Source organism: Callorhinus ursinus, unplaced genomic scaffold (genome assembly GCF_003265705.2).
Source record: "Callorhinus ursinus isolate GAN/ISIS: 27379988/994484 unplaced genomic scaffold, GSC_fseal_2.0 scaffold54, whole genome shotgun sequence".
NCBI lineage: Eukaryota > Metazoa > Chordata > Mammalia > Carnivora > Otariidae > Callorhinus > Callorhinus ursinus.
In genome coordinates, this window is record NW_027397116.1 from 403,868 (window position 1) to 474,633 (window position 70,766).

The window sequence follows — 70,766 nt, forward strand, 5'->3', positions numbered from 1 at the left end:
GACCTGTTGTGAGACAAAGAAGTCAGAATGGGGCGAAGGTCTTTAGGGAGGGGAAAATTCCACTGCCGACAGAGCAGAGCGGGCTGGAAGGGTCAGGGTGACCGAAGGGCAACTGCAGCCTGAGCTCAGGTCAAAGGTCCTTCTGTGTGACCAGAAGGGGGCTCTCTGGTGGGAGCCTACACGTCAGCACGTCCGTCCACCCCTGTGAGCCAGGCCCCGGCCCAGCCCCGACAGGGACAAAGAGCCGTCCTCCAGCAGCAGCCAGGCTGGGGGGGGAACCACACATAGGCCTGAGCCATGTGGGGTGCGCTAGGACACAGGGGAAGAGGGAGGGGAGGATGGGCGCTGCCCCGGGTGCGCCAGGGAGGCCTTCCTGAGGGAGGTGGCTTTGGGGTAAGGCCTTCATGGGGGGGGGGGAATTCCCACAGGTAGTGACTGGGAAGGGTCACCCATCAGGGCCTTGCAGGGGGAGGGAACAGCCTGAGCGGAAGCAGGGAAGGTGAGCTCCAGCCTGTGTAGCCTCTTGTGTGGGAGGCCTTTTGTGCCCAGGGGGAGAAAACCCGGCTGGTAGATAACTTTCTGCATCTTGGAGCACCACGTGATGCTGAGAGTGGTTTTGAATAACTCCAAATTGTTCCTTGAACTTGGATGGCCCTATCTCAGGAAAGTCATACTCTGAGGAGTTTCCTAGAAAGAAAGACAGACGGGTCAACCTGCCAAAAGTGAGTGCATGTTTCACCGGAAGAGTGTTGCCGTTCTCCAACAACTGGACACGCCACATGGTCCTCGGAGTCACTGGGCCCAGTGGCCCAAGGATTCCTTCCACAGCACTTTCGAAAAGAGCCCTTCTGGACTCTGAAGGTCTTGAGCAGCCTCTCAGGGGCTCTTTGGCAAAGTTAACCTTGACTGAGCCCTACCCCGAGACCTTCTTCCCAGCCATGGCTAGCGGACAAGGGGTGAACGTGCTCAACCCCATGCTCAGGATGAACAGATGAGCTGAGAGCTTGAACAAGACGGTGCTGACAGGGAACGATGAGTCCTCAAGCTCAGGGGCCTCACTGAGGCTGCTGCCATGTGGGGCCACAGGCAAGATGAGTGAGCAGAGGGAAGCAGGAGTTCGGGCCCCTCAGGGAGGAGAGGATGGACACTTCCCAAATTCTCTGTCACAGTCCTGAGAAGATTGTGGTACCTCCCCGAATATCTGCGGGACACCTGCCGTGTCCTTACCACCAGCTGCCCTCCATCTGAGCCAGCCTGGGGGGTGCCCAGAGAGCGCCTAAAACCCAGAGATCCCTGGTGAGAACACCTTCCCCTCCGGGTCTCCGGGCTTAGGCAGGACAAGCCAGCTTCTCGTGGCGGGTGGAGCCGGGGTTCTTCTGAGGGCAGCAGGCGGACTTCCCGACTTTCTCTCCAGCCCTGGCTTTGCCTCTCCAACCCCGAAGTGAGGCTGCTATGTGACTCTGGGGAGTTCACCGGAGTTTTCCAGCCCATTCCTGGCACCTGCTGCTGTTGGCTGCACTTTAACGCCCCCAGGCAATGCCAAATTTTCCTTGGTGCTCAGAGAGAGCTCAGCTGAGGTCACATGGAAAATAACCCCAGAGCAGAGCCCCGCTCCGAGCTGTTTCAGCTGACTTCCCTTTGTTCTCTGTCTCTGTCTCTCTCTCTCTCTCTCACACACACACACACACACACAGAGGAAACTGGCCTGCGCCCCCACAGGTCACACTGCACACCCCTAAACATGGAGTGCCACACAGTAAACGTCTGAGACAACTTGTTTGCATCTAAGGACTCTGGGAACGCTTTAAAAGTAGAGAACTCCGGGGACACCGTGCCACGAGGTCTCTGTAACCGCTGGCTTCCAGACTACAAGCCCTTCCAGGGGGAAAGCTCTCAGGACAGATGAACCTTGCTTTACACCATAACACATTCCTGAAGAGTCACAGATAATCTACTCGTTTCTACTCTGCCTTATTCCAGGAAAACAAAACACAAAAGCACGGCAAACATGAAGATGGCAAATTAGAAAAAGGAACTTTAAAAATATAAAATACAAAAAGATGCTCAACATCACTTGGCAGCAGGGAAATGCAAACCAAAACACCGATGAGATACCACCTCACACCTGCCAGAACGGCTAAAATCAACAACACAAGAATCAACAGATGTTAGCAGGGATGCGGAGAAAGGGGAGCCCTCCTACACTGTTGGTGGGAATGCAAGCTGGTGCAACCACTCTGGAAAACAGCATGGAGGTTCCTCAAACAGTTGAAAACAGAGCTGCCCTACGACCCAGCAATGGCACTAATAGGTATTTACCCAAAGAATACAAAATTACTAATTCAGAGGGATACAGGCACCTGATGTTTATAGCAGCATTATCTACAGTAGCCAAATTATGGAAACAGCCCGTGTCCATCGACTGACGAATGGATAAAGATGTGGTGTATATATACAATGGAATATTACTCAGACATCAAAAAGAATGAAATCTTGTCATTTGCAACGACATGGATGGAGCTAAAGAGGATAATGCTAAGTGAAATAGATCAGTCAGAGAAACGCCATATGATTTCATATGTGGAATTCAAGGAACAAAACAAAGGAACAGATCTCACCTAGAGAGAACAAGCTGATGGTGGGGGGGGTGGGGGAAAGGGACAAAGGGCATTAAGGGCATACTTATCACGATGAGCGCTGGGCGATGTATGGAAGTGTTGAGTCACCATGTTGTGCACCTGAAACTAACATAACGCTGTATGCTAACTCTACTGGAATTACAATTAAAAATTTAATGAAAAAAATATAAAACAGAACCAGGAAAGAAGCAAAGTCGGCATGGACACCGTAAAACTCAGGCTCGCAATGGGTAAGACACAATATTCCATAAACTCCCTAACAGCTGCATGAACAGAGAAATTTGACTGGTTACCCAAAGCATCATGTATACACTGAACTTTGGGAAATTGAATCACATTTCAAATACATTAGTGGCATTGCTATTAAAGAAAACCTTTGTAGCAGACTTCTAGTTTGGTTTTTTTGTTTTTGTTTTTTGTCTGCTCAGCAGCCCTTTTTCTCAGGAAGTGGTCCTTCCTCGCTTGGTGTGATCAGGATGGGCTATCACTCACAGAACCCCAGGCTCGTTAGGGAGGCAGGCTTTGGAGCCAGGCTTACACATTCGACCCTCTCCTGGAAATCTGCATCCTGAGTGGAAACACCTGGGGGCTGCAGGTGGTTAAAGCGGAGTCTGCTCTGAGGGTACCCTCAGAAGACAACTCACGATGACGTCCGGCTGTCTGGAGCCCCAGGCCTGATCTAGTTCTGTCCTTGCCATGTCTTGATTTTCCAGGTTCTCCTCGAGTCTACGAACTTCCCAGAGTCTTTCCAACAAAATCTTTTTAGCCTAAGCTAACAAAAGTCTATTTCTGTTGCTAACAACCAAGAACTCCTAAAATATGGAGGCTAATAAATTCATGTGGCATAGGAGAACGCTCTGAAAAAGCAAATACTGGAGTTGTCTTCTTGGAAAGTCACAATCCAAGATGTTTTATTTGCCACGGATGGCGCTCAGGGCTATGGCTGCTCTGGCTGGGGAACTGGACAAGACTGCCCTTGGGCTGGACCTTGAAGACCGTCTGAGTGTGGAGAAGAGGGTGAGGGTGGGGAAGGCTTTCTAGGAGGACAGAACCTCCAGGTGTTACAGGAAGTGGGAGGGAGTGGGAGTTTTCAGCCACAGCCCCAGGAGAGACTACATCTCACATTCCCAAGGAGGGGCCAGACCTCGTGCTGTATTCACCAGGGAGATGTCCGGAACTGGGTAGAGAATTTTAAACTCTTCACCCACATTAAAAGTGCAAGTAAAAATTGAGTTGGATTTTGTTTAAAGAGGATGTTTGAATAGGATTCCTTTGGAGAGAGATTTTCAGAGCGAGCCCTCCTCTTCCCCTGGGGTCGGGGCATGCCTGCCGGTCACCTCAAGGCTAAATGGGGAGAGCTTTAAATGGATCCAGTGGGACACTTACCCCATGCTCCCTGTAGTTTGGGGCTCACAGGAGATGAGTGACTGACTCCCACTGGGAGACCAAAGAAGAGAAGGTAGGCTGGGTTCTACTTTTCAGCAAAGATTACATACTGGGGACCAACCACTTCCAGGCTAGGTCGGGATAAACATGTGGGCATTGTCTATGGGCCAGACATGGGGTCTTTTAGGTCCAATCCAAGTGGACAGTTCAGAGGAACAGAGAATTCAGCAGGATGCTGCTGGAGGTCTCACTAAATTCCTAGAGGCAGGGGAAGGGGTGGGCCACCAGGCAGCATGGAGAGCTTTAGTTCGTGTAAGAGCAAAAAAAGTTGCTAATGAGGACAGCTCTGGAGGTCCTCCTGGTCAACCCGACAGTTTCAGGGACATCATCAAAGCTAGGTCCATCTGTCAGCAGTGGGCTCTACAGCTTGGTGGAGGGGACCCAGGAGGCAGGTGGAACCAGGTACAGGTGTTTGCAAAATGCTGGTCCTAGGCTGGAGAAGGTCGAAAGCAATAGCTGGGCGAGTATGGAAAATCCCGAGCACCAACCGCACAGCATCACCACGAAGCCTTTTTGCCAAAAACACTGAACCTGGATCTCATCAAACCTTTACCTCTAACTTCCAGTTTCAAGGAAAAACAGGGGAGAGAGGAGCAAAAGAAATGGTAGTTGAAGGAAGCAATCAGATAAAGCCTCTTGCGTGTGATATTCTGCCGAAAAACCAACGTAGCTTCTTCAGCAAATCAAGGACATGAAAGAAGAGGGGCAGAGCAGGATGGAACTATTATAGACTAAGAGACATGGGGTAGTCAATAGTCATGTACCAATGTTGGTTTCTTAGTTTAGACAAATACGTGATTATATAAGATGTTAATGTTAGTGGGTAAAAGTGTGCAGGAATTCTCTGTACTAAATTTGCAACTTTTCTGTAAATCTAAAAGTATTCCAAAATGAAAGCTTATGGCTTAAAGACCCAAATGGACAAGACACCTTTGAGACAACTGGGGAACTTGAGAGTGGGTGTCACTGATTTTAAGGAATCGTTAATCCTGTTAGGTTGAAGTTATGTAGAAATAGGTCCTTCTCTTAAGAGATGCTTACTTAACTGGGTTAAATGTCAAGACGTCCTTAATCTAAAATATCTCAGCAAATTTCTTGAAAAGGCAATGAAACAAATATAATTCAATATTGAGGATTATTATATCTTGGTGATAGGGGTTTAGTATAATTTCCTAATTTCTTATGACTACAAGTTTGCACAATAAAAACTGAGTGCCTATGATTTAACTTACGCTTTAGATGTTATTTCATTAAGCCCCTAAACATCCGTATAAGACAGATCCATTACTGAGGGCTCGGAGTTCAGTGTTTTGTGCAAGATCGCACAGCCAAAACAGGGCAGACCTGGGGTGTGTGCACGAGCACCCACCGCCTCCCATTATGCCTTGTGCAGAAGGATAGTATCTCAGCGGGGAGTAAAAAAGAAAGGGGTGCTCCAGCTATATCCCAGGGGACCAGGCGACCATCAAGGGAAGTCCAAAAGAGGAGCTGGCCAGAGGAGTCAAGATAAGGACTTCGGCTTTGGATGGCAATAACAGCCGGTATTGCTCACGTTTCCTTGCATTGCCTTACTTGAATCTCCCGTGAATCTACTCCTCTTGTAGGCAGAGTGTGCTCCTTTTTTAAGATTTATTTTATTTTTCAGAGAGAGAGACAGAGCACGGTGGGGAGGGGCAGAGGGAGAGAGAGAGAATCTCAAGCAGACTCCACACCGCACAGAGCCCGCTGCGGGGCTCGATCTCACGACCCTGAAATCACGACCTGAGCTGAAACCAAGAGTCGGACGCTTAACCTACTGAGCCACCCAGGTGCCCCAGAGCGTGCTCCTTTTTACAGATGACAGCCAGGTGCAGAGAGGCTGATCCAAGGTCCCACGAATGCCAAGTGGGGAAGCCAGGACTCGTTCCAGGCCCTGGAGATAGTTTCCTCCAGCAGACACCTGGCCTCCCTGGGTGGTAGTGGGTGGGAAGAGGGCGCACACGCATCACCCAGTTGTGCTAAGGTGCTCGTTGGTGTAAGAGGTGGTGGCAGCGTAGAGCGCCCCGCCCACAGTGCTGGGTGGATTACAGGTGCTTCTGCCAGCCTCCCTGAGTGCCCGGGGGGCCTGGGCTGGCTCAGGCAGGCAGGGCCACCTCAGTTCCTGTCCCCTGCGGTCAGCCTCTGGAGGTCTGCAGGCTGAGCCCCTCGCTGTCTTCTACTTCGGCCCAAATGTGCCCTCATCACATAGACTTTCTCCGAGCTGCCTACACAAAAAGCCACTCCCTCTCTTTCTCCCATTTTTCTCTATACCCTTTCCGTGCTTGATATTATTGCCACCCATCACATTATACATAAATGCATTTCTTTCCCTCTCCTGCTCTAGAATCTAAGCCCCATGAGGTCAGGACTTATCCCTGGTCACTCAGTATCCCCAGGGGAGACTCCACGAATATTTGTTCAATGAATAAATATATACATGAATAAATTAATGTAAAAAGAAGAATGGTAGTCGTTTTTTCTCTACTTCTGAAAATTATGCTGCTGGGAAATACTATAGTAGGGAAAAAAGTACACCTGACCCTTGAACAATGCGGGTTTGAACTGAGCAGGTCCACTTGGCGTGTACTGTTTTTCGGATAGATACAGTGCAGTTAATGTATTTTCCTTACTATTTTCTTACTTTTCTCTAGCATACTTCATAAGAAAATAGTATATAACACATATAACATACCAAATATGTGTGAAGTGTTTATGTGATCAGTAAGGTTTCCGGTCAATGGAAGGCTATTAATAGCTAAGTTTTGGGGGGAGTCAAAAGTTATACGTGGATTCTCAGGCGCCTCGGTGGCTCGGGCCGTTAGGCGTCTGCCTTTGGTTCAGGTCGTGATCTCAGGGCCCTGCGACTGAGCCCCACATGGAGTCGGGCTCCCTGCTCCGCGGGAAGTCAGGTTCTCCCTCTCACTCTGCCACACACACCCCCCCCACCCCCCCAGCCCCGCTTGTGCTCTCTCGCTTGCTTTCTCGGTCTTTCAAATGAACAACAAAAAAAAGTGATACGTGGATTCTCAACTGCACAGGGGGTGGCGCGCCTGAGCCCCGCGTTGTTCAAGGGCCAACTGTACGTCAGACAAGCCTGAAAGTGGGAAGATCCCCGCTGTTTACAGGTAAGGGGAAGCCCCAGGAAGGCCCGAACTTACCTGGCAGCTGCTCTGCCTCTGCAACCATCTGAGAAGCTCCTTCTCGGATTCTTCCATGTTTCCACAGCTGAATCCCCTGATGGGGAAGCGGCCCGGAGGCGGCCTGTCTGTGCTCAGCGACGCCTCGGCTTGCCACCCGGCTTCAGGCCTCCGGTCACTCTCCTCTTCCTCCTTCCGGCCCTTGGGAGCCACGTGGGGAGCCGCTCCTCAGGTGGCCGTGGCCCGAGGGGGCAGTTCCCTCACACACCAGCTGCAGCTGGCGGCCCCTCACTGGACGGAGGGCAGGTGAGGGCGCCCTACAGAGGGGCCAGGAGAGGGCTCTGAAAACCAACGGCGGGAGAACGGACACCCAGGTGCGTGGCCAGGTGAGTTTCCAGGTGGGAGCCTGATCCCTGAGTCAGCGAGGGGGTGAGGAGCTGCCCTTCCTACAGCTGAGCGCCTGCGTCCGGGGCCCGCAGCTCCTGACACGGCCCGTCGGGGCGGCTGCTCCCTCGGCTTCGCCTGCGTCCGGGGCCCGCAGCTCCTGACACGGCCCGTCGGGGCGGCTGCTCCCTCGGCTTCGGCGGAAGGACCGCCTGGCCCCTGTCTTGAGGCTTCTCAGGCCGGCTCCCGGCTTTCCAGGGAAGACGGCCTGTGTCCTGGGATCCTTGCAAGCGGGGCCTCTCAGAGCTAGTCATCTTGCATCACAGCTGGGCCCTGACTGCGTGCTCCGGGCCCATCCCCGAGGGCCGCCCTGTCCCGGAAGCCTGAAGTCTGAAGCCTTTCTGGACGCTGCAGGGCAGGCAGAGACCCGAGGAGTGAGCAGTTTGGGAGGCCCTGGCACAGGCGGTAGGGGGCAGACAGCTGGCCCTGGCCTCCGGGCCCCCCAGCAGCGAGGTCGCCAGGTGGTGGGACAAGTCCTGGTCCGGGAGGCTGGCAACTGTAAACGTATCACTTTCCACAGACAGAGGGAGATCCGTGAACATCTCCGGAAGACCTAATTTCCCACCAGCGACTCCCCCGGGGGCTCACCCCGGTCCCTCAGGGCAGCCCTACCTGGGGGGGCTTGAGTCTCGGCTCTGGTTTCCCACCCAGGGCCTGACAAGAACAGTCGTTCCCTCCTCCGGCCGAGTGCGGCCTCTGGACACGGGCATCGTCCGCCATCTTTCTGAACACTGGACACAACCCCCTCTCTCCCACCAACCCTCCGGCTGCCCCAAAACCTGATGGGCACTTGCACTTACTGGGGAAAATTTGACCCAAACAGCCCCAGGGCGGAGTGAAGTCCTTTGAATATTTGTGATCTGAGACGGTGTAAGTGGAGGACACGGAGAGCTGGGTGGGGCTGGAAGCTCTCAGCACAGGGATGGACGCGTGGTGTGTGCGTGTGTGGAGGCGGCTCCTGAGCTCTGTGCAGAAGGACTCGCCCGGCAGCTGCTCCTTAAACAGTGCGGGGGGGGGGGACGGTGGGGGGACAGCGCGGTGACATGATGCGCCGGCCTTCCCACTTCATCCTGGGGGCCGGCCCTCCTCCCAGCAACTCAGGTGTCCCTTGTTGAGCTTTTCCCGATTTTCTGTGTCCTGTTCTGTGTTCTGTGGTCAGGAAAGGGCAGGCCCGTGGGCTCAGCCGGGCTTGGGGAGGGGCGCAGGCCTCCCCCCACGCTGCACACACCTCCCTGGCCCCTCTCCTGGAGGGGAAGGTGGGCAGGGAAGTTCATGACGAGGATGAGGAGGGAAAGACGGACTGACTGACCGCGAGCTGCTTCAGCAATGCAGAGACTGGGTCACCCTCACTCAGCCTCCTTTTCTGCTTTGTTTTTAAAGATTTTATTTATTTGAGAGAGAGAGCACCAGAGAATGAGAGCACGAGTAGGGAAGAGGGGCAGAGGGAGAAGCAGACTCCCCGCTGAGCACGGAGCCTCCAAGGACCCGGGAATCATGACCTGAGCTGAAGGCAGATGTCTAACCGACTGAGCCACCCCGGTGCCCCAAGCCTCCTGCTTTTAATAGTGTCCACCACACCCCATGTAAGGACTAAGGAATGAACAGCTTCCCACCTCTTAGGCAAAATGACCAAAAAAAAGCAGAACAGAGCAAGGAAGCTGGTGTGCGGGGGGAAGAGGAGTGCTTCGTGCCTGGAAATGGAAGCACACGCAGAGTCGGGGGGGGGTGTGTGCAGGGCCCCCCAGACAGCCCCCTCAGCAGGGGAGGGGGCTCCGCGCCGACTGAGGCTCCTCGGGGGACAGGATCGGCCGTGCCCGGCACAACCGTGCTGAACAAAAACACATTCCAGGCTGGGCTGGTTTTACGTTTTTTCTTTATTAAAAAAAAAAAGCATTTTTCTGGGTTTTTAAAACTTCTCCAATACATAAAAATTTTCCCGCCCCTTAACACTTCTTTCTTGCCTCCTTCACTCCCGCTCCTGGTGCCTCCAAGACCCAGATGGAGAACCCTTTTCAACAGCTAAGATCTGGGAGCTGGAGGGGTTGAGGGTTTGAAGGAAGGTGGTTCCTGGTCAAAAGGAGAAGTCCATTTGCACAAAAATATAAACTGTAGAGGATGAGACCAGCACATACGTGTATGGATTGATCTACAATCCACTTAAAAAAAATAGACCCAAACTGTCATTTTACAGTTGCAATATTATACAAAATAATATATATTTTTTAAACAACACATACGCATCCACACACGCACGCACGCACACAAGGTGCCAGGAGCCCCTCTGCACTTCCGCACGTGGGGCCAGGGTGTCAGTAGGCGAAGATGACGTGGTAGGTGACCTGGTGACCATTGTCCCAGGCGTAGAGCAAGCGGTCCTTGGGGTTGTAGTCTATCTGGGTGGTGTAGGAGTACTCGTTCTCGAACAGTAGCCGGGGGACGATCTGCGTGTTGGTGTGGGTGTCGAAGGCGTAGGAGATGTTGGCGTTGCGCTGGTTGTAGCTGTCCACGGCGTACAGCACCCCGCAGATGACGAAGCAGTTGCCGTAGAAGTTGCGCCGCAGCCCCGTGCGCCACGTGGTCTCCTTCTGCGTGCTCAGGTCCACGGCATTGAGCTTGCTCAGCACGATCACCTCCTGGCTGAAGCCCTCGTCGTCCAGGGCCGGGTAGATGAGCCACAGGCCGTTCTCGTCCACAGCGAAGTCCACGTCCGAGTGGCCCTGCCACCGCCAGGGCGTGGCCTCCTCGTAGGCCACGTCGTGGAGCATGGCCCAGGCGGCCACGAAGCGCTGCTTCAGGTCGTACTTGATGATGTTGCGGGTGAAGGCGCGGTTATAGTAGAAGGCGCCGTTGTACACCACGTGGCCCGTGCCAATCCAGCTGTACGGGAGCTTGTAGGAGTTGCTCCAGCGACCTGCGCGCGAGGGCGGGGCTTCAGGACGGGGGGCGGGGCAGCCGCGGGGTCGGGGGGGCGGGGCAGCCGCGGGGTCGGGGGGCGGGGGGGGCCGGATCAGCCGGCGGCCCCGAGTCCGCAGACCTGGGGCTGCGTCTCAGCTCCGCCACTTTCTAGTTTTGTGCAGCAAATGGCTTCACGCTGGTGAGCCTCCGCACGCTCAACCCTCACCCCGAGGAACAGTTCCCATTCCCAGGCGCTCCTCCCCCCCCAGGGGCCCGGCTCTAGGAAGGGGGTTAGCTCACTGCTACCCCTCCCCCACCCCCAACGCGGACCCCAGGAGCGGAGCGCACAGAATGTGGGGCATGCGGAAGAGGGACCTCCGCGACGAGGAAGGTCCTTTCACCACCGGAAGACCGAGTCCCCATTCTGGTCCGCGGGCACCTCCCAGAGTGATCTGGCCGTGATGGGAACAGGGGGCGCGGGGACGGGAGGAATACCCCCCACCCCCCCACCCCCCGAGCGGGCCCACGGCGCGTACCTTGTTTGAAGTTCTCCAGGTTCCGGAACTCTACCAGGGTGTTGCCGTAGTAATAGTTGGTGACATAGATCCGCTCATCCTTGGCCAGGGGGTCCTTCATCCAGGCCCCCTCGTTCCGCCCATAGGTGTTCTGGGTGGTCGGCCCCGTGATGGTGGACAGGGTGTCTTTGCACCTTCCTGACGGAGGAGAGGGGTTGGCGGGGTTGGGATGAAGGAAGACCTGAAGCCCCTGAAATCTGTGCCCCCTCCTCCGGTCTGTGGCCTCTGGGGGGCTTCCGACCTGAGCCTGGACACCTCAGCATCATCCGCTCACATCCCCCCCCCATCAGTCCTACATTCCACTCCTACAAAGCCACCTGCTGCCACCGTCCTCTGATTTCTCAATCCTACAAACTCATCCCCCTCAAGGATTTAATCTCGTGTTCTCTTCTGACACCACATCCTCCTCTGAAAGACCATCCTGCCTCGACTGGATTCCATCTGTCCCCACAGTGCTGTGAATGAGCCTCTCACAGGATGTCCCCTTTCCTCTCAAGGATGCCCGTGCCTCCCCCTCTGCCCTCCATGACCGCCCCTACCCAAGCACAGAGGGAGCGGGGCTGGGGCTTTCCTCCTCGTTCTCAGTCCTCAAGATACAGCATCTGGACAAATACACAGCAGCAGGGGACGCATGAGCAGAGCTGAGGACTTTCTGCCACACGTGACCCAGGGACACGGAGCTCACCAGCGGCTGAGCTGCCCCAAGGGGTTTGGCCCAGGGTATTTGGGGCCACACCAGTGTAGACTGAACACTGGATGTTCGTGCCCCTGAGGCCCACCTGCTGGGTCCTAGAGAGCTGTCCTCAGCCTCTGCCCCTATGCTACTGTAGGCAAGATGCCAGGGTCCCCTTCTGGGGACCTGGAGGAAAGGGGAACAAGCTCCACGTAAGCAGCTTGTTCTGGCTTGCAGGAGCCCCTTCTAAGCCAAGTCTGCCTCAGGAGCAGGGGGTGACCGAGTGCCCAGGAGCTATACTCCTCAGGGGCTCTTTGGGGTGACCTAGTGCCCAGGAGGAGCCCTCAAAGGCCACCAGCACTCTGCCGAGTTCTAGACCAAGTAGAAAGCCTAGAATGCTTAATATGTAGTGTTTTTATTGAGCACGGCCCTCAGAGATACTGAAATTGTGTGTGACCGCTGAGGACATGCGTTCTTTCTATCCCCGTGCTGGTGGGTTACGGAGGAGATGGGAAGGTGCCCCCGCCCTCACCCTGCCCCCAGCAGTGTGCTCTCACCAGCAGATCACCCCTCCACCTGCCATCAAACTGGCAGACGGAAGGGTGACAGTGACAAGTGTTCACCTGAACAAAACACACAGGCCTCCAGTTTGGATTGAGGGCTCTCTCAATTCCAGGCCACCCTCATTTCTGAACTGTTCCAGTCCGTTCCCTCCACTCTGCTTCCCCATTCGTGGTCTGAGGAAGAAGCTCAAGCTGGCAGGACAGGGCAGGCACCGTGCCCTTGGCTTTGTGCCTGGGGCAGCAGGCGGCTGGAGGTGGGGTGCACACTATTTCCCAGGCAGGCCCCACAGCGGGATGCAATTGGCAGGGTTCAGGCAGCTCTGTGTGGGGTTCATTAGGTCCTGATCTGACGGAGTGGGGAGGGAGGGATTCAGTCTCCGCAAGACAAACAACAGAACCAAGCCGCCAAATCCTCATTCCCCCACAACTGAGCTCATCTGTTCAAGACAATAAAAGAGAAGGCTCTAGCTGAGCCCAGGCAGCAGTGGTCTGGTGGAAAATCGCTCATTCCCTGGCGCTGAGCAGGGCTTCGTGCTTCCTCTGCACTGAGGTAAGCCCTAGTGGGCCGTCCCCAGGGAGGAGCATTTCTATGTGCTGCCTTCTCCTGGCAAGGCCCAGCGAGAACATGGACTCCCTGTCTCAGAGGCAGGGCAGACCCTCACCCACGCCCCAGAGCCCCACAGATGGGGGGTGAGGGGTTTCTGTCAGGGGGCTGTCATGGCTACGCCACCTCCCGGACCAGACTCAGAAACTGCCGATGAGCTCCCAGAAGCCAGGACTCATCTGAGTTTTGAAGTACTGGGATGCCCTGGGCAGCCCCGAAATCCCTACACGGTTCTGTCTCAGCCCTGAGGCTCTGCAGCAGCAGGGTCCTGGGGGAGGGGGGGCTACAGAATTTGTCCCAGGTTTGGAGTCAGAGGCCTCGCCTTGGTCTTGGCCCTGCTACCAACTCCGAAGTCTGTACTGCCTCCAAAATGTCAGAGCTTTAGTTTCTTCTGCGGGAAAACGGGCATGCTATATGCCCCACCTACTTCACGAAAAGGCTTGGAGAATCCACTCTGAGGACGGCACGGCAGGCTGAGTCATGGCCCCAAAGATACCCATGTCCTAACCCCTGGGACCTGTGAGTGTGACCTAAGATGGCAAAAGGGACGGTGCTGATGTGATTTGAGTCCGAGATCTGGAAATGGGGGGATATCCTGGATTATCCGGTGAGTCCTCCATGCACTAGCAAGTATCCTTCTACCAGGGAGGCAGAGGGAGATGTGACAAGAGGAAGCAGGAGGGATGTGGCCGCAAGCCAAGGAATACCAGCAGCCGCCCAAAGCCAGGAAAGGCAGAATGCGGATTCTCCCTTGGAGCCTCGGGAGGAACTGGCCCTCTGACACCTTGATTTTAGCCCCTCTAAGACTCATTTCAGACGTCTCACCTCTAGACCCATCAGAGAATCCGTTTGTTACTTAAGCCACAAAGTTTGTGGTAATTTGTTACAGGAGGCCTAGGACGCTGGGACAGATGGAGTCAGCCCTGGAGTCAGGTGTCCTTGTTTCTCGGGTTGGGGGGCGGGGGGCAGTCCCCACTGGCGGGCACCCAAGACCCCGGGGCACATCTCTACAGGCCCTCAGACAGAGGGACGCAGGCCTGCACGCAGGCAGGAATGGCGGGCAGACACGTGTGGTTTCAGAGCCCTTGAAGACACGTTCAAGGTCAGTTAACCACGAGGCCCGGACCCATCACCACAGTCTGATGATCGGGGACGTTCAGACACGCCTGCCCTTGGCAGCAGACGTCAGCCTTGGAGAGAAGGCACCGCGTGGTAACGCTCTTCGAGGGGGAGAGGGTGGGGGGCAGTTCACAGAAGCCACAGAGGAGACAGCGCTACCTGTGACTCACCCTCGAAGGGTCCCCACTCTCAGTGACGGTGACCGAGTACGAAGCACTTTCTAGGCATCAGCCCCTTTCATCACTGGCATTCCCGGGAGCCAGGGGCTCTCTACACAGGGTGCCAGGGTCTGAAAAGAAGCCCGGGGCCCTCTGCTGTCTCCTCCCGCCCCCACACCCACAGCTCGCTGTCTCCTCGCTCTCCCTGCCCTTCCCCTCCACCTCTGTGGCTCAGTTCAGACCTCACCGCCTCTTTCTGGGGTCACTCCAGCTGGCCCCTCCGGCTCATCTCCGCACCCCTCCGCCTATCCCGCCGCGCAGACAGAGCTGTGCTCTGCGTAAACCCTTCCTCGCCATCGCCAGCCACTGCGGGGCGCCCGGGCGTCCCGGTCCCGTCCACTCACGCTCTGGCCATCCCCCCATTCGGAGTTCTCAAACTCAGATGGCTCGGGGGCCACGCAGGGACTGAACCGGGCGGAGCGGGGCGTGCGGGACAACAGGCAGCCACAGAGGCTGCGGAGGGAGGGTCGGGAGGGCGGCTGCCCTGAAGGCGAACTCCAGACTCAAACCAGCCTGGGATGAATGCAGCCCTGGGGCTGCCAGGCCAACCTCCCTGGCCGGCCCCTCACCACCGGTCTTCCCGGGCATCTGTAGCTCGTTCGGAAGGGGGAGCCCTGGGTGTGACGCCCCGCTGTCCCCATCCTGACATTCTTCATCATTCTGCCTGTGACCTTGTGTTCTTAGAAGCGAAGTCTAGACAGTGGAGCGTGTGAGCGTGTGCGCGCGTGTGCACAGGACTGTGCACCCTGTGTGTGTCTGCCTTCCTGTCACCCATTTGCACGCATTTGCTACGCCTGATGAACAGAGCTCCGGGCAGACTCACTGCACGTGGGAGTTCAGCCAGACTCGGGGGGAGTTGCCCCCACAACTGAGTAAGGGGGGGCCTGGCAGCCCCAGTGCCGCACCTGCCATCGGGCCAGAGCCGGCTCTGAGCGTAGAAGACGGTGGTGCTTTAAGAAACACGAAAAACCAAGTAAATATCCCTGTATTATTTCTTACTTGTGTTACTTGCTTGTATTAGCCAACAACTTAGGCTAAAAATGACAAAGAAGACGGGAAGACTGGGTGACTCACAGTCTTTCTTTTCAGTCTTTCCCTACTCAGTGGGCTGGAGGGAGGGAGTGTTGCTAACATGTGCACATATCAAGAAGTAAAACAAAACGGCTGAGTTGGCTTTGTGCAGCATTTCCACTGTTCCGCTAAGAACAAAACACTTATGTATGAAGGAGCTGTGACACAGGAATTGTGTCGTTTTGGTGACTTCCACATCGGAATCAAGTGACCTTATATTTGCATTTAAAACTGACATTCACCGTGTAAAGATGAATGGTAAAACTCACGCTAATACTTTGAATTTTTAATATTTCTTCACTAGCAAAGAAAAAAAATGGACTGACGAGAGAGAGAGAGAGAGAGCGCACAGAAGAACGGGAAAAGCTTTCTATTCATGACCTTTAACATCACGGCCCCCAGGTGCTCACTGGGGCCGGGGCTCCACAGGCCCCCAGCCGCCCCGAGCTTGCTGCTCCCACAGCCCTGCTCCTCCTCACTGTGGCACCACTTCCGTTCTCGGCCTGGCTAGCTCTTCCTCGTCCTTCAAGACAGCCAGGTCAGCACCTCTTTCCAGAACAGAGTCCCTCAGACCCCAAGTGCCCGATGCAGCCCATCGGGCTGTGAAACACAAGCGAGGTCGCTGCCCCGCCTGCCTTCGAGGCGCCAACAGCTCGGGCACGGGCACCGACCTGCCTGAGACCCGCCGGCAGCCCTGACTGAGGACAGCTGCTGCCTCAAACCCTCTCTACCACGTTCAGAGTTAAGGCCGTGCTCCCCTTCGTCATCAGGCCCCTGGCTCCCTAGCCCAGAACCCTGTCCCCCAGCCTGTGCCCCCGCGCGGGGCTCCCTGCACTGCCCCCCACCCCGTGCTCGGCCTGCGCCGGCGCCCTCTCCCCTGGGGGTGCGCATGCTGGCGAGCACGCCGGGAGATGGGGGCCCACCGTCAGAACCCACGTCGGCCCCAGCTGGACCAAGAATGTCCCGTCTGCCAGGCTCATCCTCGCGCCACGCCCGTCACCTGTCGCCCTCCACAAGTAGTCCCCTGGGAAGTGAGCCTTCTCACTCCCTTTCAAGGTGGCACAGTGGTGCTCAAGGAACCTTTTCCTGGCACAGGGGAAGACTTTATTCCTCACCCACCTATAAGCAAGGTCTCCACTTCCCGTTCTTGTTTCCAGGGCCAGAGCCCCTGGTTAGGACTGAAGTTCCCTGTGGCTGCAGGGGGCTGGTGAGGGGGCTGGGGACCGAGCAGCTGGAGCAGAGTGCCCGTGGAGTGGGGCTCGGGGACCGGTCTTGTCTGCGTCTGGTGTCTGGGCTGGCTGAGGCCTGGCCCCCAGGGCTCCTGCCCTCCTGCCCCTCCAGCACCACCTTTCTCAGGCAGCCCAGGCCAGCCCCCTGACACGTGGCAGGCAGGCCTGGCCACCTCCCCTCCCCTCCCCTCCCCCACCCACAGCTGGAGGGCCAGCGAACCTCAGGGACTGTTAAGGTCTCAGGCTAGTCCGGAAGCCTGGTCTTCCCAGATCAGGTTTCCTATAGGATTCAACAGGAGACAGGCTCTCACTGGTACTGTCATCATCCTGACAGTCCTCTTCCCTGCCCCTCCCCTCTCCCTCCCCACCCCCAAACCAGCCCCGTGGAAAAACTCGCATCAGGAGCTGCAGCCCTTGAAGTCTGGGGCTCTGCGGAGCCGCGGAGCCTGGCCCACGTAGCACAGCCTTTCCTTCCTCTGCGGGAACTGAGCAGCCCTCCCCAGGCCCCGGGATGGCGGCTGACCCCTCCCCAGGCCCCGGGATGGCGGCTGACCCCTCCCCAGGCCCCGGGATGGTGGCCGAGCCCTCCCTTGGGAGAGCCAGCTGCCATCACTGACGGCATTTTTCCTTTCCCGGTCCTACAGCGACTACCCTTCAGCCAAATGCTTGTTTCCATAACCAAAAGTTAATTCTAATTTACTTGTTTTTGGAGTTTTTCTGAAAGGTTTACAGTTCTCCTGAGGATCATGGTTAGGCATTTCAGGACATCACAAAGTCAGATTTGGAAAGTGTGGAATAGGGTGTTCCTCTTAAAAACAGCCCCACTTAAGACCACATCTCAAATAGCCAGGCTCGTTAAACAGCAAACACCCTTCATGGGCAGCAAATGCATGGCCTGTGTCAGTTTCAGCCAAATGGCTTTTATTTACCTGCAACTAGGACACCAAGCGCAACCTGGTCTCACTCACCAGGCACAGATAATCAGGGGTCTGCAGAGAAGGATCCAGAAAGGAAATCCCACCCACACGCACAGCAGCCCCAGGGAGGCAGCTGACAGCGATAAGCAATTAAAAATGATTCCCCAAGGGCGCCTGGGTGGTGCAGTTGGTAGAGCATCCGACTCTTGGTTTCAGTTCAGGTCATGATCTCAGGGTCGTGAGATTAAGCCCTGAGCTGGGCTCTGTGCTCAGCAGGGCAGGGGGGCATCTGCTTGAGACCCTATCTCCCTCTCCCTCTGCCCCTCCTGCTCATGCTCACGTGTGTTCTCTCTCAAATAAATAAATCTTAAAAAAAAAACCAAGAGATTCCCAGAGCACCTGGGTGGCTCAGGTGGCTAGGCATCTCCCTTCGGCTTAGGTCATGATCCTGGAGTCCTGGGATCAAGTCCCACATCCATCAAGGTCCCTGCTCAGTGGGGAGTCTGCCTCTCCCTTTGCCCCTCCCCTCTGCTCATGTGCTCGCATGCGCACATGCCCTCTCTAACTCTCTCTCTCTCTCTGAAAAATAAATAAATCAATAAATCTTAAAAAAAAAAAAAAAGATTCCCCAAAACAAGCCAGTCAAGAGTCCACGCGGCCCGGTCCCCTCTCTGAGCCACCCTGTCTTTTCACCCCTGTGTGTTTGAAGAAAACCCTGCATCCACATTCACGTCCCTGTGTTCTCTCGGTGGAAGACCCCAGAAGCAAAACCCTACAGGCCAGTCTGGAAGCAGAATCTTACACCCTGCACGCGCTGCTGTCATTCTGGTGAAACAGAATACTGAACAGCAAGAGGAAACGTTCTCCCCCCTCTGGCTCCCACCAGGTGACTGGCCGCCAAGACATGAGGTGTCTCCCTCTGGGATCAGCAACTCAGGCAGGCTCCTGGAGGAGGCGGGCTCCTGAGAGCCCCAGAAAGGTGCCTGTTGGCAGTTACGCTGCTGGCAGGCCCCAGGGGAGGCAGGCACAGCCGAGAACTCCACTCCTGGCAAGGAAGTCACCCCGGGAGGAGGCTCCGACGCTGATCGACACTATCACCGAGTCACCGAGGGCACACAGGTGTGCAGGCCTACCTGTCTCCAGTGTCCATGTCCGAGCCACCCGTGGAGGGGCGCGGCTACGTTTCTGGGGGAACTGTCCCCCTCACGGGTGAAGCGGTGGCAGAGTGGGGGGTACGGTGCAGGGCTCAGGGCCTGTGGTCCCAGGAGCACGGTCGAGGCTGCCCAGAGCCAGTGAGGAAGTGGGAACCTCAGGCTCAGGCCCCAGGGCATTCTGCGAAAATTGAGCAGGACCTACAGCTTCAGAATTCACTGTCCCTGCAGAGAAACTGCTTTCTATGCCATGGTCAGCTTGCTTCCACCATGGAAGGGAAAGAAAATGAAAAAAAACATCCTCTCCTGCTCCCACCCAACCTCTGTGGCCCACGCACTGCCTTCTTCGGAGGTTCATGAGATTTTGCCCTGGGGACTATTTTTACTGGTTACTTCCCTGCTCCCGCTGTCATTATTCTGGGATTTTCCCCCAATAAGAATCCCTTGCTGTACCATGGCCTGATAAACCTACTGCAAGAAACCGCAGGATTTCGTGGAAGAAACAGTCTTTTAGCAAATATCTAATTTCATCGGAGACCCAAAGAAGGGCAGGGATTCGGCCAAGGTCACACAGCTGTTAGCGGCTGAGCCCAGGCTGTAACTCAGGTGTCTGCTCAGGGCAGGAGCTCCTTCCACCACCTGTCTGACAGTAGCCAGCATCTTGTTCTGAGGAGGGAATGGGGACAAGGTGGCCAAGGGAGCGGGAAATGGGAAGAAGGAAAAGGTACAGGGCAAACCATGTCCTCTGTCAAAGCACGTACTTTTCTCAACAAGCACTTTGATGGACTATTGGTCAACAGTGTTATTTTTCAACTGGTCTCGGCGGTGCCTCAGTGGAAGTTTGGTTGCATTCTCTTTGGGAGAGACACCTGTAGCCACCTCCCATTTCCTTCTCTAGCTGTCCTTCCCCAGTGCATGCTCCATCCACAGTTCTCAGAGTCATCGTGTGGCTCTGGAGCTCCCAGAACAGGGCACAGAACAGGGCTGCACTCTTCACGCTTCTGGAACATGCTTTGCTCTTTTAGACCTAAGTCAGAAAGCTTCCCTTCTCTGTTTAGAAAACTCCTGTTCATCCTTCAAAACCCAGCTCAAACGACACCTCCTTAGAACGGCCTCCCCAGCCTTCTTAGCATCCAGGCCACGCTGGTGCTCCCTCTCTTGCTCCACTCCTCTGCTGCTCTGGCATTTATCACATGAAGCCACGGTGGCTCCCATGCCCTCCAAGGCGGCTACTCGCAGGATCGGGCCCTGGGGCCCACTGTACCAGTAATTCTCCTCCCTCTTCTCTATTATTCCAGGACCACCTCTCACCCTGACCCCACGAGTAAGAGTCCTTTGGTATTTCATGGCCTGGTAAACCTACTGCAGAAAACTTAGTCATTGCCAAATACTCAATCCCCATCACAAAGCCTAGGACACAGAAAGCACTCAACCAATGTTTACAAAACTGACCAGTGAGGTAGGGCCCTGTCTCCAGTGACTTATATGTACTTAGAAAGGAGCTTCCCATTAGTGTCACTGGCACGCTTCAAATACATAAACCCTAGATGTTGGGGCGCCTGGGTGGCTCAGTCAGTCAAGCATCCGACTCTTGATTTTGGCTCAGGTCATGATCTCAGGGTCATAAGATCGAACATCGTGTCAGGCTTCGTGCTCAGCAAGGAGTCTGCTTGAGATTCTCTCTCTCCCCCTCTGTCCCTCCCCCTCCCCTCACACATATGTGTGGGGCTGAGAGCACATGCTCTCTTTCTCTCTCTCTCTCTCTCTCTCAAAACAACACCCCTAGATGTTATTAACACTGATCGCTGGCCAAAGGCATAACTCCACTTGCTTTTCCTTCCAGAGAAGTCTGACCATCTGACTCCTCTCTCTGCTTTCGATCTAAACCCAGGCGGAGCCTGTTACCAGAGCTGAGCAGGACATGGAGTCCAGGCAGAAGGAACTCACCTATGACATTCCGGATGTCATCCTCCTCTTCTGGGCTCAGGGTGGGGCTGGCAGGGGCTGTGCTCTGCCCCGTGGTAGCATCTCTCCCCAGCGAGTCTGTCCGGACCGTGGTGGGAGGCACCAAGCCCGTGTGCAGAGCCTCCGTAAATGCGTCCCCAGAGGTGCCTGGCGGGGAAGCGGAGGCTGGAGGTTGCTGGGTGGCTGTGTGGGCCACGGTGGTGGCTGGTACCTGAGTGGAAGGTTCCAGGCTTGCCTCCGTCTCCGTCATGGGACCTGGAAACACCGAGGAGGTCTGGAGTGGTGCTGAGAACTGTTCCACTGAGGCAGACAGGATGGGGTCCGGCGTGCTGGGATCGGAGGGCGCGGCCAGAGCTGAGGTCTGCGTGTCACTCATCCCAGTGGTGCCCTGATGGGTGACCACTGGCCTCCGGGTGGCACTGCTCAGCAGGTCGTTGTGTCTCAGAAGCTGATCTTCAATCAGCAAATCCACTCCATTGTCACCACTGAAAAACTCGTCTTCTAGGAAACAAACACAAGGTTGTCTGTGACTCAAGGACAGCTCGTGGTACTTGGCAGATTAAGAAGAGGGTTCCTGGGGTGCCTAGGGGGCTCAGGCGGTGAAGCGTCTGCCTCCGGCTCAGGCCATGATCTCAGGGTCCTGGGATCCAGTCCCACGTGAGGCTCCCCGCTCGGTGGAGGAGCCTGCTTCTCCCTCTGCTTCCCACTCGTGCTCTCCCTCACTCTCTCTCTCTCAAATAAATAAAATCTTTAGAAAAAAAATACTAAGAGGGTTCCTTTCCTCAACATGACTCGGTGGTTCAGAGATGGGGCCCGGCTGGGATTTCAGAAGAGGAAGGTGAGAAGTCGCAGAGATGGGAGGGCACTGCCTCTCCTGGAGGGTCTCTGAATAGACTGCCTCTGAGCTCCACCCAGGCTCGGGGACACCAGGAAGACACACACCCACGGCCACAGAGCCTGGGGGAAGCCAGCCACCCCGTCCGTTCATCCAGCACATGTTTATGGCGCACGCTCAACAACCGCGGGCAAAACAAACATCTTGCCCTCGTGAAGCTTCTGTCTAGGGGCGCAGACACTAAATGATAAGTAGACAGCACGCTTGATGGTGCCGGGGGGAAAAGTCGAGTAGGGTGAGGCGTGTCCCGAGAGCTGGCAGGCGGAGGGGGAGGGCTTGCAGTGATGGATCAGGTGGTGAGGAGGGAGATGAGAGAGACCTGAAGGAGGGGAGGGAGCTGGCCAAGCAGCCATCCGGGGAAGAGAATTCCGGGGCGAAGAGCAGCAGTGCAAAGGCCCTGAGGCCAGAACGTGCCTGTGAAAGCCGAGGGGCAGCAGGGCAGCCAGTGTGGACGAGGCGGGGCGGGGGGCGGGTGTGCGGGGAGAGTAACCAGTGATGGCAGGGAGGGCACAGGAGCCAGACCACGTGAGCTTTGGGCGCCGGGTTCGGACTTCAGTTCTTCTAAGTGAAGTGGGGGAGGGGCCAGGGTTTTGAGCAGAGAAGGAATATGAGGAAGCAAACTCTCTTAGGACACAAAGAGGTCTAACCACAAATGAAATACAGACTAAATTGCGTTTCATCTGTTTCTCAAAACCACCATTAAGGAACTGAATCTGCAAGCCACGGGCAGGGCAGAAATGTGTGCAGTACGTACCACTGACAAACGACTAGTTCCAGAATTAAAAAAAAAAAATCCCACAAATCAATAATTTAAAAAGACAACAAACAAGGTTAAAAGTGGGCAAACTGATTATGCCAACAGCTAGGAGAGCACAAACTGGGACGGGGGGGAAGCCCAGGTCCCCTGGAGGCAGGGACACCAGGTGGGGCTCTGAGCACATCAGCCCCCCCCCGCAAGCCTCAGTGTCCCCAAAACAGGACTGGAGGGCACCAAAGTCCCTTACAGCTGTGCTCTGTGATCTTCCGTAAGCCCAGAGACCTCAAGTGACCAGCCTGAGGTGGCTCAGCGAATCATAAGGAAATGCAGCAGGAACTCTGGATCACCTGTCACTGCGGGCGATTCCCCCCATGACCCCGCTGGCTCTGCGGGGCCACAGCAGTCATTAGACTGCAGAGGGGTCCAAATGGTGACCCCCTCCCCACCCTGCCTCCACGGTGGCCTGCTGACCCCAACTCACGCTGCTCTTCGATGTCATTCTCCTCCTCGGGGTCCTTGGCTTTGTAGTAGGTGATGCCCCGGATGACAGTGGGCTTGGAGGCTGGCCGGCCCCGCAAGTGCACCTGCCTCTGCAGGGGCCGCTGGGGCCTCACCACCTCGGGCGCAGCCAGGGGCCGTGTCTGCAGGAGCTCGATGGAGTTGATCTGCTGGGACACGGTTTCTTCCTGCAGAAACCGCTCCTCATACTGCTCCTCAGAGGGGACACAAGGGAAAGCCAGGTCACTGGTCAGACAGGCAGCGGTCAGGAGGAGGCCATGCTGCAAGCCAGGGCACTGTTCTGGGTGATTTACTTGTGCCCACTAATGGAATCGCCCCACGAGTCCTCTGAGGCAGGAGCTCTTTATCATTCCCATTTACACCTTAGGAAACCAAGGCACAGAGAGGTTATGCACATTGCCCCAGGTCCCACAGCAGGTAAGTGGCAGAGGTAGGATATGGACCCTGGCAGCCTGGCTCCAGCACGTGTCTCTAACCTCCACGCTGCGCTTCCCAGAGAGTGCAGTTCTCCTCTCAGCTCTGCCCGAGGGCTGCTGCCTGATTTCCATCTGGTATCAGGTGCTTCCAGTGAGGTCCCTGCGTGGGCGACAGTGCCCGGGCTGGGACATGAGGCCTGAGGCCCAAGATGCGCACCTCAGGAGGAAGCTTTTACTTCCACGATCAGAAGGAACGGCCCCACACCCGCCCTGATGCATCCAGAAGAAAGTCCAAGGTCCCTGGCCTGGCATTTACACCCCTCTTTAAAACGGACCTTGACCCAGCTCAGCATTCTTCTCTCTGGTTCCGCCCCCAGCCCCAACCCTTGGTGTTTCAGTCACTTGGCTGACTCCTCACCCTCTTGGCTCTCCTGAGCTGCGGGGTCTTTGCTGGGACTGTTTTCTCTGTCGGGAAGTCCACGCCCTCCCCGCTCCCAGAGCTACTTACCATAATCTACCCATTTCTCAAGGCCTGGCTACCATCTCAGGTCCTCAAGAAAATACTCCCAGACCTTCTCATCCGTAATTAATCTCTCTTTCCCAATCCTCACTTTGCATGTTGTGGCAGAGACTTCTGACTGACTGACGCAAATCCTAGCTCCTGTCCCTTTCTAATGGGAAACTGGCTTTGTGGGAGTGGCTGCAGGGCAAAGTTCTGGCCAGTGGGGTAGAAGTAGAAGTTGGTGGAAAGAGCTTTTGGAAAAGTTCCTTAAAAGGGAGGCTGAGTCAGCTGGAAGGCATCTTTTGCACTCTTCCTAACTGGTCTGGCCCGAAATGTGGACCAGGTGGGCTGCAGCTGAGCAGCCATCTTGTGACCACGAGGCAATTCTGAGGACGGACATCGCTAACAGCTCCGTGCAGTTAATCACGCCCGCCGAGGCCGGCCTGCCTTCGGGTTCCTTCCACACGAAAGAACAGCAGCCCCTCTACTGTTTGGGGCTTCTCCTCAACGCTGAACACAACTTCCGATGGACGCAAGTCTATACCTCTGTCACAGCCCCTCTCCCGGCCTGCCCTCTACGGGCATTATTTAAGGATTCTGTCTCTGTAGACTCTAAGGAACTGGAAGACTAGCAACCACCTCTTGCTCATCTTTGATTCCTTCACACTTGCTACATTGAATTTTTTTAAAGTAATCTCTACGCCCAAAGTGGGGCTCAAACTCACAACCCTGAAATCGGGAGTCACATGTTCTGCTGACTGAGCCAGCCAGGCGCCCCTGTTACACTGAGTTTGTCAATCATAACAAATCCCAAGGAATGGGCTACATTTATGCCTGGCACTGGGGTTTTGTCAAATGATGCTTTACAGTACGCTGCCGTGACCTGAGCATCTTGATGGCACCAGGACAACACCACTGGGAGTGTTCGGGTCAAACAGAAGGAGCCACCCAGTCCTCCTTGGAGCTGCTGCGCAGCCCAGGTTCGGCCCTCCTGTGTCCACAGTGTGGCAGGGTCTCTGGTCCATCAGGTCATGGACCTGCCCCCAATCCAGGATCACAGTCACCCACCATGGAAAACAACAGACTCTGGGCACAGGCCCCGTGAGCTGTGTTCAAAGCAGGGCCGCCACAGAAGGGTCCAGCTCCCGGGTGGTGGCTCCGTCAGGGAAGTGTGAAGGGACCTAAGAGCAGGCCCAGCCCTGCTCTCAGGAGGACTCCCGGGGCCGAATAATGAAGAGGCAGCTTCCTATTGCCACCTAAGCCGCAGAAGCCCCCTTCTCACCACGAGGAGGTGGATAAGCTCCCCTAAACCCTGTGACTCCCGGTGAAACCCACCCAGAGAGCAGAACCCACTTGGAAACAACACCTCTGTCCCCAGATGATGCCCCATGTCCTGAGAGGCAGAGCCGGACCTTCAGGGTCACAGAATATGAGCCGGCCAAAGCCCGGCCATAATGGCCAACTTTCTCACTCTGCCCCAGAAGAAGTGAATCAGGCTTTCGTTTTGACCTTACAAATCTGGCCTGGAGAAAACCCAGAGTCATTCCCGACCACGTCCCCACGCCCGTACTAGCTTTCCTGTGACAGAAGAGCTGACCCAGGTGACAGAGCAGATGCGGCAGTTCCTCTGTCTGTGGAGACCGGCTCCTGCAAGCCCGAGGCACACTTCTGCCAGTCTCCCCTGGGGGGGGGGGCGGCGGAGAGGCACCCAAGGAGGTGCAGGCATGCGCCCTGGGAGCCCCCACACCTGCCACCAGCCCCTCCTCAATTCCCATTTCCTGCTGGGGAGGTGATCTCGACGAGAGATGCAGGGATCCATGGCCTGCAGAGATGGAGTTTAGGGAGCACCCACTCTGACCAGACACAACCCTTCCTGGTATTTTTGGCCCTTACAACAATGGGGCAAGGTAGACAGCACAATCCACACTTTCCAAGCAAGGAAAGAGGGGCTCAGGGTCATATAGCGAATTGGCTGCAGGTCAGTGGGTGAAGGGCGGAGGGGGGCACTTATGGAACAGGTCCAGGGCCACTGTCTTCAGAGCCTGCCCCCTTCCTGCCATGAAGCCACACTGCCCACAGCAGTGACCACGGGGACTAATTTGTCTGCCATCCAAAAACTCATCTACATCCCCAGGTCCACAGGGCCCTGGTCTGGCCGATGCCCAGCAGACGTGGGGGATCCCTCATTTCCCACTGGGAAAGGAGGCTGGGAGGCTGACGAGGGCCCCAGCGCTTGACTCCGACGCTGTGGGCCGGCTAATTGCTGGACCCTGGTCTCCCCGTGCATTGCAAAAGCAGGTTGTCATTTCTTCATGGTAAACCCCAGGAACCGTCTTTAATTCCAGGCTCTCCGGGACAGGCAGGAACTGCAGTTCCCTCTCCCAGCCAAGGAGATGGAGCAAGACCATGGCAGCCTCTGCCAGAGAACATATAATTTCCTTGGATTCACTGGCGACAGACTGAGCTGGGCGGCAGCTGCCCCCACCACGCCTTGCTTTCCCCTCTCTGCTAATCCGAGAGCCTGCTGAATGACTTCAACTCCTGGCGTCCCTAAGTCCCAGCTCCCACCCTGCCCTCCCCACTCCCAACCCAGCCCCCCGAGCCCCTTGCCAACCCTCCAGGCAAGGACCTTCTTGGAGAGCAGCCTCCAACAAATTGCCACTCACCACTCCGAGAAACCCCAGTATCATCTAAGAACCCTGAAAATAACCACCAAACCTAGCCCCCACTTGCCTCCTTTCTAGCAGGGGGTTTGCCAAACACACAGAAAGACGAAGAAGGGGAGGAAGATCCTAGCCTTGGGCCTCCTTCCCAGCTTCCCCTTTCCCGCCCCTCCCTGGCCCTGGCTCTACCCCCCGCCACCCTGGTTTGGGTGGATTGTGCTAACTTCAGCAGTGTGATGAATGGGGATTTCAGGAGGGGAAAGGGCTTTGCTGAGCAAAGAGAAAAGGAGTTTGGTGTGTTTGATTTGGTTTACTGTTTGCCCTCGGGAAATATGAGCTGGGTTGCTGAACATACCACATAATGTATCATCAAGACAACAGCCGCATTCTCCAGCTCAGCCGACCGGGAAGCTGGAAGCCAGAGAGGACAGGGAATGCCGGACTCCGCTGGGCACTGGGCCAGCAGGACATACCAGATGGGCTGAGATAGGAGCCGCTGGGCCCCAGGTGGGGGGAGAGGGTGCCTCCAAGGTCCCTTCCAGCCCGAATGTCCTCGGCTTTTTGGTTTATAAACTCGGATCTGTTCAAGGATGACCCACCAAGCAGACTAAACACAAGCTTAGTAGCTAGCCTGTTGGGAGACAACTAAAAATGAGAATAAAAATAATCGTTGAAGAAATATAACATCCAAAAAAGCATCAAAGTAGTCATCGTGGGCAAAGCCAGAAAATTATTGGCCTTCCTTATCCTTATTTTCTGGTTTGGAACTGGTTTTATTTTGAGTTACACATTGGGCAGGGTGCAAGCCCCATAGTGTCTTTGGGGCTTCTTGCCCCCAAAGTCCTCATCTGCCGGCCGTCCTACTTTGGGAACACATGTGCCTAACCCACAGCTGCGGCCCGCTTGGCACCACGTTGATGAGTTTCCATGAGTTCCAAGCGCAGGCTGACTTCCTCTCTTGCCCCAGTTCCTACTGACCCAGGCAAAAAAGTCCTGTGTAGCAATGCTTAGCCCTTCTCCGTGCCCCGTTGCCCGGCAACAGCTCAGCAGCTCTGACTGTCCCAGAGCCTGCTCCCCCGCACCCCGCCTGCTGCCCCAGGCTGGTCCATCTGGAATCTAGGCTCTGCCGACCACCACCGACCCTCGGCCCGGTTAAAGCAAGCAAGGCTTCTCTTAACTGCTGTTGTCCCCTGGTTGCCAAGGACCCTTTTATGACACTTGATCCAGATCCAGTGAGACTCACTACATCTCACATTCTTCAAGTCCTGCCACCAAATTTACCTGTTTCCTCTTCCACTCTTCGGGGTTAGCTCCCACATGGATACTATTTCTTGGGCATCAGCTTAGGACACAACCACCACATTAAATGGCCGTACGCGGAGCCACAGTAATACACATCAGCTAACTTAGTAACCGGGGCGAGAAGAAGCCGGCTTCGGGCGGGGGCATTTTGGACAAGCAGGTCCGGTGGGATCGCTCCAGACACCGTCAGACAGCGTCCCATTTCTCGCATGGGGGACCTCGTGCCGGGACGCCACCAGGTGGGAGGAAACAGAGGTTTGAGACCCCCTGCCACCGCTTCCTGCTGAGTAAGGCGTCCCACGAGCGTTCCTGGATGTGTCCCATCTGGAAAGTGTGGATCCTGATCTCCGCCCTGCCTGCCTGCCTGCCGGAGCCGTGAGGAAAACCACCCGGGATAGTGACGGAAGGCCGAACGCACCACAAGTCCTGTATCAACAGGAAGGCCCCCCAACTTACGGTTTCTAAACTGGGGCGCTTTTGAGACTGAAAGAAGGTTCTGCCAATAATGATGCCAGGACGGCAGGAGGGAACCACGGGGGTCCCAGACAAGGCAGCATGCACACTGCTCCTTACTCATCACTCAGGGGCGCTCACAGAGGCGAGGTGGGGCCTGGGACTCCGGGGTCCTGGCCTCACCACCTCCTCGCTGAGCCCCTCTGGGCTTCACCATTAGGTACCACAGACTCAGTCCCCTGCCCCAACACATCTGCAGAAGGGCCATCTAGAAGAAATGAGACCATGGCCGCGTGCTTCCCAGGACTGTGCCCAACCCCCGCCCCACCCCCCGGCTGCCTCGGAGCCAGGGCCGTACCTCTGGGTGGGCGTAGGCTGCGGCCGCGTCCCTCTGCAGAGCCGAGCGCACGTCGGGCATGCCGTCCAGGATGCTGCCGGAGCAGTTCTCTCTCCCTCGCTTGCTCATCTCCGTTCGAATTTCTTCCACGTCTTCTTTGATTTGCTCGTTTTCCTTGGTGAGGTTTTTAGAAACTTCCTGAGAAGAGAAAAAAGTGTCACACGAAGATCCACGAAAGTGCTCTGACGCTGAGCAGGAGGCAGCTGGTCCCTCTCTTGGGCTCAGAGCTAGACGCATAGAAACGGGCCAAAAATCGGCCAAGGAGTGACTGGGGTCCTAGAGAGCACCCAGCCCTATGCTGAGGGCCAGGCCCCGGGCAGTCCTTCCAGGACAGCGTGGCTCCAGCATGCCCCGCTGCTGGAGATAACCCCAAACCCCATGGCTTTCCTAAACCTGACACTGCTGTGTCTCTGGGTCACCAGGACACCCGGCTTCTTCTCTCTCATTGGTACACAGTGCATGCACCCTTATCCAGTGATGATGAATATGACAAAAAATTCCACTCACTTGGACCCCATGCTGTGAACCAGGAGCTTGATTAATGAAAGAAGGGTTTTTTTAAAGCAATTTTAGAAGAGGTGGCCAAAGACATCTACTTAGTCTGCTTTTCTAGTGAACACAAACTATTCCCCCAGCACATTAAAAGCATCGTTTACATAGAAAACCCATGGGCGGGTTTCACACTTTCCTATTTACTCATAAAAAGCTTCCCGAAATGACCCCCGCTTGGCAAAGTACCTGTGTTCCAGATCTGGTTCATACTGGAAGGGACCAAAGGTATATTTCAGTCAACCAACACTGGTGAGCACCTCCTGTGTGTCTAAGGTACAGTGTGGTACCAAAAAGGCTCATGATACCCCTGGGGTTCTTGCCCTGGGGTGCTGGGGAGATGCCAGCTATAACTGGGAAAAAAGGCCCACATAGCAGGAGGAAGATGACCAAGCACACTGGATTCTGCAAGTGGCAAGTGTGAACTTACGGATTTCAGAGGAGGGAGGGGACAGGGGAGAGGCAGCGTCCTAGAGGAGTTGACGCTGCACGGGATCTGAACCGGGGACAGTTATGGGCAGGCTCAGAGGTGCCTTTTCACCTCAGGTTACTTTGAGAGAAGTTTACTGCACTGAGATCCAACATTGTCCAACTCTGGCCAGCATTCTAAGGTTTCCATAAGCGTCTGAGTTTTTGTTGTATTTTTTATTGATTTATTTTTTTAAAAGATCATTTATTTATTCGAGAGAGAAAGGACGTGAGCAGGGGAGGGCAGACGGAGAGGGAGAAGCAGGCTTCCCACTGAGCAGGACCCTGAGATCATGACCAGAGCCAAGGGCAGACGCTTGACCAACTGAGCCACCCAGGCGCCCTGCATCTGAGTTTTTAGATGGGATTTTCTCCTTGAGCCCTGTTTATGGGGTAGGGGGGGCAGAGGAAGCAAACATGTAAAACAGAGGATGCGTGTGCTTTCCGTATTTAACAGACAGATATGGGGAGTGTAAACACTCAGACCCCTGCTACCTGGCAAGATAATGCTAAGTCCCAGAGGAAAGCCACCGTGGCTCAGACAGGGGTGTCTAAGCACCCAGGCAGACAGTAACCCCCAGACTGCGGCTCCAGTAGCTCCTAGAGGGGCTGTCCCGAAGAATCCACCAGGTGCTTGTTAAAACTAACCAGACCCCAGAGCCACTGGCCGTACGGTTCTTCTGGCATTTCCTTTCATGGCCGATTTTGAGCCCTGGAAGGGCTTGCTGTGTTCTATGGGGCTCAGGCCTAGCTGGCCTCTCTAAATTGCACAGAGTTAACTGTGAGAGATAAAGCCCCCCAAAAAGAAGTCTTCTTTCCGGAATAGCCAGAAAGAGCAGTCTTACTCGGTGAGCAGTCACTCCTGACAGGTGTTACCAGGGGCAGTCAAGTGCAAGGGTTAAGAGCACGGATTCTGGACGAAACAGGCTGGCTCACGCGTCAGTGTTATTGCTACTTCCTTGATCTCGGGCTAATCAAAGTCTCTGTGCTTCAGTTCCCCCAGGGGTAAAATGGGGTAATACTAGGACTTCCCGATGAATTCCTAGGAGTAAATAAATTAATACATGTGGAAGTGCATGTGACACACAAAGGGGTTGTTATCTTTCATAGGATGTTACAGTTGGGGTTTCTAGGCCCCTGGAGGGTCCCAGAACTCAAGCATGTCTCAGATGGGGAAACCGAGGCCCAGAGGAATGATGTGATTTGCCCAGATGATAAAAACAAAAGTGGCAGAGCTGAGCCCAGCACCCAGACTCCTGGCCCTTATCTCTGAGGTTCACTCGTGGGACCACTAAGACCCTTGGGGGAGGGTCCTGGTCCTCAGCCAGCTCTGGAGCAGCGGGGAGCGCCCATCAGAGGGGCCCGTGAATATTGCAGTGTGGTCTCAGGGTCTCTGAGAGAATACGCACGTGCATATGCAGAGAAATCTGGATAGGGTGGACTCCTGTAAGTCCTTGTTATGCAAAGTGTGGTGACAGATGGGGGGGCACCCTCAGGAACTGTTAGGAATGCAGTCTGCCCCCACAAGACCTGCTGAATCAGAATCTGCATTTTAACAAGACCCCCAGGCAATCTGCAGACACATTCAAGTTTGAGAAGCGCTACCTTAAAGGTAGGAAGCTTGGGGTACACCTGCTGGAAGAGAGGGGTCCAAATGCTTGGAAGACGATGACTTACAGGAGCCAGATTTTTCGGGGGCCAACAGGAAAGGTGCCAGGTGCCTTCGTGGGATTCACACACTTCTTTTTAGTTTCTAAAGATTTTATTTTTAAGCCATCTCTACACCCAACGTGGGGCTCTAACTCTCAACCCTGAGATCAAGAGTCGCCCGCTCCAGCCAGGTGGAGCCAGCCAGGTGCCCCAGGATTCACGCATTTCTGTACATCCCCAAGCCCCTACTGAAAGCAGGGTCCAGGCATCTCCCCCGTTAACACTCAACGTCCTGAGACATCCAACACAGCCCAGCAGGCTCAGGGGTTCCCTGTGTTACTTCTTCATTAACGCATTCGTGTGCTCAGCGTTGGGCCCTAAGGGGTCAAGTGTAAGCCACACCGAGGAGGATCCCGCTCTGATAAAGACCACCCTCCATGAGGGGATGAAAGCAATAACCAAGAAAGCACCAACCAACGAAGATCAAAGTCAGGGCGGGTGACAGTTGTCGCTCCTGAGGCGTCACCAAGGTCAATGACACAGTCTCTAAGGTGGGGGCCGCCATGTGGCCCTAGGACTCCCCTCTGGGTGAGCCCAGTGGCTGGGCCTGCAGAGCCTTACTACGAAACAAGATCCTGAACACCTTGCTAGAGTCAGCACTGGCCTGTGCACCCGCTGCGAGGCCGACGGCAGCCCCACGGACTCAGCCCCAGCTCCCGAGATCTTGGGGTTTCGAGGTCCCTGGAGGGCCCTTCTTCTCCCTGATTTATAAATCCCCAATACCCTTTCTGATTTGAGTGAGGAGCCGTTACTTGGGGTTTCCACAGAGGAGGGTCTGATACAGTCTGGCCTGGAGAACCCAGAGGAGCACTATCGTTTCTTCCCCTCACGGGAAGGGCAAAGCCGGCCAGCCGCCTGAATAAACACCCAGCAGGTGGTGGCATCACCCCACTGGCCTGCCAGGCTGAGCCAGTGGCACCCCCCAGGGCAGCGGCTGCACCCCTCGGCCACCCCTGGACTCAGCCACCTCCATCCCGGGGGTGCTGGCCTTGTGGGGCTCCCCACCGCCCCCTGAGATTCCTGCCTCCCTCACACCAAGACTTCTCAGGAAGCACGGGGGACGCGGGGCACTCTTGAATCTGCCCTGGCCGAACCGTGAACCCCGTGACCTCAGGCGTCAGGCTCTTCCCCTCGGGACAGCTGCAGCCGTGACGGTGATGGTGTGCGCAGCTTGGCCCATGGGCAGTGCTGGCCACGTGGTGGAGGAGGCAGGGACGGGGCCTACCTGGCCCCTGCCAAGGGTGCCGGTGTGATGAAGAGGAGGGCGGGAGGAAGAAGGAAGAGCCGGTAGACAGGGGACTGGCCCAGGAGGCCAGACACAGCCAGCCACGGCATTTAAAGATCCGAGCAGAGCCGGGGCCTGAGCAGTGTTCGCAGCGCATGTGCCACGTTGGGCACGGGGCCCGGGAGGATTCCCACCGGGAGCAAGCCCACACTGCCGAAGGGGACATGCGTCTCGCACTGATATAGCCGGAGGCACACACACCGGAGGGGAGGAAGTGTGCCAACCAGGCGGGGTCCCTGGGCACAGGGGACTGGGTGTTGGTGGAGCGGGGGCCGGCACGCGGGTGCTCAGAGCCATGGAGGGCGTGCAGACCGGTGGAATGGGAGTGGGGGCAGGGGTTGGGGGGAAGCTGTTCCACGGGTACAGAATGTGTCCTGACCTTGTCCAGCTGTTGGACAAGTGCGTGGCTGCCTGGGTGAGGCGGCGACAGCGTAAGCCAAAAGCGTTGGGACTTGAGGGGGAGCGACCATGGTGCAGAGCTCTGGAAGGCTTCTGTGCTCTTGTTCCCCCCAGAACCAGGGACGGGGGGCGTGGTGAGGAAGGGGCTGGCTCCGGGCACCAGTGCACCCCATCAGCACCACCACGAGGCAAGTGAAGGGACCCCTCCAGGCCCCAGCTGGAGGAAGAAGGAATAAGGATGCCCACCTCACCAGGCTCGGCCTGGAGAAGGAACGAGGGGCTGCACGTGCAGAGCCCGGCACAAAGCGGGACTTGATGCCCCCAGGCAGAGCAGGAGCACGGCTGGCCCTTGCCATCTCAGAGCAGATATGCAGGCGGAAAAGAGGAAGTGAGCTAAGGGTTGGCGGGTTGGGCAGGAAAGAAGGTGAGAACCGCCCCCTCCGCTCTCCGCCCCCCAGCCCCCCCCCCCACGCCCCGGAGAGGCTGCTGGGTTGTAAAAAGACGCACTGGACCCTGGTAGGAGGTGACAAAGCCAGACTGCAGCTGGGCCACGCGTGGGCCCCAAGTCCTGTAGCAAGCATGTGTCCCCACATCTGAGGAGGCCACCTGACCCCTATCGCTCGCTGGCTGGATGTGCCCAGGGCCGAGTGCAGATGCCAAGCCTGAGGACGGAGGGAAGAGCCTTCCTTGAGGGATGAAGTGAGTGTGGGGGTAACCGGATCCTGGGGTCTCCGAGCTCCCAGCAGCTCGCCTGCCCTTCCCCCTCTGAGCCCTCCAGGACACAGCTAGGACCAGGCGGCCTGAGATGGCCACCCCAGCTGACAGCTGTCCCCAGCCCCTGGTGAGAGTGCTGGAGGGGGAGAGCAGCTAGAAACAGCTGGTGCCCCAGCTGAGCGGACAGGCTGGACTTGGCACAATCCCGGACCACAGCTGACGGAGCTGGGCAGGCAGGCCTGGGTACAGGGGCCACCAGCTGCCCCTTCAATCACTCCCCCAACCAAACAGCTGCTGAGCATCTAGTCCGCCTCGGGTGTGGGGCCAAGACGCTGAAACAAAGATGACTCAGGCTCAGGTCGCCCTGAAGAAGTCCGAGCCTGGAAGGACAGTCAGACAGGTAAAAAACAAGAAGTCCCAGGCCTCTGATGGTGAATTTCTGGGTCAGGGGTCACCTCACCCCCCCATAGGGCCCTGCACCTCTTCACATCCGGACAGTTACAAGCTGTTCCTTGGGCAGCAGATGGAGGGCTGCCTCTCACACATTCAGGCTGCTTAGCCAAAAAGAAAACCTTTCACTGCACAGTGACAAATTGGATTTGAAGTATATACAACCCCAGGAGAGGGAAGATACTCACTTGAACTCACATTCAGATGTAACTGAATTAAATCACAGTAAAGCTGAAATATATCTTAGAAATATTATCTCCAAGCCTTTCCCTTTCCAAGGTGACAGCACCGTGGTCAGACAGGGTGGGCGAGACTTTTCCCCAAGGCTGCGCTTGAGTAGGAGAGGCATGAAATGACTGACCGCAAAAGCAGATTTGCTCAGGAAGGAGAGTGAACACTTGGGGTGTCTTGATGGGCATGGAGGGCGGGCAGAGAGGGGAGGCCTGGAAGGAGATCCTTCCTTCCCCTAACTCACAGCCAGGCCTGCACAGACGCAAATGACATTTTCCTATTTGTTGGTGAAAAGATATATCCCCCCCGAGTCAGGAATGCTCCTTTGATCTTGCCTTTCAGACCAGAAATACAAAGGCCACCAAATCGTTAGGTTTGAAGGAGAAGCCTCAGCGATGTCTGTGCCAGCACATTTTGGGGAGCAGGCCAGTTCTGAGCCTGGTAAACACATCACAGATACGAAATCTTACTTGGACACAACCCTATCAGGGGACACACAAGTTTCCATGCTGACCACCTGTGCTCATGGACAAGTTTTGCAAAGCCCAGCAGATAAGGTTGAGAAAAAGAGAAGAGTCACACACATCAGAAGGGGCTGGGCTTCAGCAACGGAAACCATACTTTGGGGAGCCTGCAGACAGGCACCCATATTAAGAGCATGGGATATGCACGCACACGTATACAAAGGCACGTGTGTATACAGCCTCTCCCAACGGTCAGCCTTAGTCCACCACATTAGAGGTTCTTGGCCTGGGGGTGCCTGGGTGGCCCAGTTGGTTGGGCGTCTGCCTTCAGCTCAGGTCATAATCCAGGGGTCCTGGGATCGAGCCCCACATCGGGCTCCCTGCTCAGCAGGAAGTCTACTTCTCCCTCTTCCTCTGCGTGCCACTGCCCCCTGCTTGTGCTCTCTCTCTGTCAAATAAATAAGTAAATTCTTTAAAAAAAAAAAAAGTTTTTGGCCTGCTGACCACTTTGGATGTCACTTCTACTGGGACCAGTTCTATAGAAATGCCCATGGGGTTTCAGGCCTCGACCAGGCGAATAGAAAAGATGTTTTGGGGGTTAGGTTTCTGGAATACAGTGACATGACCCTACTCTGCTACACTCTCCAAGCTGACAAAACCTAGAAAGTCTGACAATACCAAGTGTTGATGAGGATGTGTGTGGCACTTCCATACCCTGCTGGAGGGCACGTAAACTCGTACTAGCACTTGGGAAAACAGCTCTGCAATCTCCCCTACGACTGAAGGTAAGCCTAACTCACGTCCCAGTAGCCCCGCTCCCACTTAAATACCACAGAGAAGTGCCTGCAGGCCTGGGCCTGGGCCTGGGCCAGGGAGCACACACAGGGCTGTGCACGTACAGGGAAGCTCCCAGGGCTGTTATGAATTACAAAACTAAAAACATACCCCATATCCCTCCTCAGTAGAACAGATGGATAAATTGTGCTATATTCATACAACAGAATACTGCGCAGCGATAAAAATAAATGAACCACAGGATACAAAACAACACAGGTAACTATTAAAAACAAAATTGAAGAGGGGCACCTGGGTGGCTCGGTGGGGTGAGCATCTGCCTTCGGCTCAGGTCATGATCTCGAGATCCTGGGATCGAGCCCCACGTTAGGCTCCCTGCTCCGCAGGAAGTCTGCTTCTCCCTCTCCCTCTGCCCTTACCCCCTCTCATGCTCTCTCTCTCTCTCAAATAATTAAATCTTTAGAAAGAAAAACAAAATTGAGGGGCACCTGGCTGGCTGAGTCAGTGGAGCATGCAACTCTTCATCTCAGTGTTGTGAGTTCAAGTCCCACAGTGGGTGGCGAGATTACTTAAAAAAAAAAACAAAAAAACAAAAAAACAAAACTGAAAAAAGCCCAACACACATACACAGGTACACACATATTCTGTAGGACTCTATATACTTAGAGTTCAAAAATAGACAAAACTATTATATTTAGGGATACATCCTTAGATAATGAGAATGTTTTTAAAAAACAAACAAGATGGGGCGCCTGGGTGGCTCAGTTGGTTAATCGACTGCCTTCGGCTCAGGTCATGATCCTGGAGTCCCGGGATCGAGTCCCGCATCGGGCTCCCTGCTCAGCAGGGAGTCTGCTTCTCCCTCTGACCCTCCCCCCCCTCATGTGGCTCCTCTCTCTCTCTCACTTTCTTTCAAAAAAAAAATAAAATTTTAAAAAAAAAAAAAACAAGATGATTAACATAAAAGTCAGGGTAGAGGTTCCTTGGGGGGGCGGTGAGGAGAGGGCACATGGGGGTGCTGAGGTTTCCTGAGCTGGGTGGTGGTCTGCTTCGTAATAATTAAGCTGTACATTTGTTGCTTATGTACTTTTCTATGCATGTGTTATTTTCCCTAAATTAAAACAAAAGCTTAACCAAAATCACCACACTAAGCAGAGCTCTGAGAGCTGATTTTACCAGAAGGTGAGACTCTAACAGTTTAGATTCTATTTCTCCTTCCTTCCTTCCTCTTTCATCTACAAATGGAGTTTCCATTTCTACAGGGTGTGGGTGTTCACACGTGTGCCCGCTTCTGTTGCCAAGCACTGATCCTATTCTGGGCAAAATGCCGCACCAATCTGACCCCTTTGTCTGGTCTGACCTCCAAAGCACTCCCCTTGGGATTCCGGAATATCCAAAGACCAAGAGCAGAATTTCACTTCCAATCCTCCTGCACAGCCCGGCTGGAGGACTGTTTTTTCCATTTACCCAACATTGGGCCTTTTCAGTGACTGCAGACTGCAGACCGAGTCAGCCAGCCTGAGCCAGCAGACAGAGGCTGAATGTCACACTGGGAGACAATGCTCCGCTCTATGGGCCCGGGTCCCCAGCCCATCTGTGCCATCGGCCACACCACTGCGCCCTGTAGCCTTGGACAGCATGCTTGGGGGAACCTCTCACTCCACTTTAATCTTATTTAACAGGACTTATGGGATACAGCCACGGCTCTGCCTAGAAATTCCCTTGGAAGAGCTGTTGTTTGAAGCTCTGCTTAGGAAAAACTGATGCTTCCGGGGCAGACAGCAATGACTCAAAGCAACTTACAGGGTTGATTAGAAAGAGCCTTGGCCCAGGAACCAGAAGGCCTGAGCTCCTGCCTACACTTCCCTAGAACCTACTGCAGGTCTCATGTCCTGTCTAGCTCACGGGAACAGAAGTGCTCAATGTCTACGGGGTGGTTTAAAACCAAAAACTGCTACGTAAGCAGAGGGGATGGTTATTATTAATATAAAGGGCCAGTTTTTGCTACTCAACATACCACAGTTTTGAAAAAGAGATCACTCTCATCAATAGAACTTAGATGGGCTTTGGCAAAAACCCAGTGACTGCGTGCCTACCCAGAGGACACCATCCTGCTGGGACAGCACCACCGCCCCAAATTCGCCCACTAAATGCATGCCTATCCTCTGCCAGCAGGAAGGGCCCGCTGCCTGACAAGGCTGGAAACAGACTACACCCCTTGAGCAGAGCCCTCGGAGGCTGAGCACCTGACCTTGGCCTCATGAGCACTGTGCTCTACCCCCAGAGCTATCTTTCCCGGTCTGTGTTCTTGAGACAGAATGAAAACCAAGTGGCCGCCAAGGTCAGGTGAAAGCAGCAGAGGTGGCTATCAGCCCTGTTCCTATTCAAACGCAAACCCTTTTTTAAAGGGGGCATCGCACATCTGCGCGGCTCTGGGGGCCAAGGGAAAAAGAACTTTCCAATTTCCAAGGTCGACTTGGATACTGGTTTAATTCCTTTTGAACCCACCTGAAAGAATCGGAAAGTAGTTTTAAATGGGAGAACGAATCCCAAGCCTGGATGAAGTCCGTTGGTGGGAGGATGGTGTTGACCATTCCCAACCTCTTCACAGCCGTCCGTGTTGGAGAAAGAGAGCGAAGATTAGGCCTAATCCTCTTGCGAAGCCCCCTCGGGAAGAATGGGCCGACGTGGTTCTGTTGGCCACCTCAAACTAGAGGTCTAGAAAGCTCAGGTTCCAGGGCCTTGACCCTTCTCACCAGACCTGGTAATTGAAGTGATTCTGACTGTGGACCCACCCCTCCTCCCCCAAGAGCTGATGGCCGTGTTCAGAAAACACTCATCACACCACTGGGCGAGCCAGGCCTAAGGATGGACGGACAAGGAAGCGGCGCTCACTTTCTGGAACATTTTCTGGAGCGTAAGGAGGGTGCTGACACCAATCTCTGCAACGGCAATGTCTCGTCCTCCGTGTCCCAGCTCCCCAGCAAAGCAACAGGGAGACGCTACCCCCTCCCACTCCTTGGTCACAACAAGAGTGCCTTGTTTATTTAACCATTTCAAAGCATCTGTAAAGTGATTAGCCCACTTTTTATCCCCTCGGCAATCATACAAAGTAGACAGGGTACCTCGCCCACTTTACAGATGGAGAAGCTGGGGGACAGTTGCTCAGCAACAGCAAACAGAGAGCAGGTCACTCTGTCCTGACTCCTCGTCCGGTGAGGGCTCTTTCTGCCACACTAAAGGGCCTTACCTTTGCCCCATCCTACAGCTTCTAACCGCCCACGAGGGAAGCCCTGCTCCTCCATGAGAGACCCCCGATATTTTCATGAGGGATATTCGTAGAGCTAATCGTTCTGCTATTAAACCCACCATTTACAGTCACAGTCTAAGAAGTAAATAGACCTAATTTTTTGAGTCACTGTTTCAAGTATCAGCTCAAGAACTGGGTGCCAGTCAATGACACACACCCGTACGCTCCCTACCAGTGAGGCTGAGTGGTCATCGTTCCCTTCAGGGTGACCAAGTGACTTATCTCTGTTTTAAAGGATGACAGCAACAAAATGGTGTCAACATTATTATCGTGTGCAACGACTCCTATCTCACACCACCACCCCACACACCGCCCCTTTGAAAATCATGGTGCCAGTCGAGTGTCTCCCAGGAGCCCTGTCAGAACCGTGTGATGTCTGTCTGGGAAAATTACACTACTGGTCCCTCCTTCCAGGGGGTGAGGAACTGGAATGCTTTCCAGTGGGGAATGTTATTTATTAGTAATCATTTTTATGTCTTCTTTCTCTAAAGTGGATTTAAGATTGATCACCACACAAACACACATACACATACAGAGACGGACGGCAGAACAGTTAAAATAACGAAACAGAACAAAACCAGAAGAAAAAATTGACAACCCTATTCCCCGAAGGGAGATGCCACCACCTTAAAATCAGAAGTAAGATGCTTATTGTACTTTTATATTTCATTTAGCTCTGAGTTCCGTGGAAGTCAAGGTAAAAATAGAAATACGTTGGTTATATGGTTCTCGTCTATGAAAGAAAGAAGGTATATATTTATATTTATATTTCACTGATTCTCTTTGTCATCGAAAATTTGGCATGATTTCGGATGAGCGTTTTACGTATATTTTGTCTTTCCAAAGAACAAAACAGGTTAAGTCTAGTCAGGTTACATGCTTTCTGGAAATATTGTGGGAAGTTTGATACATTTTTGGACCTGATCAAGAGAAAGATACAGAGGGGTGCCTGGGTGGCTCAGTCAGTTAAGCATCCAACTCTTGGTTTCAGCTCAGGTCATGATCTAAGGGTCCTGGGATCGAGCCCTGCATCCGACTCTGGGCTCAGCGTGGAGTGTGCTTAAGGATTCTGTCTCTCCCTCTCCCTCTGCCCCTCCCCCCACTCACACGGGTGCTCTCTCTCTGAAATAAATAAATAAAACCTAAAAAAAAAAGAAGGATACAGAAACCCAGAATCTTCCTTACCTCCTCCAGTTTATCCAAACGCCCCACCAGTTTGGTAGTGACAGAATGCAGCTTCAGGAGATCCAGGCCATAGAAAGCTCCTTCCAGCATGTCTATGATGGTGGAAAGCTAGGAAACAGGAGTAGGGGGTTAGTCAGGGGCTGGGATGCGACAGACCCAGGACGAGACGTTTCCTGTCAGACCCCCATGCCGGAGGCTCAACAGGGAGGTGGCCTTAAAAATTGGCATTTGTTGCGGGGGGGGGGGCACAGAAGCCAGCACAATGGTGGGAGGTAGTCTGCCCACCAGAATAGTCAGATGAGAAATGGAAGAATCCTGTAAGAACAAGTAAAACTGTTCTTCACCAAAATCATCAAACTGTTCAGAACTTTTATTCATCAGTTGAAAGCAGTGCCTCATCTTTGTTTCCCCAAGATTTTAGCACAGCACCTGGCCCACAGCAGGTGATCTATACCTACGCAACGACGTGGCTTAGGAACTTCGATGCCTTGAGGATGTGCTTCTGAAACACTCACCTTCATTGTCTACTGAAGGCCTGGAACATACCAACGGTCTTCCCTCAGCACTACAAGTTAAACTGACCCCGGGGCAAAGAAGGCCCAGTGACCCATCTCTGAGGTGACAGAAGCTGTCTTGGGGCCCCAGCCTTTCTGCCAGTTGCCTGGGAAGACGGTGGTCCCACCGAGTGCAGCACAGGGGCCGACAAGAGATGCTTGACCTGAGCCTCCCTGCCGAGGACCAGTCCCCGAAGAGTCTGCTGGCCACACTACTCCCGCGGCCTTGCTACTGGATGAGGAAGTCCACGTATGAGCTACTCGTGTTTCAGAGACCCCCTGTCTCCCCACCAGAGGAAGGCACTGGACCATGGGTGAGACCCACAGGACAGCATCTGGTTAGCATGCACTGTGAAGATTTTCTGACTCCTAATAGAAGATTGTTCCAGAAGCCCCCCAGAACCCAGACAATCCCATTAACGGGGCGGCCCCGAAACTAGTTCCGCGGCAGGGCTGCAGCTCTGTGAGGCGGGCTGAATCCTGGGACAGGATGTTAAAGCGTTTTACTGCGGAACCCCACTCAACGACCACCAGCTACGGGGTGTGGCAGGCGCCAGGCCCCGCGGCGGCACTTTGTGTGGTCACCCATGAGCGAGACCAGTGGCTCCTGACCCCGACTGTCTGTCAGGCGTTGTGCTAAGCGCTCCCTAGCCGCCACCTCAGCTCCCCCACAGGTAGATGCTATACTCCCCACTTTCTATGCAAGGAGCCTGAGGTCAGGCAAGTTAGTTAGGTGCCTTGAGTCGGATCAGACAACAAGCGGCGGCAGATCTGAACCCAAGCTGGTCTGACTGCAAGACCAGGCCCAGGCCACTACCCCACGCTGCTGAGATCGGACGAAGCCCTCGGCCAAGCCAGGCAGTGGCCTCGGGCAGGCCTGAGCTTCCCCACCCTGTGGGACCGGGATCTCAGTTCGATACCGACCTACAACAGGCCCCGGGGCCTCTGCTGCCCTGGGTCACCCCAGCCCTTGTGCTGAGGACTGCCAGGCTCGCTCCTGTGTCTCTTGTCTCTGGGGTGTGTGCTGGGCTGACAGGAAATCGTGGCAATAACTCTTGCAGAGAAGAACACTGAGTTCTTTTGGCCCCTGGGCCCAGCAGCTGCTCCCAGGCCCAGCCTCCCTGGCTCCACAGGGAGAGAGGCAGGCACGCTCTGCTCTCGGCATCCCTTTCAGACAGGGGGACTGCAAATGACCAGCTTGCCACACGATCAGCCACGGACACGTGCTCAACACGCTAGGGGCCGGGGCCTCACCTTTACAGGCTAAGCCGGGTCCCAGTTACCCAAAGGCCTTACAATCCCTGCAACAGCTCTGCTGGACCCCCAGGGCCCTAAGGCACCCCCCCCCAACTTGTGGCATCACCCCACCCCAGGTCCTACCTTCAAGTCCCGGCTGTCCGCCGCCCGCAGCTTCTGGAGCCTGAAGTCTCCCTCACAGGGATTGAGGGCCGACGGGGGCGCCACACATGCACACTTGCAGGACGAGCCGGAGGTGATGGTTTCCACGGTGTAGAAGTCCTCCTTCCTGGAGGTGCCCTCATTGACCCTCTGGCAGGCATCTCGGCCCAGGGGTCTCACCACACACTTGCACTGACAGTCAGAGCCCTCAGACACAGCCTTGACCTTGTCATAGTCTCCCAGCAACTAGACACAGAGACAGAGAGAGACGGGGTTGGGTGTGCAAACACAGGTATCGGCCCGGCTCCTAGAAAGGCTCTCCCTTCACCATGTCAGATGTCCTGCACTAGCCAGAGACCTCAGGCCACTCTGAACAGCGGGGAGAAGAGGTCATCGGAACACAGTTTGCTGACTCTGAAATTTCCTTGAAGGTGCTCAGGAGTTTGGTTCTCTTCATTTGTCTTGGAAAGCTGTGTGTTTCTCAGGGGGCCTGAGGCTTTCATCATTTCAAGGGAAAAACAAATGAGCCCTTGCCTTCGCAAGGACCCACGTTGAGATTTGAAAAGCAAAGGACGAGGGCTGAGGAGAGGATGGCAAAACTGAGATGCCAGTTTGAAGGCTGCCTGCTTCTAGCCGCACCCCCGCACGGACCACTCATGGGGTGCCCCCTCGGGACGGTGCTAGGGGCTAAGGGAGGGAAGCAGACGGGCCAGAGAGCCCACTCGCAGGAGCGCACCATACAGTACCCACACAGATCACAGCCATGCCAAGCAGACAGTGCCGAGTACCCCGACGTGATCTAGCGCAGCGGGGCTCAAAGTGGCCAGAGTGGCTCCACCCAAGAAGACTTCCTGGAGGACGTGGTACTTGATCTGACCCTCGAAGGATGCTTTCTTTACTTTTTAAGATTTTATTTTATTTATCTGTCAGAGACAAGAGAGAGACCGAGCACAAGCAGGGGGAGCTGCAGGCAGAGGGAGAAGCAGGCTCCCCGCGGAGCAGGGAGCCCGATGCAGAACTTGATCCCGGGACCCTGGGATCATGACCTGAGCTGAAGGCAGACACTTCACCGACTGAGCCACCCAGGCTCATCCCCAAAGGATGGTTTCGATTTGGAAAAAGGGAACTGGGAGAAAAGAGACAGACCCAGAGCTCAGTCAAGTTTCCTCAGCCTCAGGATTCCTTGGCTCCTAGAACGGCTTCTGAACCCAAACCCTAGGCCAAAGCCAGGAGAGCACACTGGCAGTACTTGCTGCTTCTACAGCGCTAAACATTTCCTTCTGAGCTCTTCCCCGGGCCAGCCTCCCCAGGTGGGAAAGCACGCAGTGACAGGCTTCCTGGAGCCACGGTGCTGGGCACTTGCTGGGGGAAAAGGCTCCTCCCCAGCTCCCCAGCCACACACCCTGCAGCCCCAGGGCCACAGGGCTCTTCCTTTCTAGGCATGGAGAAGGGCTCCCTTCCTTTGACTAATGACCCTGGCAGGCAGGCACAGGACATTCCCCGAGTGGGAATGTTCCTGGGATGCCGTCCGGGGGGAAGAAGGCTAGTAATGTTTTTCTTGCAAAGGTTGGGTTTCTTCTAACACTAATATTTGCTTTAGAGCTGTTGTCAACTACAGAATGGATCAGTGGACGCAGGAGTTACAGCACAAGGTGACCGAAGTGGCTGGTCTTTATGGGCTGACAGACAGTAAATCATGGCTGTCTGCTCGCTGAAACTCTGCCTAGATTCCTGCAAAGCTCGCAACGGGACCCTGGGTGGATTCCTTCCTTTCCGAGACTTGGGTTTCAGGAACACTTTCGTGCATGGCCCTCCAGAGCCCCACTGTGAAGGATTTTTATGTCCTTTCGATTTAGGAGAGAGTGCGAGGTTTTAGGGCTATGGGGCATCTATCAGTGTAACTTCCAAAGGAAAAGGGTGAGGAGACTAGTGTTTGATAAACGCCACAGTGAAACTGACTGTTCTTCCTCCAGGAGGGAGACAAGACCCAGTCCAAGGACTTAGTGAGATGCGGGCAGCACTGACAGGCACCCTCCCTCAGCCAGCCCTCATCCTTAGGCTGATGGCAACACCCACCACACATCATCGGGCCGGCTCCGGAGCGCATGCATGGAACACTCCAGAGAGCTGTCCCTTGTAGGCACCTGGGCTGCAGCAGTCAGCCGCCCTGGCCCTAGCCACTCGGAGCACTCCCACCGTTCCAAGCCTTACTGTTCCACGGATCCTTTGCTAATAGAACGGGAACGAGGGTGTTTGAGGTTGAGTCAAGCAGAGTCCTTTGTAAAGGGACACTTCACAAAGCCCATCACCATCAGCTGTCCCTCATCCCCCCCCCCCACCATCCGCCAGAGGTGAGCGGATCTGCATTTGCACCCTGCCTCCCCAGTACACGGGGGTCTTGTCCCGGTCCCCCTGGGCGGGGCCCCCTGGCAGGCATCGCACCTGCTGCTGTTCTGTCTTCACCCCGCTCCTCCCTGGTGTGCGTCTCACTCTGGACCATCAAGTGCCACCCCCGGGGAAGGCATCAGCCTCCTGTCCCACACGCCCGCCTGTTGTCACGTTCCAGTTCCCACGAACAGCCACACAGGCAAGAGACCACCAGGCTTTCACAATCCTGGGACTAGAGGTTTGGGTGATGATTTTTTTTTTTTTTAAACCCCTCTTTTCAGGGAGCTGTGTGGAGTCTTGCCTGCCTTCTCTCCTTTCTCCTGATTCGGTAACCTTGAAAGACCCCCTGACGCCGGGAGGAGGATCCGGTCCCTTCGCTGAAGAAACGCCTGGGGCGCAGCGGCCGCCGAGGCTCCAGCGAGGGCCACGTCCCGCTCCCGCCCGGGGCCGGGGGTGGCCGGGGCCCGCAGCCTACCTGCGACAACACGTTCTCCTGGTTGTCCGCCTCGTTCTGCAGCGTCTCGTCCTCCGTGGGCGCCACCGTCGGCGCGTCTGGGGGCTCGCTCGTCCCGGCGGGGGGCACGCTGGGCCCCCACTGGGCCCCGGCCACAACCAGAGCGCCGCAGACGACCAGCAGCAGCGGCTTGGCCATGAGGGACGCGGGCAGAGGGGCTGCGCCCGGGGCAGAGCTGCGGGCTGGGGCTGCGGGCTGGCACTGAGGCGCGAGGGCGGCGCGGCCCGGGAGTGGCCGCTCAGAGCGCCTGCTGACGCTGGGCGCGGCTGAGCGCGGCGGGAGGGTGCGCCCCCGAGCCCCGGTTCATGTCCTCCCCGGCGCGATCGGCCGCGACTGTGCGGCCCCGGCCGAGAGCGGGGCGCAGGGTTGGGGGGGGGAGGCGGCGGCACCGGGAGCGAGCGCGGCGTCGGCGCGAGGGCTCAGGTGGCAGGCGGGGGGCCCGGCGCGCGGGGCGCTGGGGGGCGGGGGCGGGGCGGTGCTGAGGGAGGGAGGGAGGGAGGGAGGGAGGGAGCGAGGAAGAGGGAGGGGAGGGGAGGGGGCAGGGGCGGGGCCTCCATTGTGCGGGCGGCCGGAGTGCGGCTCAGAGGCGCGCGGCCCGGCCCGCCCCGCCCGGCCCCGCTCGCCACCCTCTTCGGCCCCCGCGCGGCTTCCTCGAAGATTGGGGTCCCTGTGCCGTTCTGGCCAGGAGCCGCGCGCCCCCTGAGCTGGAGGCAGGCACCGGGCGCTCGCTCTGGGCCCGAGCCCCTCTCCTCGGCGTGCTTCTTTTATTGCACCCGGGGGAGAAGGAGCTTTGCTCTCGGCGCCTCTGTTCCCGGACTCGGCTCGCGGCGAGAGCTCTGGCAGCTTTGAACTTAGCGCCACTGGTAGCTTGCCGGCCGGCCGCAGCTGCACAACCTGGCAATACCTCCACCCAGAGGATGGCTGTTGAACTGTGGCTGTGAATCTCCGACGCTCTGCCTGTCCCCGTGGGCGAAGCTACTGCCCGAGAATCCAGTGACTGTCCCAGGAACCAGCTCTTACTATCTTCCTGCTTTGGGACGGGTCTCAGAGTCTCTGTCGCTAGATAATCCCCAAGAGGGCGTCCACTTTGAACGGTGTGCGATTGTGTTACAGGGTCCCTTAATTAGTGTCCTTTTTATGAACCTACTGAAAAGATTAATAGTGTGTGAATCCAAGGAAAGACACTGTGCCTTCCGGGACAACTGTCACCCAGAAAATATTGAGCAGAGCCAGACCCCTTCAAAGATGGGAAAGGTGTTATTATGAATCTGGGGAGATACGAACATCTTGCCTCTCACACTAAGAGATGAGCGTTGTAATAATCAGTGATAAACTAGGCAGACTTCAGCTCATGTAAATGATGATCGTGGACACGCGTATAATGATAGTCTTTATTAATATGCTTTATTTTTTTTTAATCCAGTTCTTGAACAAAAATCCAAGGTTCTGGATGTCTGGGCTTGTGGAAATGTCTCTCACACAAACACACATGTACACACGCAAAGTACTCTATGGGAGTTATCAGATCGTTTCTGAAACTAGATGGGAGTAAACATCTATAAAATACCGTTTTTAAATTCAATTAAAATAAGTGTCGAATGTTGGCTAAGTGCAAGACAACAAGCTAGGTTGCTAGGTATTTAATGGGAAGATTAGCATATCCGAGTTTTCCAGGAGTGGGTGGGAGTGAGGAGCTAAGCAGAACCAGGGCTCAAATTTTAAGTCGGGGTGAGAGCAGTTCCCAAGGGCATTAGAGGAGGTAGAGGTCTCTTCTAGCGGGAAGATCAGGACTTCATGGGATGACGGAAAGGCTTCAACGGAGCAGATGGTAGGTCAAGAGGAGGTAGGCAATAAGGAGACGTCACTGTGGGCAGAGACAGCGGCCTGAGAGTGGATGTTCACATCTCAGACCTGTGCACACTTCTCAGGGAAGCCTTTCCTGACTCCAGCACCAGGGCGATTCCCCTGCAGTATGCTCTCATGGTACCTTGAACCCTTTCCTCACGGAATTACGGGAATTCCATCTTTCTTCTCCTTTCTGGGTGGCTTCAGCAAAGCCTGTCTTCTCCACTGGAATGTAACTTCTGTCCGCAAGGACAGGGCTTTTGTCTGGTTCTGTTAACCGTTACATTTCCAGAGGTTAACCAGTGCCTGGAACCAAGGAGACACTCCGGCAAACTGCTGGGTGAATGGGAACCACAGGTAATCCCACTGGAGATATCCCAATTACTTTCATAAGGACCGTCTTTGTATCCAGTAGTGTGTGTCTGACTGCAAGGAAGAGAAACTCAACAATGGCTTAATCAAATATGAATTTATTTTTCTCTCACTCTAAGAAGACTGGAAGTTGGCCATTTTAAATTTAGTTCAGCAGCTCAGTGATGTCATCAAGGACCCAAGCTCTTTGCATTTTCCCATCTATTATTCTTAGGGTATTGTCTTTTTTATTTCATCATAAGTGGTTGAAGCCAGTCCTAGCTTACCCCTTTGCCATTCTCTTCTACCAGACCTTCCAAGTCCCCAGTCTCTCTTGCAGCTAGGGGCAGCCACGTGATTCAGTTCTGGCCAAAAGAATAAAATAAATCTGCAGAGTCTGGAAAAGATATTTTGCCTCCTGATAAAGGAAACAAATAAGAGAGAGGAGCTTTCTGGTGCCCCCATTTCCTGTGTTTGATTGTGGTTATGGTGCCTGGAGCAGTGGCAGCCCTCTCATGACCATGAGGCCTTTCTCCTATTGAACTGAAATAGATTTCCGGGGTGCATGGGTGGCTCAGTCAGTTAAGCATCTGCCTTCGGCCCAGGTCATGATCCCAGGATCGAGCCCCAAGTTGGGCTCCCTGCTCAGCCAGTAACCTGCTTCTCCCTCTGCCTCTGCCCCTCCCCTGCTTGTGCTCTCTCTCTCTAATTGAATGAAATCTTTAAAAAAAAAAAAAAAGAAAAGAAAAAATAGAAAGAAATAGGTCTCCTTTTAAAGCTTTGTTTTAAAGTTCAGTCCTATGGTTCTACACAGAACGTGTCTAAGACCTTTCCAGAAAGAGTTTTTCTTTCACTTGAAGATAGAAATCAAGTACCTTCTAAATCTCCTCTTTCTCGAGCTAACTACACCCACTGTCACCTTCTATCTCCATTTTATTCACCTGTTTCTCAGACCACATGGTCTTTCAGACCGACCATTATTCTGGTTATTTTTTCTCTGGAGAGGCCCTAGTTTTGAGTAGATGTTAGGGCATATTGAAACCATTTTTTCTCTTCTTCCAACCACTGTTATTTTATTAATGTAGCCCAAGACTGACTTTGCTTTTTTGGCAGTTACATTGCACCAATGATTCACATTAATTTATTTTTTTAATGTAGTTTTTTCCTTTTTTTTTAAACATGAATTTTATACTGGTTTCCTCCATCCTGTGCTTTCCAGCTATGTTTTTTCTACTTTTTTTTTTTTAAATCCAAGTACAGGTCTTTACATTTTTTCCCCCACTGATTATTATGATGCTTTTGGCCCATCTTTTCATCCTGTTGAAATATTGCTGCTTTTGCCCTTGTCCAAGTTTTCCAAATTAAATAAGCATGGTTTCTGTCTTAATTCAAATCATTAATTTTAATAAGTCATATTCATTCGAATAGGGCCAGATTCTAGAGTGCTAGGCCCAGAATGGGAAAAGTATTTCCTTATTGCTATTAATCCTTTTGGTGTGTGCTTGTTCAAGTAGTCAGAGGTGTTGGCGTCTAGCCTTCATGTCTTCAGCATGTCTATAGGCATTTCTTGAGAGACTTCTATCACCTACCTTTCAGAAACCAAGATACACTGCCGGTGGCATCCTCCCACCCGCTGGTCTGATCGCCTGATTTGAAGATCCTACAGAGAGCTCGGTTTGGCTTTAGAACATCCAAGCTGACGTACTATAAATTCCTTGCATCCTTTGCTCAGCACCTAGGTTCTACTTCACTTGATCCTTAGCATATTATTGCAAAATAGGTATTGCTCTCCCCATTTAACAGAAGAAATCATTGAGGCATTGGGACAATGAGATGTATGATGGCTCCTCTGTACAGAGCGTTTACCCTGCACCAGGCACGATTTGATGTTCATAATACCCCTTAGGCAGGTAGTGTCACCCCCTTCTGCAAATGAGAAAGCAGGCTCAAAAATGGGCATGCTTCTCGTGCAAATGTTCAGAGAACAGGGTCTTAGAAAGCCCCGAACATGCCACTTCAGCCACCTGAGACCCAGGGCCTTTACCAGCCAGCAGGTTGCCTGGTGCTGGGGATCCCTCAGCTGCTGCATCCACCAGGCCTCCCCAGCCAAGTTCACTTCTGGCAAGAGCATCTGTTTTCCAGTTTATCTGGGAGGCTCTTGGCTTTGCTCTGAAATGTCTGCCTGTAGAAAACCAAGGCTTCATTTGCCAGGTGGGGCTGGGATGGCTATAAATGACCTACCACCTTAGTGGGTAATTTAGCAAATGCACCTGCCCCACAGCAGCAGCATCAAAGAGCAGGGCAAAATCCCATGAGCAACATCATTCTGCCATCCCCCTTCCCTGGCTCACGGCAGTGTGGGAGCCCTGCCAGGGAACTGCCATAAAATACTGGAAAGAGATGATGGAAAGCCCGGCTGAAAATGAGGTCTTTTTCCCCTGTTCACCCTGCTTTGCTGCTTTCTTGGCTTCTGATTTTGTCTTTGATCTTCGCCGGTTTCTCTCTTCTTTAATTCCGTTTAACTCATTATGGCACACGTGTTATGAGTCAGGTGCTCTGTGTCCCGCGGACACACGAAGACGAAGAAGACAAGACCTCTGCCTTCGGGGGCTCCTATTCTAAAGATTCTAAATGTGCAATCCCGAGGAAGCAAACAAAGGAGCTTTTTTCCCCCCTCAAGATATGTTAGTAAAGAAAAATGGTTTTCTTCACGGTGGGAGAGTTGGGAGCATGTCTTGTAGGCAGTGAGGAGTCACGAGAGGTTTCGGGCCGGGAGGAGAGTGCCGTAGTCAGCTGTGGAGACGAGATGTGAAGAGCAAAGGCAGAGAGGACGGCAGTAGGCACTGGTCTCTGTTTGCAGACCACCTGGCCTCCCAGGGTGGCCCTGCCTGACCCCGCGTCCTGTGCTGGATGGGTCACTGCTCTGACTCAGAGGGGAGCACCCCTGCTTTCTGTGACTTGTGGTGACCCAGGGAGAGGGATGGGTGACATGGGCCCTTTGCCTCCCCGTGGGATTTCCCAGCGCTGTTCCATGGCCCAACTCCAGGGGATACCACTCCCACCAGAGTCCCTGTGAATGGATCCCCGCCCCCGAGAATCATGCAGGCACACCCCCAAGCAGGACAAGTCAGGAACACTGCAGACAGACAGCCCCTGGCTTCCTACCCACCATGATCTCCCCTGCCTTCTCTCACTGCCCTGTCGTCCCCCTCTCTCCTCCTCCCTCCCTCTCCTCCCTGGGTCTGAGTCCTCCAGGCTCACAAACAGAGCAGTTCTGACACAGATTATGTGCCGGGTGCCTTCTCCGAGCATTCACACGCCTCCCCTGCCTCTCACAGATGCCTAATGTCACTGAAATAGTTCTGCTTCGGGGCGCCTGAGGGCTCAGGCGGTGAACTGTCCGACTCATGATCTCAGCTCAGGTCTGGATCTCAGGGTTGTGAGTTCAAGCCCCGCGTTGGTCTCCACACTGGGTATGGAGCCTACTTAAAATAATAATAATAATAATAATGATAATAATAATAATTCAGCTTCAGTGGGGAGCCTTTACAGGCAAATATTCCCCAGAGAGGTAACTCATTGCTTTAAGTCTATAATAGGAAATAAATAACTGGCAACAGATTTTGCTAGGGAAGTAACAGGGAAGACACTGGGAAGTTAAAAAGACTCGTTATGGGACAACCCTGGAGAGGGGGACCTGGAGAAAGGGAAGGCCTGGTCCATGCCTTACCACCTGTTATACTAGAAATGAGGTCTAAGACAAGATGAAATCAGAGAGGGACACAAACCATAAGAGGCTCTTAATCATAAGAAACAAATTGAGGGGGGCGCCTGGGTGGCTCAGTCGGTTAAGCAGCTGCCTTCAACTCAGGTCATGATCCTGGGGTCCTGGGATCGAGCCCCACGTCCGGCTCCCTGCTCAGCAGGGGAGCCTGCTTCTCCCTCTCCTTCTGCCTGCCGCTCTGCCTACTTGTGCTCTCTATCTGTCGAATAAATAAATAAAATCTTTAAAAAAAAAAAAGAAACAATTTGAGGGTTGCTGGAGGGGGGTGGAGGGCTGGGGTGACTGGGGGATGGGCATTAAGGGGAGCACATGATGTAATGAGCACTGGGTGTTATATAAAACCGATGAATTACTGAACTCTACCTCTGAAACTAGTAATACACTAGATGTTAATTAATTGAATTTAAATAAATTTAAAAAAAAAAAAGAAATGAGGTTTAAGGACTCAAATTTGTTCCTGATCATTAGGAATGAATAGAAGCTGGTTCAACAGAGACCCGGAGAGGAGTATGCCAACTTGGGGAATGCAAGCAGAGCGGGGGCACGGGGGTTACGGGGAAGGAAGAGGAGGAGGAGTATGAGACGGGGGACTAGAGGTGAGACCACAGAGGCCGCGACGCTCTGCTGGGGGTCTGGGTCTGAAGTCGAAGGCTGTGGGGGGACAGGGAGACACCAGGACTGTCGAAAGCAAGGGAGAGGAATAATTACCCTCGAGTTCCAGTAGATGGTCAGAGCCGCCGCAGTGTTGGGAATGGACGGGAGGGTCTGACTGAAGTAGGGAAGCCCACTGGGGGGCTGATGTGGAAATACAGTATGGGATGGGAAGGCTCTGATCCAGGTAGTGAAGCAGAGAGAAGGGGCGGGTGTGAGAACAATGGGGCTTGGAGACTCTCTGGATATGGGGGTGACCGAGGGAGGGGATATTAGTAAGAATCTTTAGTCGTAAGTAACACAGCAAAGGAAAGGGGTGGGGAAGGAGGCTGATTATAAGGATCTAGGGGTATCTCACAGAACCCAAGGCTTCGGTGTCACTAGGGTCCATACAATAGACAGAAGGTGCCGAGGCCCCAGGTTCTTGAAGAAAGTAAGGCTTTCTCCTTCTCGGGGCCAACTCCAAATGCCCAGGGAAGGGGATCCCCTCCAACATAGATCAGGTGCCCAATCCTGAACTAGTCACAGAAGGTGAGTGTGGAGGGGGGCAGGTCACTTTGTAGAAACTTACTTAACATAAATCCATCATCTTATAGAAAAGCAAAAATATCTCCTTATAAGAGACAATCCAAATTATCCTGCATAAAAGAAAGAGAGAGAGAGAGAGAGAGAGAAAATCCAAATTAGTATCTAGGAATATCATAGGCAACTCTTCTGTGTGTCCACATCCCTGGGAGATGGATATCTTTTCCAGCTTGGCATGAAACTAGTCCAGATGTGACTTCCCATCCTCCGGGGCAACAGGTTAAATGGTAGCCTGTAGCTCTGAGCTTGTTGTAGATACTTCATGTGGTCGGATAGCCGCTGAAAATGTTCAATCCATACATGTTCTCTACAGGATGCTCTTTTCCCTTCACTGGGGTGCATGAACAGCATTTAATTCTCATCAGGCAGCCTGGAGCCATAGGGAGCCTGGGCTTTGGGGTCAGACAGATGGGCTATGAAATCTGGCCTTTTCATACTTACTAGTGACCTAGGGCAAGTCACTTCCCATCTGTGAGCCTTGGTCTCCTCATTCTAACATGGGGATCATATAAATACCATCCTTTGCTTATTATGTGCTCAGCAATGTTCCTTTCTCTACCTTTACAGGAATGAACTCACCCCCAATTCCAAAACTAAAAATAATGAGGAATATAAAGATCACAGTTGGCTTATTAAAGGTCTTCATTTTAGCATCAAGAGGAAACCCAGACACGGATCCAAAGGTGAAGGCTTACTTGGGAGCAGGAAAGGTGATTCTAGCCTGAGCTTTGTAGGGGCTTCAGAAGCACAGATCTGGGTTAATACTAATTCTGCCACCTATCTGGTGGGTGATCCTGGGCAAGTTTTTCTCTTCGAAACCTTACTTTTCTAATATCACTAGGTTTTTGTGGAGATCAGAGATACATAGAAAGGGGCGCCTGGGTGACTCTGTCGTTAAGCGTTCTGCCTTCGGCTCAGGTCATGATCCCAGGGTCCTGGGATCGAGCCCCGCATCGGGCTCCCTGCTCGGTGGGAAGCCTGCTTCTCCCTCTCCCGCTCCCCCTGCTTGTGTTCCCTCTTTGGCTGTCTCTGTCTCGGTCAAATAAACAAAATCTTAAAAAAAAAAAAAAAAAAAAGGCCTGACCCATTGCTTGCCATGCTCACAAATAGGAGCAAATTAAATGTTGAATGACTGTTAACATGGTCATCATGTATTAAATGTTGGAATATTATTATTCCCGATTCTGATTCACCATGGGAATTTAGTAGAAACTCTGTGCCTCAACTTCCTTATCTGAGAAAGGAAACTATCATTTTTAAATCTCTGTTCCTTCTACCTGGCGATAGTGATTTAGGTAAGCAATTTTTCCCTTTTTGGGGGGTTTGCTTTGTTCCAGGGACTAACGTTTGAACAGGTAACTTTTCTAAAGCTTGAGCAACTCCTGCGGTGTCCTCAGACGCGGGGCTCTGGAGGCGGCTGCCAGCCCCCTTGCTGTTTTTGGCAGGACAGCCCAGGCTCAGCTGGAGGCTGCAGCTGCCCTCGAATAGGGCTGGGGGTGAGGGTGCAGTTGGGTCAGGGAGGGCTTCTCGAGAAGGACGGACAGCGGAGCCCGGAGCTAGGCAGTGAGCAGAGCGAGGCTGCCACAGGCATCCCTGGCCTGATGCGGAGTCCCCGGGAAAACCCAAGAGACCCCTCCCTCCAGACAGGAGGAAACCCAGCTCTGTGCTCTGAGAGCCAACCGTCCCATCCAAGGAGAGAGACTCCTAAAATAGTAGCAACTCGATTGGGACAGAGCAGCATCGCCGCAGAGTTCCAACTCCCGTGACTTTCTCCCACTTCCTCTAAATAATTACTTTTTTCCATTTGAAAACCCAATTTGGGGTGCCTGGGTGGCTTAGTCGGTTAAGCATATGACTCGATTTCGGCTCAGGTCATGATCTCAGGGTCATGGGATCGAGCCCCGCGTTAGGCTCCATGCTGAGTGTGGAGCCTGCTTGAGATTCTCTCTCTCCTTCTCCCTCTGCCCCCACCACCCTCTCCCATCTCTTAAAAGAAGAAGAAGGAGGAGGAGGAGGAGGAGGAGGAGGAGGAGGAGGAGGAGGAGGAGGAGGAGAAAGAAAACCCAATTCAAGCTTGTTCCAATTAACCTTGGAGCGCCCCCACCCCTCCTCCATCCATCATTCCTGACAGTCCTTCATCCATTGATAGCACCCGGCTTTCCTCCCATTCTTCTTCTTCTATTTTTTTTTTAAGATTTGTTTATTTATTTGTCAGAGAGAGAGAGAGAGCACAAGCAGGGGGAGTGGGAGAGGGAGAAGTAGACCCCCCGCGGAGCAGGGAGCCCGATGTGGGGCTCAATCCCAAGACCCCGGGATCATGACCTGAGCCAAAGGCCGGCACATAACCGACTGAGCCACCCAGGCGCCCCACCTCCCATTCCTCTTGCAAGGAGAAAGCCACTCAGAGCTGTTATCTTGGTGGTAAGTGTGGCTCCTGAACAACCATGCACTGTTCATGTTTTTCATTCCTTCACAGGAGATTTTTTTCAGTGTCTGAGCTTCACTTCCTTCTGACCTAGAGTTGTGTGTCCAGCGACAGGCTGCCTTTGCATAACTCCAGGGGGACCGTACTGTGTAAATGTGTGTCCCCCTGGGGTTCAGGATGGTTTGAGCACCGACTATAGCCGGGTGCAAAAATCTCCTGTTGTCCTCACAACCATCCTGCACTGTAGGTGGTGTCAACCCTGGGCTGCAGGTGAGGAATTGGAGACAGGGAGATTGCCTGACCTGCCCAAGGACAAAAGTGCACGACTAGTAAGTAGCAAGGTACCTTTGATCTCATGTCTGTCCGACTCCAAGCTCACGCTGTTCATCATAACCAACACACATCCTCCAACATTCAGCCTTTAAAACTCAACTTCAGCTTCTCACCCACAGGCAACCTCTCCTTCTGGAATTCCATACATAAGGCTCTCTGACCACGTGCAGGCCAAGTGGCACATCTATGGAAAAGCAATTGGCTGCGGCCGTGAGAAGTCCCATCGGGAGACGTGGCACCCAATCCCAACGCTGCCGCTCCTGAGGTGGGTGTGAACGCCAGAGGTCAATGGCCTCTCTAGGGAATCCTGGGCCTCAGTTTTGCCCATCTGCCAAGAGAAGTGGTTGGACTGAGTGGTTTCCAGGGTGGTCTCTTGCAGCCCAAACATTCTGGATTCCTCGGTCCAAGCAGCTTGATTTATCGATCCTTCTCTAGTGTGTTCTGAAACGCAGCTGGCTTGAATGTCACCGCCCAGAGAAAATTGTCATTTTGTGTGTCTCTGCAAGGCTGTGCGTCACTCTAGAAAGTGTTCACTATTTAGGAGGTGAACACGGTAGACATTTAGTGCATTGCATGGCACATTCCTCAACACCTGTGCATCCAGGGTTTCCTCAAATTATAACATGGTGGTTGCATAACCATCACACGCACCTTGAAGGTAGGTGGGAGAGGGGGGATGAGCCTCAGGGCCACCGCAGGGCTTGCTGGCTGTATCTGGGCAGCAGTGGGTCACTCCCTGTGAGCATGCATCCTGGCCCTGGGCAGCAGGTCCTGGCTCTAGATCTCCCACCATCTCACTCTGGGATGGGGACAAGCCAAGCAGGGAGGCGCAGTGTTCACAGCAACACCACTTCTCGGGTGATTTAGATGTACTGTCACAAATTCTCAAGGCATTGCTGGGAGGCTGGTGTGGTTCTCTCTATTGTAGAGATGAGAACACAGAAACTCAGACAGTGGAAGTGACTAGAGCAAGGTCACAGAGTCTAGATTGGAACTTGGGGCTTATTGATTCAAAGCCAGGACTCTGAAACACCAAACTGCATTCAGGCTTTCTTAGGAAAGTCAAAAGGAAGAGTCTAAATAAAAAAGTGAATTAATTTAAGATCTATTTAAAGAAAAGGGTTAAGTCAGTCTAGGTGATATGGCAAAAACCATGAAGGTGGAGACCTTCACGAATGTCTGAGGTTTGGGGAGCCCTGAATCAGATAATATGCTCCCATGTTCACCGGTTCCATGCGGACAGAGCAGGACCATGGCCTTCCTGAGCATCTGGCACTGTGTCTCCAACTCTTGGGCATTTGAAGCCCTTTGAATGGGGAAAAGAAACAAATTTTTTATACAGAAGCCTTATCTCCCATGCATCCAAGACTTTGCTGTTAGGTATCTGTCAACATACCCCTTGAGAGAAGGGCCTAAGTCGTAGGTTGCAAGGTGATTGGCCAAAGATGTATTTAGTTAGGCCTGCACAGCGATTGCTTGTTAATTTCTGAATTTGAATGTCTTTAGGGAGTGCACATAATCTAGTTTGCACAGACCTCACTTCTCCACCTGATATCATCCTTGGTAACTCCAAGGCATATGAGCCTGTGACCCCAGGTTTAAGGCCTTACCTTCCCCAATATCAAAATCCTCAGTGGTGGGTTTCAGGGTATAGAGCCCCCAGGAGCCACCAGCAGCTCGGTTGTCTGTAGCACCGTGTGAGTCTCTGATGCTTGCTGGGTTCTATACCAGCCCTGCAGGAGACAAAGTCAGTTCATGTTTTTCATTCCTTCACAGGAGATTTTTTCAGTGTCTGAAAAGGAGCCCAGGCCAGGGGGTGGCTACAGAAGGTCACAGCTTTTTATGGTCCTCTAGTAGCTCAGTGGCAGCTTTGTGATGTTCAGCCTGGGAGTAGAGTGACACCTGCTGTCTGGTGTCCCTCTTCAAACCTAGCAATTTCCAGTCTCCATCCCCAAACCAGCTCCTCCTCCCCTGGCTCCCCTGGGACCAGGCTGCAAACATCATGGCCATCGGTCACTGACAAGGTCATGGGTCCTCAACAATGCTTTCTTCTCTCTCTGCTCCCACAACCCATCTGTTGCCAAGGTCTATCAGTTTGACTTGGGCTAATTTTATGTATCTTGCCCCTTCTTCTCACTGCCTCTTTGGGGCTCATAAGTTCATCTGTTTTCTTAGATGGGAGACCCTCTGATGGCATGGATGATGTTATACTTGGTTGTTTTCCCTCAACAGGGACCTAGTACATTCTGTGTATTTCGGTTGCTCATTAAATGCTTGCTAATTTGTTGGTTAACTCTTTCTCTTAAAACGAGGCTATTTCCCCCCTTTATTTTCCCTTCTTTATTATTCTTTCCCCTCTTTCAATCTGTCTGTGACCCAGAATGTTTCTTTTTGCATTTTCTATTTTTTCCTCCCCACTTAAACTCTCAGGTGACTAAGGGTGGCCGTGAGTATTGCGTTTCAGGTCTAGGCTCTCTTGAGGCTAAGAGACTGTGCTATTCTAGAATATATGAAGATCATGTAACAAATGGAGATAGTAGTATCCCCTGAACATTCTCTGGGATATGTCACTGGACTTCTTATAGACATAGGGTAATCTTGACTAGAGTGAGTCCAAAGTGGATGAAAGAAAAATCTTTAATTACTACAGACAGAAAGGGTATTTAATTTAATAATGTTACACAGGGGCCCATAGCAGCCATATTCCTCCTCAGTTCATTTTTTTCTAGGATTCTCTTTCTTTAGATGTTGTCCCCAAAATGCCACAGCCAGAGGACTAGGCTCACAGAATTCAGCAGTAAAAAAGGAATATACAAAGACATGAACTCCCCAGGTGGTAGACTGAAGATGTCCCTCCCCCTTTACATCTTCATCCCTGGAAACTGTAAGTGTTATCTTATTTGGAAAAGCGCTTTTGAGATGTTTTCAAGGATCTTGGGATAAGGAGATTATCCTGGATTATCCAAGTGGGCCCCGAACGCCATCTCAAATGTCCTTGTGGGAGAGAGGCAGAGGAAGAATTGATACACACAGAGGAGAAAAAGAGGTGAAGAAGAAGCAGAGAGAGATTTAAAGTTGCCGACTTTGAAAATCGGAGCAAGGCAAGGAATACCAGCATCCACTAAAAGTTGAAAGAGACAGGGAACAGATTCTCCCCTCAAGCCTCTGGAGGGAGTGCAGCCTTCTCAACACCTTGATGTGGGTCCAGTGAAACTGATTTCGGACATCTGGTCTCCAGAGCTGTGAGAGACTAAATTCCTGTTGTGCTGAGCCACAAAGTTTGGGGTGATTTGTTAGAGAAGCCACAGGAAAGTAATACACCACACCAGTAAGAAGACAGACCATTCCATGATGACAGGTAACCACTGGGGGGCATTTGGCAGAAACCATTGGAAGAAAGAAAAATATCATTACTGTTTTGGTGGTTAACGACCCTGACATTCAAAGTAGGAATGAGCAACTTTAGACAGAGGCTAAACGATAGTTGTGCTTCTGGCAGGAAAGGCACTAATAAAGAGGTGTCCAGCCCAGACTCACATAGATTAAGATCAGCATGGGACACTCAGAAGAGGATCAGCCAAGCTAGACAGTGCTGCTAAAAAGGGGAAATCAAGGGGCGCCCGGGTGTCTCAGTCCGTTAAGTGTCCGACTCTCGATTTCAGCTCAGGTCGTGATCTCAGGATTCTGAGATCAAGCCCCCTGTTAGGCTCAGCGCTGAGCTTAGACTGCTGAAGATTCTCTCTCTCTCCTTCTCTCTCTGCCCCTCCCACTGCTTGTGCTCGCTCTCTCGATCTCTCTCTCTCTCAAAAATAAATAAATAAATAAATAAATAAATAAAAATAAATAAACAAATAAGGGAAATTGAGATTGTTCCAGAATAGACCCAAGCTTCTTAGGCATGCTTGGCTAACGATTTTTCCACTTTCCTTATAAGGAAAATGTTGAAGTTAATATATAAAAGGCAAATATTAAGTGATTGTTATTTTCTGCCTAACTATAACAAATTGTTCTTCACTCTCATTTGCTGAGGTGAGTTCAGTTACTTGGAATTAGTCTTCGTGCTGGTTTCGTAATCTCCTAAGGTAAAGCCCTCCTCCCAATATTGTTATGGCTAATGCTGGTCCCAGTGGTACCTGAGGATAGCAATTTAGGTCTGTCGCTGAGGTGGTTGTGCTCCGGTTGGACAGCCCAGAGGAACAGTACCTCTTCCAGAATACTGGCTTCACAAGACTCTCGTTTCAGGGTGGGCGGGCAATCCAGTCAGTAAAGCAAGAAGAGTGGGAGGCTGATGGTTTCCATCAAAGCAGAACTAAGGGAAGCTCCTTTTCTCTAAAAGGAAAACATGAAATCCAAAATGTAGGAATCTGCCCCACTTAAGTGGCAACAGGAGGATGGTTACCTCTCCTGGCAGGAACGGGGTAATGGACAGCAGACTTGCACTCCCAATGTAGAGAACCCCCAAAATTGGACGAAGTGTAAGAAGCAACTGCTGAGGTCATGGCGCACCAGGCATCATGGAACTGTGATCCCTGAGAGAAAGGAAGCAAGCAAGGTGAGTCCTACAATTATTAACACAGTTTCCTGCCTGGAGGCACTTTCTAGAACGTGGTGCAGAGGTGGGAAACCCAAGAAGATCCTCGCAGTCTCACTGAGCTGAGGAGACAGAGTTCAGGCAGGTGAAGGCGGTGCGGATATGCAAAGCAGAGTACCAGAGAGAAGGGAGATAAAAAGGGAATGATTCAGAAATCTTCGTAAGGTTTCCTCTTGAAACTGTGGCTGAACACTGAGCTGTACAAGCGTAGAATAAAACTCCACGGAGCCTATGCAAATAAAAATCTGAGAGAAGGAGCAGTGACTGGAAAGATACCATGAGCAATTCTCAGAGCTCCCATAGGATGGGCAGATGTTCAATTTCTCACCATTCAGAGTGGAGGACCTCTTCCAATACCCATGCATTCAGTAGAGATCCCAAGATTGTTATGCTTTTGTTTTAGGGCTACATGGGACCAGAGTAAAGGCAGTGGCATGTTGGAGCTGGCTCATATCGTTTGTGAGAGCCAATCATGCACATCTCTTCCCAATTACACCTTCAGGGACATCATATGGGTGGTTGGACATCCGCCATTATGGAATATTTACACGAAGGAAATCAGCATACATGACATACACTACAAATCAGGCTTTTATTTTCCCCTAGAGCATTGGTAAACAGTTACCAGCATACCTGTGGTATCATAGAAAAATACTTGGTCTTTGTCCCTGGTTCCTAGCCCAGAGCTCCTAAAACCATTGGAATTTCCTGAGTGATAAGGGTAATAGAGCGCCTTTTGTTCTAATGAGGTGCCTATTGACAGGCCCCTAGACAGCTTCAGGATGAGGGCTGGTTGCCAGAAAGATCAAGCCTTGATTGGAAGCTTAAGACTTTTAGTCCCACTGCCCAACCTCTGAGGAAGGGAGATGGACTGGAGATGATTAAGTAAGTCACCAATGACCAGTGATTTAATCAGCTGTGCCTACATAATGAAACTTCCACAAAACCCCCTAAACAGGGCGCCTGGGTGGCTCAGATGGTTAAGCGTCTGCCTTCGGCTCAGGTCATGATCCCAGGGTCCTGGGATCGAGTCCCGCATCGGGCTCCCTGCTCCGTGGGAGCCTGCTTCTCCCTCTGCTTCTCTCTCTCTCTCTCTCTCCCCCCCTCTATCTCTCTCATGAATGAATAAAATCTTAAAAAAAACTTTAAAAGACGTTTTAAAAAGAAACTAAAGAATGACTCTTTAAAAAAAAAAAAAACCCTAAACAATGGGGTTTCAAGAGCTTTGGGGTTGGTGAACATATCAATGTGCTGGGAGGGTGGTGTGCCTCCCTCCCCCACTGGGCCCCTGTACCTCTCCCTCTACATATCTACCATCTGGCTGTTCCTGGCTTATATCTTTATAATAAACCGGTAATAGTGAGTAGGTTGCTTTCCCGAGGTTTTGTCTATTCTAGCAAATTATGGAATCTGAAGGGGGGAGGATGTGGGAACCTCTGACTTTGGAGCCAAGTTGAACAGAAGGGTGGGTAACCTCAGGACCCAATACTTAATACTGGCATCAGGAGCAAGGACATTCTGGGGGGACTAAGCCCTGAAACCTGTGGAGTCTGACACCATCTCCAGCTAGTTAGTGACAGAATTGAATTGCATTGTAGGACATCAAGTTGATGTCAGAATTGGTTGGTGTCAGAGGAAAAAAACCTCTCAGTACCACTGAGTAAAACCTATTCAAAGTCTGCCCTAAAAAAGCTTAAAAACAATTCTCAAAAGACTCAAGGTAGTCTGAAAATAACTGCACCTGAACACAAAATTAAGCTTTCTTAAAAAAAAAAAGCATGGGTCACCTGGCTGGCTCAGGTGGAAGAGCGTGCCACTCTTGATCTCGGGATCATGAGTTTCAAGCCCACATTGGGTGTAGAGATTACTTAAAAATAAATCTTTAAAAAAATATATGTTCAGGGGCGCCAGGGGGGCTCAGTTGGTTAAGCGTCTGCCTTTGGCTCAGGTCATGATCCCAGAGTCCTGGGACCAAGCCCCACATTGGTCTCCCTGCTGCTTCTCCTTCTCCCTCTGCAGTTCCCCCTGCTCGTCCTCTCTCTGTCAAATAAATAAATAAAATCTTTTAAAAAATACATATATATGTTTAAGATTTAATGGAAAAATACATAGATTATCCCAAACAACAAACAAACAAATGAAGCAAGCCTTAAGAAGGTTTAATATGGGGGCGGAGCAAGATGGCGGAGGAGTAGGAGACCTGGATTTCGTCTGGTCTCAGGAATTCAGCTGAATAGGGATCAAACCATTCTGAACACCTACGAACTCAACAGGAGATCGAAGATAAAAAGAGTAACAACACTCTGAACAGAAAAGCGACCACTTACTGGAAGGTAGGACGTGCGGAGAAGTGAATCCAAGGCGATATTCGGGAGGATAGACGGCGGGGGAAGGGGCCTCCGTCGGCCGCTTCTGGCCAAGTGCTAGAGCCGCGGAGCACAAAATCGGACCTTTTAGAAGTCGGCTCCGCTGAGGGACGTCGCTGCAGTGGCTAAGCGGGGGGTGGAATCCTCGCGGGACAGTGTGGTCTCAGGACCCTCGGGGTCACAGAAAGACCGGGGTGCCTGAGTGCGGCAGAGCTCCCAGGGATCGGAGCGGGGAAGCCGGCTGCAGAGACGGAGCCGAGGCGCGGGCTCTCAGCTCGGGGTGGCCATAAACTGTGATCCGCGGCCCAGTCGGGCCACTGCTCCTCCAGCAGGGACCCAACAAGCGGCAGAGCCGGGGAGACTCCCCTTCCTCCCCCGGGAGGAGTGGCGCGGGAGCGCACCGCAGGGATCTGCTGGGTTTGGAGACTCCACACGGGGTCGGGTGCCAGAGATAGAAATGATCGGTCACAGGCCGGGTGAGCACGGAGTGCGGCCGGAGACCGGGGAGACGGGAGTGACTGACTGCTTTTCTCTGGGGGCGCACTGAGGAGCGGGGCCCCGAGTTCTCAGCTCCTCCCCGCGGAGATTGGGAGGCCACCATTTTCACCCTGGTCCTCCAAAGCTGTACCAGAGCTTGCAGGGAACAAAAGCTCCTGAGAGCAAACCGGAGCAGCTTGCTTAGCCCGGACTCACAAGGGCGGGGTAATTCCGCCTCCGGCAAAGACATTTGGGAACCACGGCAACAGGCCCCTCCCCCAGAAGATCCGCAGAACAGCAAGCCAAGACCAAGTTTACCGATCAAGGAGAACGGGAGAACTCCAGCGCTAGGGGAATACTGCACATAGAATTCATGGCTATTTTTACCATAATTCATTAGTTTTTCAAAGCTAATTATTTTAACTGTTTTTTTTTTAATTTTTCTTTTTCCCTTTTTCAAACAACATCTTATCAATCCCTTTTTTTAAAAAAAAAATTTTTATTTTTCATTTTTAGAGTCATATTTTTATCCCTTCATAGTAGTTACCCTTATTTTTGGCATATATATATATATAAGTTGTTCTCTCTTTAAAATTTTGAGATACAATTTCTTCTAACAGATCAAAATATACCCTAAATCACTAGTGTATGGCTTTGTTCTAGTCTCCTGCCTGATCACATTCTCTCCCTTTTTTTTCTTTTTTCTTTTTCTTTTTAAATCTTCTTCTTTCGTTTTAAAAACAATTTCTTATCTTATCAAGTCCTTTTATCAAATCTTTTATAATTTTCATTTTTACAGTCATCTGCCATCCCTTCATTGTATCAACCCTTATTTTGTACATATATGTCTTTCTTCCTTTAAAATTTTAGCAGGCACTTTCTTCTAACAGACCAAAATATGCCCAAAAGCTAGTGTGTGGCACTGATCTATGTAGTAGCCTGATCATATTTGATCATATTCTGTTTTTTTTTGTTTTGTTCTGTTTTCGTTTGTTTTTATCTTTTACTTTTTCCTTTTTTTTTTCTCTTCTTTCTTTCCCTTTCTTGTCCCCTGGTTTCAGGTCTTTTCTGATTTGTATAGAGTATATTTGCTGGAGACGTTGTTAACCTGTTAGGATTCTGTTCTCTCATTCATCTGTTCTCCTCTGGACAAAATGACGAGACGAAAAAAGTCACCTCAGCAAAAAGAACAAGAGGTAGTACCGTCTGCCAGGAACCTGCTCAATACTGACATTAGTACAATGTCGGACCTAGAGTTCAGAATCATGACTTTAAAGATACTAGCTGGGCTTGAAAAAAGTGTGGAAGTTATTAGAGAAACGCTTTCTGGAGAAATAAAAGAACTAAAATCTAACCAAGTTGAAATCAAAAAGGCTATTAATGAGGTGCAATCAAAAATGGGAGCACTAACTGATAGGATAAATGAGGCAGAAGAAAGAATCAGCGATATAGAAGACCAAATGATGGAAAATAAAGAGGCTGAGAAAAAGAGAGATAAACAACTACAGGATCACGAGGGCAGAATTCGAGAGATAAGCGATACGATAAGACAAAACAACATTAGAATAATTGGGATCCCAGAAGAAGAAGAAAGAGAGAGAGGGCAGAAGGTATATTGGAGCAAATGATAGCAGAGAACTTCCCTAATGTAGGGAAGGAAAGAGGCATCAAAATCCAGGAGGCAGAGAGAACCCCTCTCAAAATCAATAAAAATAGATCAACACCCCGACATCTAATAGTAAAACTTACGAGTCTCAGAGACAAAGAGAAAATCCTGAAAGCAGCTCGGGAGAAGAGATATGTAACCTACAATGGTAGAAACATTAGATTGGCAACAGACCTATCCACAGAGACTTGGCAGGCCAGAAAGGACTGGCATGATATCTTCAGAGCACTAAACGAGAAAAATATGCAGCCAAGAATGCTATATCCAGCTAGGCTATCATTGAAAATAGAAGGAGAGATAAAAAGCTTCCAGGACAAACAAAAACTAAAGGAATTTGCAAACACAAAACCAGCCCTACAAGAAATATTGAAAGAGGTCCTCTAAGCAAAGAGAGAGCCTAAAAGCAGCATAGATCAGAAAGGAACACAGACAATATACAATAACAGTCACCTTACAGGCAATACAATGGCACTAAATTCATAACTTTCAATAGTTACCCTGAATGTAAATGGGCTCAATGCCCCAATCAAAAGACACAGGCTATCAGATTGGATTAAAAAACAAGACCCATCAATATGCTGTCTGCAAGAGACTCATTTTAGACCCAAAGACACCCCCACATTGAAAGTGAGGGGGTGGGAAACAATTTACCATGCTAATGCACACCAAAAGAAAGCTGGGGTGGCAATCCTTATATCAGACAAATTAGATTTTAAACCAAAGACTGTAATAAGAGTTGAGGAAGGACACTCTATCCTACTTAAAGGATCTATCCAACAAGAAGATCTAACAATTGTAAATATCTATGCCCCTAACATGGGAGCAGCCAATTATATAAGGCAATTAATAACAAAAGCAAAGAAACACATTGACAACAATACAATAATAGTGGGGGGCTTTAACACCCCCCTGACTGAAATGGACAGATCATCTAAGCACAAGATCAACAAGGAAATAAAGACTTTAAATGAAACACTGGGCCAAATGGACTTCACAGACATATTCAGAACATTCCATCCCAAAGCAACGGAATACACATTCTTCTCTAGTGCCCATGGAACATTCTCCAGAATTGATCACATCCTAGGTCACAAATCAGGTCTCAACCAGTACCAAAAGATTGGGATTATTCCCTGCATATTTTCAGACCACAATACTTTGAAACTAGAACTCAATCACAAGAGGAAAGTCGGAAAGAACTCAAATACATGGAGGCTAAAGAGCATCCTACTAAAGAATGAATGGGTCAACCAGGAAATTAAAGAAGAATTTAAAAAAATTCATGGAAACCAATGAAAATAAAAACACAACTGTTCAAAATCTTTGGGATACAGCAAAGGCAGTCCTGAGAGGAAAGTCTATAGCAATACAAGCCTTTCTCAAGAAACAAGAAAGGTCTCAAATACACAACCTAACCCTATACCTAAAGGAGCTGGACAAAAAACAGCAAATAAAGCCTAAACCCAGCAGGAGAAGAGAAATAATAAAGATCAGAGCAGAAATCAATAAAATAGAAACCAAAAGAACAGTAGAACAGATCAATGAAACTAGGAGCTGGTTCTTTGAAAGAATTAACAAGATTGATAAACCCCTGGCCGGACTTATCAAAAAGAAAAGAGAAATGACCCAAATCAACAAAATCATGAATGAAAGAGTAGAGATCACAACCAACCCCAAAGAAATACAAACAATTATAAGAACATATTATGAGCAACTCTATGCCAGCAAATTAGATAACCTGGAAGAAATGGGTGCATTCCTAGAGATGTATCAACTACCAAAATTGAAGCAGGAAGAAATAGAAAACCTGAACAGGCCTATAACCACTAAGGAAATTGAAGCAGTCATTAAAAATCTCCCAACAAACAAAAGTCCAGGGCCAGATGGCTTCCCAGGGGAATTCTACCAAACATTTAAAGAAGAATTAATACCTATTCTCCTGAAACTGTTCCAAAAAATAGAAATGGAAGGAAAACTTCCAAACTCATTTTATGAGGCCACCATTACCTTGATCCCAAAACCAGACAAAGACCCCATCAAAAAGGAGAATTACAGACAATATCCTTGATGACCCTGGATGCAAAAATTCTCACCAAAATACTAGCCAATAGGATCCAACAGTACATTAAAGGGATTATTCACCATGACCAAGTGGGATTTATCCCTGGGCTGAAGGCTGGTTCAACATCTGCAAATCAATCAACGTGATACAATACATTAACAAAAGAAAGAACAAGAATCATATGATCCTCTCAATAGATGCAGAAAAAGCATTTGACAAAGTACAGCATCCTTTCTTGATCAAAACTCTTCAGAGTATAGGGATAGAGGGTACATACCTCAATATCATAAAAGCCATCTATGAAAAACCTACAGCGAATATCATTCTCAATGGGGAAAAGCTGAGAGCTTTCCCCCTAAGGTCAGGAACGCGTCAGGGATGTCCACTCTCACCACTGCTATTCAACATAGTATTAGAGGTCCTAGCCACAGCAATCAGATAACAAAAAGAAATCAAAGGCATCCAAATCGCAAAGAGGAAATCAAACTCTCACTCTTTGCGGATGATATGATACTGTATGTGGAAAACCCAAAAGACTACACCCCAAAACTGCTAGAACTCATACAGGAATTCAGTAAAGTAGCAGGATATAAAATCAATGCACAGAAATCAGTGGCATTCCTATACACCAACAACAAGACAGAAGAGAGACAAATCAAGGAGTCGATCCCATTTACAACTGCACCCAAAACCATAAGATACCTAGGAATAAATCTAACCAAAGAGGCAAGGGATCTGTACTCAGAAAACTATAAAATACTCATGAAAGAAATTGAAGAAGACACAAAGAAATGGAAAAACGTTCTATGCTCATGGATTGGAAGAACAAACATTGTGAAGATGTCAATGTTACCTAGAGCAATCTACACATTCAATGCAATCCCCATCAAAATACCATCCACTGTTTTCAAAGAAATGGAACAAATAATCCTAAAATTTGTATGGAACCAGAAGAGACCCCGAATAGCCAGAGGAATATTGAAAAAGAAAAGCAAAGCTGGCGGCATCACAATTCCGGACTTCCAGCTCTATTACAAAGCTGTCATCATCAAGACAGTATGGTACTGGCACAAAAACAGACACATAGATCAATGGAACAGAATCGAGAGCCCAGAAATGGACCCTCAACTCTATGGGCAACTCATCTTTGACAAAGCAGGAAAGAATGTCCAATGGCAAAAAGACAGTCTCTTCAACAAACGGTGTTGGGAAAATTGGACAGCCACATGCAGAAGAATGAAACTGGACCATTTCCTTACACCACACACAAAAATAGACTCCAAATGGTTGAAAGACCTAAACGTGAGACAGGAGTCCATCCAAATCCTAAAGGAGAACACAGGTAGCAACCTTTTCGACCTTAGCCGCAGCAACTTCTTCCTAGAAACATCGCCAAAGGCAAGGGAAGCAAGGGCAAAAATGAACTATTGGGATTTCATCAAGATATAAAGCTTTTGCACAGCAAAAGAAACAGTCCACAAAACCAAAAGACAACCGACAGACTGGGAGAAGATATTTGCAAATGACATATCAGATAAAGGGCTAGTATCCAAAATCTATAAAGAACTTATCAAACTCAACAGCCAAAGAACAAATAATCCAATCAAGAAATGGGCAGAAAACATGAACAGACGTTTTTCCAAAGAAGACATCCAAATGGCCAACAGACACATGAAAAAGTGCTCAACATCGCTCGGCATCAGGGAAATCCAAATCAAAACCTCAATGAGATACCACCTCACACCAGTCAGAATGGCTAGAATTAGCAAGTCAGGAAACGACAGATGTTGGCGGGGATGTGGAGAAAGGGGAACCGTCCTACACTGTTGGTGGGAATGCAAGCTGGTGCAGCCCCTCTGGAAAACAGTATGGAGGTTCCTCAAACAGTTGAAAATAGAGCTACCATCCGATCCAGCAATTGCACTACTGGGTATTTACCCCAAAGATACAAATGTAAGGATCTGAAGGGGTACGTGCACCCCAATGTTTATAGCAGCAGTGTCCACAATAGCCAAACTGTGGAAAGAGCCAAGATGTCCCTCGACAGATGAATGGATAAAGAAGATGTGGTATATAGACACAATGGAATATTATGCAGCCATCAAAAGGAATGAGATCTTGCCATTTGCAACGACATGAATGGAACTGGAGGGTGTTATGCTGAGTGAAATAAGTCAATCAGAGAAAGACATGTATCATATGACCTCACTGAGATGAGGAATTCTTAATCTCAGGAAACAAACTGAGGGTTGCTGGAGTGGTGGGGGGTGGGAGGGATTGGGTGGCTGGGGGATAGACATTGGGGAGGGTATGTGCTATGGTGAGCACTGTGAATTGTACAAGACTGATGAATCACGGATCTGTACTTCTGAAACAAATAATGCAATATATGTTAAGAAAAAGAAAAGAAGAAGAAGATAGCAGGAGGAGAAGAATGAAGGGGAGTAAGTTGGAGGGGGAGATGAACCATTAGAGACGATGGACTCTGAAAAACAAACTGGGGGTTCTAGAGGGGAGGGGGGTGGGGGGATGGGTTAGCCTGGTGATGGGTATTAAAGAGGGCACGTTCTGCATGGAGCACTGGGTGTTATGCACAAACAATGAATCATGGAACACTACATCAAAAACTAATGATGTAACGTATGGTGATTAACATAACAATAAAAAATTATTTAAAAAAAAAGAAGGTTTAATATGGGAGCACCTAGCTGTCTCAGTCTTAAAGCATGTGACTCTTGATTTGGGGGTTGTGAATTAGAGTCCCATGTTGGGTGTAGAGATTATTTAAAAGTAAAATCTTAAAAAAAAAAGTTTAATGTAAAATACAAATATAAGAAGAAAAATGAAAGACATAAAAGAATCAAGCGGACTGTCTAGAGCTGAAAAATACATTCAGTGAATGGACTTAGAATATTAGAAATTATAGAAAAAAAGATTTGTAAACTTGAAGACAGCAACAGGAATGATCTAAATTGAACCTCAGAGGGGGAAAAGCTGGGAAAAAACACAAGTAGCCACAGTGACCTGTGGGACAATTTCAAGTGGCCTAATATATGTGTAATTGGAGTCATCGGGTGGAGAAGAAAAATATTTCAAAATGCAGGAACTGAAAAACTTCCATTTTGGTTAAACACTACAAACCTAATTATCTAAGGAATTAATAAATCCCAAGTAAAATACACACACCCCACACACAAAAACCACACAAAGGAATGTAATCATTAAATTGCTGGAAACCAGTAGAAAGGAGAAAAATCTTAGAAGCAACCAGAAGAAAAAAAAAGGCACACTATATATAGCAAGGCAAAAGTAAGAATTTCTTGATTCTTTATCCAAAACAATGCAAGGGAGGAGACAATGGAAAGCACTCTTTCAAGGGCTGAAATTTATTTACTTATTTTTAAATATTTATTTATTTATTCCAGAGACACACGCACAGAGAGAGAGAGCAGGGAGTGGGGGGAGGGAGAGGGAGAGAGAGAATCTCAAGCGCATCGCAGGGCTTGATCCCAGGACCCATGAGATCATGACTGGGGCAGAGAACAAGAGTCGAATGCTTAACCAGCTGAGCCACCCAGGCATGCCTCAAAGTGCTGAAACTTTAAAAAGAAGAGCCTATCAACCTAGAATTCTATATCTGGCAAAAATACTCTTCAAAGATGAAGGCAAAATCAAGACATCTTTAGAGAATCAGAAGCTGAGAAAAGTTGGCACCAGCAGACTTGCATTAGAATAAATGCTGAAGGAAGCTCTCCAGACTGAAGAAAAATAATACCAGATGGAAAGGCAGATATACAAAAAGGAAATAAGAAATCAGGAAACGATAAGTAAATAAATAAATAAGAGTTTTTCTAATTTAAAAATATGTTTAGGGGTACCTGGGTGGCTCAGTTGGTTAAGCATCTGCCTTTGGCTTGGGTAATGGTCTCAGGGTCCTAGGATCGAACCCCACGTTTGGCTCTCTGCTCGGTGGGGAGCCTGCTTCTCCCTCTCCTTGCCGCTCCCCCTGCTTGTACTCTCTCTGTCAAATAAATAAATAAATTCCTCAAAAAATATATATATGTTTAAATGTAACTGTTTAAAGCAAAAACTTCTAAAAAACAGCGTATTCCGAGGCTTATAACATTAAGTAGAATAGCATAAAGGATGCATAAAGGATGGGAGGGGGAAATTTAAATATACTGTTGTTTCTTAAATTATACCTGAGATTGTATAATATTTGGAAGTAAACGGTGATGAATTAAAAATATTATAAACTCTAAGGGGTGCCTGGGTGGCTCAGTTGTTAAGCATCTGCCTTCAGCTCAGGTCCTGATCCCAGGGTCCTGGGATTGAGCCCCGCATCGGGCTCCCTGCTCCCCGGGGGGGCCTGCTTCTCCCGCTCCCACTCCCCCTGCTTGTGTTCCCTCTCTTGCTGTCTCTCTCTCTGTCAAATAAATGAATAAAATCTTAAAAAAATAATAAAATAAAAATATTATAAACTCTAAAGCAACCCCCTCAAAATAAAATTAAGCAGTATACAGCTAATGTTTTAGTTTCCTAGGGCTACCATAACAAACTATTACAAACTAAACGGCTTAAAACAGCCAAAATTATTCTCTCATACTTCTAAAGACTGGAAATCTGAATTCAAGGTGTCGGCCAGGCT

The 70,766-nt window shown here is 51.8% G+C and overlaps 1 protein-coding gene across 3 annotated transcripts; it reads right to left on the reverse strand.

Moving 5' to 3' along the window:
• Positions 1-9,540: 9,540 nt before the first annotated feature.
• OLFML2B (olfactomedin like 2B) lies at positions 9,541-45,391 on the reverse strand. Of its 3 annotated transcripts, none has more exons than XM_025892116.2 (8): positions 44,944-45,391; positions 42,063-42,326; positions 40,129-40,236; positions 28,530-28,706; positions 22,798-23,026; positions 20,647-21,165; positions 11,116-11,292; positions 9,541-10,595 (listed from the first exon to the last, which is right to left on the reverse strand). In XM_025892116.2, exons 1-8 carry the CDS (start codon positions 45,118-45,120, stop codon positions 9,994-9,996), a joined length of 2,253 nt encoding a protein of 750 aa, XP_025747901.1. In that variant the 5' UTR covers positions 45,121-45,391; the 3' UTR covers positions 9,541-9,993. The 3 variants fall into 3 exon arrangements, with proteins under 3 accessions (XP_025747901.1, XP_025747903.1, XP_073740155.1); XM_025892118.2 differs by having other exon boundaries at positions 22,798-23,023; positions 44,944-45,390; XM_073884054.1 differs by having other exon boundaries at positions 22,798-23,029; positions 44,944-45,390.
• Positions 45,392-70,766: the final 25,375 nt, after the last annotated feature.

Coding starts and splice junctions, on each gene's coding strand:
- OLFML2B (XM_073884054.1), bottom strand. CDS start 45,120: ATGGCCAAGCCGCTGCTGCTGGTCGTCTGCGGCGCTCTGGTTGTGGCC. Junction 42,327..44,943: donor AGGAGAACGTGTTGTCGCAG/GTAGGCTGCGGG, acceptor CTCTGTGTCTAG/TTGCTGGGAGACTATGACAA. Junction 28,707..40,128: donor GTTTGGATAAACTGGAGGAG/GTAAGGAAGATT, acceptor TTCTCTTCTCAG/GAAGTTTCTAAAAACCTCAC.